The 72,089-nt window shown below is 40.9% G+C and overlaps 1 long non-coding RNA gene and 1 pseudogene across 1 annotated transcript; one reads left to right on the top strand and one right to left on the bottom strand.

Annotated features, from left to right (window-relative positions):
* Positions 1-26,723: 26,723 nt before the first annotated feature.
* Positions 26,724-59,376, bottom strand: LOC149120935 (uncharacterized). The gene is made up of 3 exons (XR_016225209.1): positions 59,258-59,376; positions 30,068-30,203; positions 26,724-27,020 (listed from the first exon to the last, which is right to left on the bottom strand). It is a non-coding gene; the product is annotated as an uncharacterized LOC149120935 (long non-coding RNA).
* On the top strand, positions 27,246-27,313 carry LOC149120936 (U6 spliceosomal RNA; annotated as a pseudogene).
* Positions 59,377-72,089: the final 12,713 nt, after the last annotated feature.

Raw genomic sequence — 72,089 nt, 5'->3', positions numbered from 1 at the left:
AAGCCAGAATTGGAGCAAGCCAACAGCTGTGCCCTGATTGAAAAAGAACCTTCTTCTTGTGCCCTGAACTCCATATTGCAGCCTCAAAACCAAAGCTCACATCAGAAAATTCATTACAAGCCATGATAAATAAGAAAAAAGAGAAAAAAGCCAAAGAAATGCAAGAATCCATAATGATATTGGGCTTCATTGAGTCGCAAGGAAACCGGCTGTTCCCGGATTCATCAACCCTCAGCTGACTGCCTGTGGAATTCTGACTGTATTATCCTGAAAATCGCAGTGAAACTCAGTTTGGAGGCAATTAATATTTGTCACCTCAGCCAAAGTGTTCCATTGTATTTTGCAAAACACAAAACCTCACCTTGCTCTTGTTACCTGTAGATTTCTAAGCTTCACAAGCCTATTTGTTGTGTTTTTTATTTCATAATGGCTGCTCTCCCCAAAATCTTGTTTGTATTGCGTCAGAATACAAAATTTGGGAAGGAAGAAGGCAAAACCAACTGAGATTCAGAAAACATTTAGGAAATTGCCGCTCAAGAAACTGAAGGACACTGAGGCACCCAAAACCTTGAAAGGAAGACAGAATTGGAGTAAGCCAACAGCTGTTACCTGATTGAAAAAGACCATTCCTCCGGTGCCCTGAACTCCATCTTGCAGGTTCAAAACCAAAGCTCACATCAGAAAATTCATTACAAACCATGAAAAATAAGAAAAATCCTAAAAAATCCAAAGAAATTCAGGAGTTCTTAGTGATATTGGGCTTGAATCATTCCCTTGTTAAATGCTGTTTCCAGATTCATCCATACCTCCCAGCTGAGTGTCTGTGGTTTCTGACTGAATTAAAATGAAATTCGCTGTGAAACTCGGTTTGGAGGCAATTACTATCTGTCACCTCAGCAAAAGTGTTCCACTTTATTTTCCATAACACAAAAAGTCACCTTGGTTGTGTTACCTGTAGATTTCTAAGCTTCAAATGCATATTTGTTGTGTTGTTTATTTCATAATGGCTACTCTGTCCAAACTCTTGTTTATATTGCGTCAGAATACAAAATTTGGGAAGGAAGAAGGCAAATCCAACTGAGACTCAGAAAACATTTAGGAGATTGCCGCTCAAGAAACCTAAAGTCAGCTGAGGCACCAAAAAAATGACAGCAATCCAGAACTTGAGCAAGCCAACAGCTGTGCCCTGATTGAAAAAGACCATTAATCCAGTGACTGAACTCCATATTCAAGCCTCAAAACCAAAGCTCACATCAGAAAATTCATTACAAACCATGATAAATAAGAAAAATGAGAAAAAAGCCAAAGAAATGCAAGAATCCATAATGATATTGGGCTTGATTTAGTTGCAAGGAAACCGGCTGTTCCCGGATTCATCCACCCCTCCAGCTGACTGCCTGTGGAATTCTGACTGAATTAACCTGAAAATCACAGTGAAACTCAGTTTGGAGGCCATTAATATCTGTCACCTCAGCCAAAGTTTCCATTTTATTTTCCAAAACACAAAAACTCACCTTGGTCGTGTTACCTGTAGATTTCTAAGCTTCAAACACCTATTTGTTGTGTTTTTTATTTCATAATGGCTACCGTGCCCAAACTCTTGTTTGTATTGTGGCAGAATACAAAATTTGGGAAGGAAGAAGCCAAAACCAACTCAGACCCATAAAACATTTAGGAAATTGCCACTCAAGAAACCAAAATCAGCTGAGGCACCCAAAACAATGACAGCAAGGCAAAATGGGAGCAAGGCGACAACTGTGCCCTGTTTGAAAAAGACCATTCCTCCTGTGCCCTGAACTCCATATTCCAGCTTCAAAACCAAAGCTCACAGCAGAAAATTCATTACAAACCATGATAAATAAGGGAAATGTGAAAAATCCAAAGAAATGCAGGAGTCCTTTGTGATATTTGGCTGGATTCAGATACAAGGAAACTGGCTGTTTCCAGATTCATACCCCCTTCCACAGACAGACTTTGGAATTCTGATTGAATTCACCTCAAAATCGCACTCACACTCAATTTGGAGGGAATTAGGATCTGTCCCCTCAGCAGAAGGGTATCATGTCATTTTCCAAAACACAGAAACTCATCTTGGTCGAGTTGCCTGTAGATTTCTAATCCTGAAAGGGCAATTTGCTGTGTTATTTTTTCTTTCATAATGGCTACTCTGTCAAAATCTTGCTTGTATTGCATCAGAATACAAAATTTGGGAAGGAAGAAGGTAAAACCGACTCAGACCCAGAAAATATTTAGCAAATTACCGCTCAAGAAACCACAAATCGGCTGAGGCACCCAAAACAATGACAGCAAGCCAGAATTGGAGCAAGCCAACAGCTGTGCCCTGATTGAACAAAACCATTAATCCAGTGCCCTGAACTCCATATTCCAGCCTCAAAACCAAAGCTCACAAAAAATAATCATTACAAACAATGATAAATAAGGGAAATCTGAGAAAGCCAAAGTAGTTCAAGAGTCCTTTGTGGTATTTGGCTGGATTTAGACAGAAGGAAACAGGCTGTTTCTGGATTCATCCCCCCCTTCCACAGACTGACTTTGGAATTCTGACTCAATTCACCTCAAAATCGCACTCACACTCAATTTGGAGGGAATTAGTATCTGTCCCCTCAGCAGAAGTGTTCCATGTGAATTTCCAAAACACAGAAACTCATCTTGGTCGTGTTGCCTGTAGATTTCTAATCCTGAAAGGGCAATTTACTGTGTTTTTTTTTTTCTTTCATAATGGCTACTCTGTCCAAAATCTTGCTTGTATTGCGTCAGAATACAAAATTTGGGAATAAGAAGGCAAATCCGATCAGAACCAGAAAACATTTAGGAAACTGCAGAAAAAGAATCCACATATCAGCTGAGGCACCCAAAACAATGACAGCAAGCGGAATTGGAGCACGCCAACAGCTGTGCCCTGATTGAAAAAGAACCTTCCTCTTGTGCCCTAAACTCAATATGCCAGCCACAAAACCAAAGCTCACATCAAAAAATTCTTTTCAAACCATGATAAATAGGAAAAATCAGAAAAAAGCCAAAGAAATGCAAGTTTTCTTAGTGATATTGGGCTTGATTTATTCCTAAGTAAACAGCTGTTTCCAGATTCATCCACAACTCCCAGCTGAGTGAATAGGGATTCTGACTGAATTCACCTCAAAATGGCAGTGAAACTCAGTTTGGAGACAATTAATATCTGTCACCTCAGCCAAAGTGTTCCATTTTATTTTCCAAAACAAAAAAACTCACTTTGCTCATGTTACCTATAGATTTCCAAGACTCAAACGCCTATTTGTTGTGTTTTTTATTTCATAATGGCTACTCTGTCCAAAATCTTCCTTGTATTGCATCACATACAAAATTTGGGAAGGTAGAAGGCAAAGCCAACTCAGACACAGAAAACATTTAGGAAATTGCCACTCAAGAAACCAAAAGTCAGCTGAGGCACCCAAAACCATGACAGCAAGCCAGAATTGGAGGAGGCAATCAGCTGAGTCCTGATTGAAAAAGGCCATTCTTCCGGGACCCTGAACTCCATATTCCAGCCTCAAAACCAAAGCTGACATCAGGAAATTCATTACAAACCACGATACATAAGAAAAATGAGAAAAAAGCCAAGAAATGCAAGAATCCATAATGATATTGAGCTGGATTTAGTCGCAAGGAAACGGGCTGTTCCCGGATTCATCCACCCCTCCAGCTGACTGCCTGTGGAATTCTGACTGAATTAACCTGAAAATCGCAGTGAAACTCAGTTTGGAGGCAATTAATATCTGTCACCTCAGCCAAAGTGTTCCATTTTATTTTCCATAACACAAAAACTCACCTTGGTTGTGTTATCTGTAGATTTCTAAGCTTCAAACACCTATGTGTAGTGTTTTTTATTTCATAATGGCTGCACTGGCCAAACTCTTGTTTGTATTGTGTCAGAATACAAAATTTGGGAAGGAAGAAGGCAAAACCAACTCAGACCCAGAAAACATTTAGGAAATTGCCGCTCAAGAAATCACAAATCAGCTGAAGCACCCAAAAAAATGTCAGGATGCCAGAATTGGAACACGCCAACAGCTGTGCCCTGATTGAAAAAGAACCTTCCTCTTGTGCCCTGAACTCAATATGCCAGCCTCAAAACCAAAGCTCACATCAGAAAATTCATTACAAACCATGATAAATAAGAAAAATTTGAAAAAAGCCAAGGAAATGCAGGAGTTCTTAGTGATATTGGGCTTGATTTATTCTCTTATTGCTGGCTGGTTGCAGATTCATCAACAACTCCCAGCTGAGTGTCTGTGGTTTCTGACTGAATTAACATGAAAATCGCAGTGAAACTCGCTTTGGAGGCAATTAATATCTGTCACCTCAGCCAAAGTGTTCCACTTTATTTTCCAATACACAAAAACTCACCTTGGTCATGCTACCTGCAGATTTCTAAGCTTCAAACACAATTTGTTTTGTTGTTTATTTAATAATGGCTACTGTGCCCAAACTCTTGTTTGTATTGTGTCAGAATGCAAAATTTCAAAAGGGAGAAGGCAAAAGCAACTCAGACCCAGAAAACATTTAGGAAATTTTCACTCAAGAAACCAAAAGTCAGCTGAGGCACCCAAAACAATGACAGCAAGCCAGAATTGGAGCATGCCAACAGCTGTGCCCTGATTGAAAAAGAACCTTCCTCTTGTGCCCTGAACTCAATATGCCAGCCTCAAAACCAAAGCTCACATCAGAAAATTCATTACAAACCATGATACATAAGAAAAATGAGAAAAAAGCCAAAGAAATGCAAGAATCCCTAATTATATTGGGCTTGATTTAGTCGCAAGGAAACCGGCTGTTCCCGGATTCATTCGCCCCTCAAGCTGACGGCCTGTGGAATTCTGACTGAATTAACCTGAAAATCGCAGTGAAACTCAGTTTGGAGGCAATTAATATCTGTCACCTCAGCCAAAGTGTTCCATTTGATTTTCCCAAACAGAAAAACTCACCTCGGTTGTTTTACCTGTAGATGTCTAAGTCTCAACATCCTATTTGTGTGTGTTTTATTTCATAATGGCTACTCTGTCCAAACTCTTGTTTATATTGCATCAGAATACAAAATTTGGGAAGGAAGAAGGCAACACCAAATCAGACCCAGAAAACATTTAGGAAATTGCCGCTCAAGAAGCCAAAAGTCACTGAGGCACCCAAAACAATGACAGCAAGCCAGAAGTGGAGCAAGCCAACAGCTGTGCCCTGATTGAAAAAGAACCTACCTCTTGTGCCCTGAACTCAATATGCCAGCCTCAAAACCAAAGGTCACATCAGAAAATTCATTACAAGCCATGATAAATAAGAAAAAAGAGAAAAAAGCCAAAGAAATGCAAGAATCCATAATGATATAGGGCTTGATTTAGTCGCTAGGAAACCGGCTGTTCCTGGATTCATCTACCCCTCCAACTGACTGCCTGTGGAATTCTGACTGAATTAACCTGAAAATCACAGTGAAACTCAGTTTGGAGGCAATTAATATCTGTCACCTCAGCCAAAGTGTTCCATTTGATTTTCCAAAACAAAAAAACTCACCTTGGTAGTGTTACTTGTAGATTTCTAAGCTTCAAACGCCTATTAGTTGTGTTTTTTCTTTCGTAATGGCTATTCTGTACAAACTCTTCTTTGCATTGCATCAGAATACAAAATTTGGGAAGGAAAAAGGCAAAGCCAACTCAGACCCTGAAAACATTTGGGAAATTGTCACACAAGAAACCACAAATCGGCTGAGGCACTCAAAACAATGACAGCAAGCCAGAAGTGGAGCAAGCCAACAGCTGTGCCCTGATTGAAAAAGAACCATCCTCTTGTGCCCTGAACTCCATATTGCAGCCTCAAAACCAAAGCTCACATCAGAAAATTCATTACAAACCATGATAAATAAGAAAAAATTGAAAAAGCCAAAGAAATGCAAGAATCCATACTGATATTGGGTTTGATTTAGTTGCAAGGAAACCGGCTGTTCCCAGATTCATCCACCACTAAAGCTGACTGCCTGTGGAATTCTGACTGAATTAACCTGACAATCTCAGTGAAACTCAAGAAACCAAATATCAGCTGAGGCACCCAAAACAAAGACAATAGCCAGAATTGGAGCAGGCCAACAGCTGTGCCCTGTTTGAAAAAGACCATTCCTCCGGTGCCCTGAACTCAAAATGCCAGCCTCAAAACCAAAGCTCACATCAGAAAATTCATTACAAACCATGATAAATAAGGGAAATGTGAAAAAGCCAAAGAAATGCAAGAGTCCTTTGTGATATTTGGCAGGATTTAGACACAAAGAAACTGGCTGTTTCCAGATTCATCCCCCCCTTCCACAGACTGACTTTGGAATTCTGATTGAATTCACCTCAAGATCGCTCTCACACTCCATTTGGAGGGAATTAGAATCTGTCACCTCAGCAGAAGCGTTCCATGTCATTTTCCAAAACACAGAATCTCATCTTGGTTGTGTTGCCTATGGATTTCTAATACTGAAAGGTCAATTTGCTGTGTTTTTTTTTTTTCTTTCATAATGGCTACTCTCCAAAATCTTGCTTGTATTGCATCAGAATACAAAATTTGGGAAGGAAGAAGGCAAAACCAACTCAGACCCAGAAAACATTTAGTAAATTGCCACACAAGAAACCACAAATCAGCTGAGGCACCCAAAACAATGACAGCAAGCCAGAAGTGGAGCAAGCCAACAGCTGTGCCCTGATTGAAAAAGAACCTTCCTCTTGTGCCCTGAACTCAATATGCCAGCCTCAAATCTAAGCTCACATCAGAAAATTCATACAAACCATGATAAATAAGGGAAATGTGAAAAAGCTGAAGAAATGCAAGCCTGTGGAATCCTAACTGAATTAACTGAATTAACCTGAAAATCGCAGTGAAGCTGAGTTTGGAGGCAATTAATATCTGTCACCTCAGCCAAAATGTTCCATTTCATTTTCCAAAACACAAAAACAACTTGGTCATGTTACCTGTAGATTTGTATGCTTCAAACACCTATTTGTTGTGTTTTTTATTTCATAATGGCTACTCTGTCCAAAATCTTGCTTGTATTGCATCAGAATACAAAATTTGGGAAGGAAGAAGGCAAAGCCAACTCAGACCCAGAGAACATTTAGGAAATTGCCACACAAGAAACCACAAATCAGCTGAGGCACCCAAAACAATGACAGCAAGCCAGAATTGGAGCAAGCCAACAGCTGTGCCCTGATTGAAAAAGAACCTTCCTCTTGTACCCTGAACTCAATATGCCAGCCTCAAAACCAAAGCTCACATCAGAAAATTCATTACAAACCATGATAAATAAGAAAAAAGAGAAAAAAGCCAAAGAAATGCAAGAATCCATAATGATATAGGGCTTGATTTAGTCGCTAGGAAACCGGCTGTTCCCAGATTCATCCACCACTAAAGCTGACTGCCTATGGAATTCTGACTGAATTAACCTGACAATCTCAGTGAAACTCAAGAAACCAAATATCAGCTGAGGCACCCAAAACAAAGACAATAGCCAGAATTGGAGCAGGCCAACAGCTGTGCCCTGTTTGAAAAAGACCATTCCTCCGGTGCCCTGAACTCAAAATGCCAGCCTCAAAACCAAAGCTCACATCAGAAAATTCATTACAAACCATGATAAATAAGGGAAATGTGAAAAAGCCAAAGAAATGCAAGAGTCCTTTGTGATATTTGGCAGGATTTAGACACAAAGAAACTGGCTGTTTCCAGATTCATCCCCCCCTTCCACAGACTGACTTTGGAATTCTGATTGAATTCACCTCAAAATCGCACTCACACTCAATTTGGAGGGAATTAGAATCTGTCGCCTCAGCAGAAGGGTTCCATGTCACTTTCCAAAACAAAGAAACTCATCTTGATCATGTTGCCTGTAGATTTCTAATCCTGAATGGGCAATTTGCTGTGTTTTTTTTTTCTTTCATAATGGCTACTCTGTCCAAAATCTTACAAACCTTGATAAATAAGAAAAATGAGAAAAAAGCCGAAGAAATACAAGAAGCTTTGTGGTATTTGGCTGAATTTAGTCGCAAGGAAACCGGCTGTTCCCAGATTCATCCACCCCTCCAGGTGATGGCCTGTGGAATTCTGACCTAACTAACCTGAAAATCGCAGTGAAACTCAGTTTGGAGGCAATTAATATCTGTCACCTCAGCCAAAGTGTTCCATTTGATTTTCCAAAACACAAAACCTCACCTTGCTCTTGTTACCTGTAGATTTCTAAGCTTCACAAGCCTATTTGTTGTGTTTTTTATTTCATAATGGCTGCTCTCCCCAAAATCTTGTTTGTATTGCGTCAGAATACAAAATTTGGGAAGGAAGAAGGCAAAACCAACTCAGACCCAGAAAACTTTTAGGAAATTGAGGCTCCAAAAGCAAAAGTCAGCTGAGGCATCCAAAACAATGACAGCAAGCCAGAATTGGAGCAAGCCAACAGCTGTGCCCTGATTGAAAAAGAACCTTCTTCTTGTGCCCTGAACTCCATATTGCAGCCTCAAAACCAAAGCTCACATCAGAAAATTCATTACAAGCCATGATAAATAAGAAAAAAGAGAAAAAAGCCAAAGAAATGCAAGAATCCATAATGATATTGGGCTTCATTGAGTCGCAAGGAAACCGGCTGTTCCCGGATTCATCAACCCTCAGCTGACTGCCTGTGGAATTCTGACTGTATTATCCTGAAAATCGCAGTGAAACTCAGTTTGGAGGCAATTAATATTTGTCACCTCAGCCAAAGTGTTCCATTGTATTTTGCAAAACACAAAACCTCACCTTGCTCTTGTTACCTGTAGATTTCTAAGCTTCACAAGCCTATTTGTTGTGTTTTTTATTTCATAATGGCTGCTCTCCCCAAAATCTTGTTTGTATTGCGTCAGAATACAAAATTTGGGAAGGAAGAAGGCAAAACCAACTGAGATTCAGAAAACATTTAGGAAATTGCCGCTCAAGAAACTGAAGGACACTGAGGCACCCAAAACCTTGAAAGGAAGACAGAATTGGAGTAAGCCAACAGCTGTTACCTGATTGAAAAAGACCATTCCTCCGGTGCCCTGAACTCCATCTTGCAGGTTCAAAACCAAAGCTCACATCAGAAAATTCATTACAAACCATGAAAAATAAGAAAAATCCTAAAAAATCCAAAGAAATTCAGGAGTTCTTAGTGATATTGGGCTTGAATCATTCCCTTGTTAAATGCTGTTTCCAGATTCATCCATACCTCCCAGCTGAGTGTCTGTGGTTTCTGACTGAATTAAAATGAAATTCGCTGTGAAACTCGGTTTGGAGGCAATTACTATCTGTCACCTCAGCAAAAGTGTTCCACTTTATTTTCCATAACACAAAAAGTCACCTTGGTTGTGTTACCTGTAGATTTCTAAGCTTCAAATGCATATTTGTTGTGTTGTTTATTTCATAATGGCTACTCTGTCCAAACTCTTGTTTATATTGCGTCAGAATACAAAATTTGGGAAGGAAGAAGGCAAATCCAACTGAGACTCAGAAAACATTTAGGAGATTGCCGCTCAAGAAACCTAAAGTCAGCTGAGGCACCAAAAAAATGACAGCAATCCAGAACTTGAGCAAGCCAACAGCTGTGCCCTGATTGAAAAAGACCATTAATCCAGTGACTGAACTCCATATTCAAGCCTCAAAACCAAAGCTCACATCAGAAAATTCATTACAAACCATGATAAATAAGAAAAATGAGAAAAAAGCCAAAGAAATGCAAGAATCCATAATGATATTGGGCTTGATTTAGTTGCAAGGAAACCGGCTGTTCCCGGATTCATCCACCCCTCCAGCTGACTGCCTGTGGAATTCTGACTGAATTAACCTGAAAATCACAGTGAAACTCAGTTTGGAGGCCATTAATATCTGTCACCTCAGCCAAAGTTTCCATTTTATTTTCCAAAACACAAAAACTCACCTTGGTCGTGTTACCTGTAGATTTCTAAGCTTCAAACACCTATTTGTTGTGTTTTTTATTTCATAATGGCTACCGTGCCCAAACTCTTGTTTGTATTGTGGCAGAATACAAAATTTGGGAAGGAAGAAGCCAAAACCAACTCAGACCCATAAAACATTTAGGAAATTGCCACTCAAGAAACCAAAATCAGCTGAGGCACCCAAAACAATGACAGCAAGGCAAAATGGGAGCAAGGCGACAACTGTGCCCTGTTTGAAAAAGACCATTCCTCCTGTGCCCTGAACTCCATATTCCAGCTTCAAAACCAAAGCTCACAGCAGAAAATTCATTACAAACCATGATAAATAAGGGAAATGTGAAAAATCCAAAGAAATGCAGGAGTCCTTTGTGATATTTGGCTGGATTCAGATACAAGGAAACTGGCTGTTTCCAGATTCATACCCCCTTCCACAGACAGACTTTGGAATTCTGATTGAATTCACCTCAAAATCGCACTCACACTCAATTTGGAGGGAATTAGGATCTGTCCCCTCAGCAGAAGGGTATCATGTCATTTTCCAAAACACAGAAACTCATCTTGGTCGAGTTGCCTGTAGATTTCTAATCCTGAAAGGGCAATTTGCTGTGTTATTTTTTCTTTCATAATGGCTACTCTGTCAAAATCTTGCTTGTATTGCATCAGAATACAAAATTTGGGAAGGAAGAAGGTAAAACCGACTCAGACCCAGAAAATATTTAGCAAATTACCGCTCAAGAAACCACAAATCGGCTGAGGCACCCAAAACAATGACAGCAAGCCAGAATTGGAGCAAGCCAACAGCTGTGCCCTGATTGAACAAAACCATTAATCCAGTGCCCTGAACTCCATATTCCAGCCTCAAAACCAAAGCTCACAAAAAATAATCATTACAAACAATGATAAATAAGGGAAATCTGAGAAAGCCAAAGTAGTTCAAGAGTCCTTTGTGGTATTTGGCTGGATTTAGACAGAAGGAAACAGGCTGTTTCTGGATTCATCCCCCCCTTCCACAGACTGACTTTGGAATTCTGACTCAATTCACCTCAAAATCGCACTCACACTCAATTTGGAGGGAATTAGTATCTGTCCCCTCAGCAGAAGTGTTCCATGTGAATTTCCAAAACACAGAAACTCATCTTGGTCGTGTTGCCTGTAGATTTCTAATCCTGAAAGGGCAATTTACTGTGTTTTTTTTTTTCTTTCATAATGGCTACTCTGTCCAAAATCTTGCTTGTATTGCGTCAGAATACAAAATTTGGGAATAAGAAGGCAAATCCGATCAGAACCAGAAAACATTTAGGAAACTGCAGAAAAAGAATCCACATATCAGCTGAGGCACCCAAAACAATGACAGCAAGCGGAATTGGAGCACGCCAACAGCTGTGCCCTGATTGAAAAAGAACCTTCCTCTTGTGCCCTAAACTCAATATGCCAGCCACAAAACCAAAGCTCACATCAAAAAATTCTTTTCAAACCATGATAAATAGGAAAAATCAGAAAAAAGCCAAAGAAATGCAAGTTTTCTTAGTGATATTGGGCTTGATTTATTCCTAAGTAAACAGCTGTTTCCAGATTCATCCACAACTCCCAGCTGAGTGAATAGGGATTCTGACTGAATTCACCTCAAAATGGCAGTGAAACTCAGTTTGGAGACAATTAATATCTGTCACCTCAGCCAAAGTGTTCCATTTTATTTTCCAAAACAAAAAAACTCACTTTGCTCATGTTACCTATAGATTTCCAAGACTCAAACGCCTATTTGTTGTGTTTTTTATTTCATAATGGCTACTCTGTCCAAAATCTTCCTTGTATTGCATCACATACAAAATTTGGGAAGGTAGAAGGCAAAGCCAACTCAGACACAGAAAACATTTAGGAAATTGCCACTCAAGAAACCAAAAGTCAGCTGAGGCACCCAAAACCATGACAGCAAGCCAGAATTGGAGGAGGCAATCAGCTGAGTCCTGATTGAAAAAGGCCATTCTTCGGGGACCCTGAACTCCATATTCCAGCCTCAAAACCAAAGCTGACATCAGGAAATTCATTACAAACCACGATACATAAGAAAAATGAGAAAAAAGCCAAGAAATGCAAGAATCCATAATGATATTGAGCTGGATTTAGTCGCAAGGAAACGGGCTGTTCCCGGATTCATCCACCCCTCCAGCTGACTGCCTGTGGAATTCTGACTGAATTAACCTGAAAATCGCAGTGAAACTCAGTTTGGAGGCAATTAATATCTGTCACCTCAGCCAAAGTGTTCCATTTTATTTTCCATAACACAAAAACTCACCTTGGTTGTGTTATCTGTAGATTTCTAAGCTTCAAACACCTATGTGTAGTGTTTTTTATTTCATAATGGCTGCACTGGCCAAACTCTTGTTTGTATTGTGTCAGAATACAAAATTTGGGAAGGAAGAAGGCAAAACCAACTCAGACCCAGAAAACATTTAGGAAATTGCCGCTCAAGAAATCACAAATCAGCTGAAGCACCCAAAAAAATGTCAGGATGCCAGAATTGGAACACGCCAACAGCTGTGCCCTGATTGAAAAAGAACCTTCCTCTTGTGCCCTGAACTCAATATGCCAGCCTCAAAACCAAAGCTCACATCAGAAAATTCATTACAAACCATGATAAATAAGAAAAATTTGAAAAAAGCCAAGGAAATGCAGGAGTTCTTAGTGATATTGGGCTTGATTTATTCTCTTATTGCTGGCTGGTTGCAGATTCATCAACAACTCCCAGCTGAGTGTCTGTGGTTTCTGACTGAATTAACATGAAAATCGCAGTGAAACTCGCTTTGGAGGCAATTAATATCTGTCACCTCAGCCAAAGTGTTCCACTTTATTTTCCAATACACAAAAACTCACCTTGGTCATGCTACCTGCAGATTTCTAAGCTTCAAACACAATTTGTTTTGTTGTTTATTTAATAATGGCTACTGTGCCCAAACTCTTGTTTGTATTGTGTCAGAATGCAAAATTTCAAAAGGGAGAAGGCAAAAGCAACTCAGACCCAGAAAACATTTAGGAAATTTTCACTCAAGAAACCAAAAGTCAGCTGAGGCACCCAAAACAATGACAGCAAGCCAGAATTGGAGCATGCCAACAGCTGTGCCCTGATTGAAAAAGAACCTTCCTCTTGTGCCCTGAACTCAATATGCCAGCCTCAAAACCAAAGCTCACATCAGAAAATTCATTACAAACCATGATACATAAGAAAAATGAGAAAAAAGCCAAAGAAATGCAAGAATCCCTAATTATATTGGGCTTGATTTAGTCGCAAGGAAACCGGCTGTTCCCGGATTCATTCGCCCCTCAAGCTGACGGCCTGTGGAATTCTGACTGAATTAACCTGAAAATCGCAGTGAAACTCAGTTTGGAGGCAATTAATATCTGTCACCTCAGCCAAAGTGTTCCATTTGATTTTCCCAAACAGAAAAACTCACCTCGGTTGTTTTACCTGTAGATGTCTAAGTCTCAACATCCTATTTGTGTGTGTTTTATTTCATAATGGCTACTCTGTCCAAACTCTTGTTTATATTGCATCAGAATACAAAATTTGGGAAGGAAGAAGGCAACACCAAATCAGACCCAGAAAACATTTAGGAAATTGCCGCTCAAGAAGCCAAAAGTCACTGAGGCACCCAAAACAATGACAGCAAGCCAGAAGTGGAGCAAGCCAACAGCTGTGCCCTGATTGAAAAAGAACCTACCTCTTGTGCCCTGAACTCAATATGCCAGCCTCAAAACCAAAGGTCACATCAGAAAATTCATTACAAGCCATGATAAATAAGAAAAAAGAGAAAAAAGCCAAAGAAATGCAAGAATCCATAATGATATAGGGCTTGATTTAGTCGCTAGGAAACCGGCTGTTCCTGGATTCATCTACCCCTCCAACTGACTGCCTGTGGAATTCTGACTGAATTAACCTGAAAATCACAGTGAAACTCAGTTTGGAGGCAATTAATATCTGTCACCTCAGCCAAAGTGTTCCATTTGATTTTCCAAAACAAAAAAACTCACCTTGGTAGTGTTACTTGTAGATTTCTAAGCTTCAAACGCCTATTAGTTGTGTTTTTTCTTTCGTAATGGCTATTCTGTACAAACTCTTCTTTGCATTGCATCAGAATACAAAATTTGGGAAGGAAAAAGGCAAAGCCAACTCAGACCCTGAAAACATTTGGGAAATTGTCACACAAGAAACCACAAATCGGCTGAGGCACTCAAAACAATGACAGCAAGCCAGAAGTGGAGCAAGCCAACAGCTGTGCCCTGATTGAAAAAGAACCATCCTCTTGTGCCCTGAACTCCATATTGCAGCCTCAAAACCAAAGCTCACATCAGAAAATTCATTACAAACCATGATAAATAAGAAAAAATTGAAAAAGCCAAAGAAATGCAAGAATCCATACTGATATTGGGTTTGATTTAGTTGCAAGGAAACCGGCTGTTCCCAGATTCATCCACCACTAAAGCTGACTGCCTGTGGAATTCTGACTGAATTAACCTGACAATCTCAGTGAAACTCAAGAAACCAAATATCAGCTGAGGCACCCAAAACAAAGACAATAGCCAGAATTGGAGCAGGCCAACAGCTGTGCCCTGTTTGAAAAAGACCATTCCTCCGGTGCCCTGAACTCAAAATGCCAGCCTCAAAACCAAAGCTCACATCAGAAAATTCATTACAAACCATGATAAATAAGGGAAATGTGAAAAAGCCAAAGAAATGCAAGAGTCCTTTGTGATATTTGGCAGGATTTAGACACAAAGAAACTGGCTGTTTCCAGATTCATCCCCCCCTTCCACAGACTGACTTTGGAATTCTGATTGAATTCACCTCAAGATCGCTCTCACACTCCATTTGGAGGGAATTAGAATCTGTCACCTCAGCAGAAGCGTTCCATGTCATTTTCCAAAACACAGAATCTCACCTTGGTTGTGTTGCCTATGGATTTCTAATCCTGAAAGGTCAATTTGCTGTGTTTTTTTTTTCTTTCATAATGGCTACTCTGTCCAAAATTTTGCTTGTATTGCATCAGAATAGAAATATGGGAAGGAAGAAGACAAAACCAACTCAGACCCCGAAAACATTTAGGAAATTGCCACACAAGAAACCACAAATCAGCTGAGGCACCCAAAACAATGACAGCAAGCCAGAAGTGGAGCAAGCCAACAGCTGTGCCCTGATTGGAAAAGAACCTTCCTCTTGTGCCCTGAACTCAATATGCCAGCCTCAAAACCAAAGCTCACATCAGAAAATTCATTACAAACCATGATAAATAAGAAAAAAGAGAAAAAAGCCAAAAAAATGCAAGAATCCATAGTGATATAAGGCTTGATTTAGTTGCTAGGAAACCGGCTATTCCCGGATTCATCCACCCCTCCAGCTGACTGCCTGTGGAATTCTGACTGAATTAACCTGAAAATCACTGTGAAACTCAGTTTGGAGGCCATTAATATCTGTCACCTCAGCCAAAGTGTTCCATTTTATTTTCATAAACACAAAAACTCACCTTGGTCATGTTACCTGTAGATTTCTAAGCTTCAAACGCCTATTAGTTGTGTTTTTTCTTTCATAATGGCTATTCTGTACAAACTCTTCTTTACATTGCATCAGAATACAAAATTTGGGAAGGAGGAACGCAAAGCCAACTCAGACCCTGAAAACATTTGGGAAATTGCCACACAAGAAACCACAAATCGGCTGAGGCACTCAAACAATGACAGCAAGCCAGAAGTGGAGCAAGCCAACAGCTGTGCCCTGATTGAAAAAGAACCATCCTCTTGTGCCCTGAACTCAATATGCCAGCCTCAAAACCAAAGCTCACATCAGAAAATTCATTACAAACCATGATAAATAAGAAAAAAGAGAAAAAAGCCAAAGAAATGCAAGAATCCATAATGATATAAGGCTTGATTTAGTTGCTAGGAAACCGGTTGTTCTCGGATTCATCCACCCCTCCAGCTGACTGCCTGTGGAAATCTGACTGAATTAACCTGAAAATCACTGTGAAACTCAGTTTGGAGGCCATTAATATCTGTCACCTCAGCCAAAGTGTTCCATTTTATTTTCATAAACACAAAAACTCACCTTGGTCATGTTACCTGTAGATTTCTAAGCTTCAAACGCCTATTTGTTGTGTTTTTTCTTTCATAATGGCTATTCTGTACAAACTCTTCTTTGCATTGCATCAGAATACAAAATTTGGGAATAAGAAGGCAAAACCGACTCAGACCCAGAAAACATTTTGGAAATTGCCACTCAAGAAACCAGAAATCGGCTGAGGCACCCAAAACAATGACAGCAAGCCAGAATTGGAGCAAGCCAACAGCTGTGCCCTGATTGAAAAAGAACCTTCCTCTTGTGCCCTGAACTCAATACGCCAGCCTCAAAACCAAAGCTCACATCAGAAAATTCATTACAAACCATGATAAATAAGGGAAATGTGAAAAAGCCAAAGAAATGTAAGAGTCCTTTGTGATATTTGGCAGGATTTAGACACAAAGAAACTGGCTGTTTCCAGATTCATCCCCCCCTTCCACAGACTGACTCTGGAATTCTGATTGAATTCACCTCAAGATCGCTCTCACACTCCATTTGGAGGGAATTAGAATCTGTCACCTCAGCAGAAGCGTTCCATGGCATTTTCCAAAACACAGATTCTCACCTTGGTTGTGTTGCCTATGGATTTCTAATCCTGAAAGGTCAATTTGCTGTGTTTTTTTTTTTTCTTTCATAATGGCTACTCTGTCCAAAATCTTGCTTGTATTGCATCAGAATACAAAATCTGGGAAGGAAGAAGAAAAAACCAACTCAGACCCCGAAAACATTTAGGAAATTGCCACACAAGAAACCACAAATCAGCTGAGGCACCCAAAAAAATGACAGCAAGCCAGAAGTGGAGCAAGCCAACAGCTGTGCCCTGATTGAAAAAGAACCTTCCTCTTGTGCCCTGAACTCAATATGCCAGCCTCAAAACCAAAGCTCACATCAGAAAATTCATTACAAACCATGATAAATAAAACAAAGGGAAAAAAGCCAAAAAATGCAAGAATCCATAATGATATAGGGCTTGATTTAGTCGCTAGGAAACCGGCTGTTCCCAGATTCATCCACCCCTCCAGCTGACTGCTTGTGGAATTCTGACTGAATTAACCTGAAAATCACAGTGAAACTCAGTTTGGAGGCAATTAATATCTGTCACCTCAGCCAAAGTGTTCCATTTTATTTTCATAAACACAAAAACTCACCTTGGTCATGTTACCTGTAGATTTCTAAGCTTCAAACGCCTATTTGTTGTGTTTTTTTATTTCATAATGGCTATTCTGTACAAACTCTTCTTTGCATTGCATCAGAATACAAAATTTGGGAAGGAAGAAGGCAAAGCCAACACAGACCCTGAAAACATTTGGGAAATTGCCACACAAGAAACCACAAATCGGCTGAGGCACTCAAAACAATGACAGCAAGCCAGAAGTGGAGCAAGCCAACAGCTGTGCCCTGATTGAAAAAGAACCATCCTCTTGTGCCCTGAACTCAATATGCCAGCTTTAAAACCAAAGCTCACATCAGAAAATTCATTACAAACCATGATAAATAAGAAAAAAGAGAAAAAAGCCAAAGAAATGCAAGAATCCATAATGATATTGGGTTTGATTTAGTTGCAAGGAAACCAGCTGTTCCCAGATTCATCCACCACTAAAGCTGACTGCCTGTGGAATTCTGACTGAATTAACCTGACAATCCCAGTGAAACTCAAGAAACCAAATTTCAGCTGAGGCACCCAAAACAATGACAATAGCCAGAATTGGAGCACACCAACAGCTGTGCCCTGTTTGAAAAAGACCATTCCTCCGGTGCCCTGAACTCTATATTGCAGCCTCAAAACCAAAGCTCACATCAGAAAATTCATTACAAACCATGATAAATAAGAAAAAAGAGAAAAAAGCCAAAGAAATGCAAGAATCCATAATGATATTGGGTTTGATTTAGTTGCAAGGAAACCGGCTGTTCCCAGATTCATCCACCACTAAAGCTGACTGCCTGTGGAATTCTGACTGAATTAACCTGACAATCCCAGTGAAACTCAAGAAACCAAATTTCAGCTGAGGCACCCAAAACAATGACAATAGCCAGAATTGGAGCACACCAACAGCTGTGCCCTGTTTGAAAAAGACCATTCCTCCGGTGCCCTGAACTCTATATTGCAGCCTCAAAACCAAAGCTCACATCAGAAAATTCATTACAAACCATGATAAATAAGGGAAATGTGAAAAAGCCAAAGAAATGCAAGAGTCCTTTGTGATATTTGGCTGGATTTAGACACAAAGAAACTGGCTGTTTCCAGATTCATCCCCCCCTTCCACAGACTGACTTTGGAATTCTGATTGAATTCACCTCAAAATCGCACTCACACTCCATTGGGAGGGAATTACAATCTGTCCCCTCAGCAGAAGCGTTCCATGTCATTTTCCAAAACACAGAATCTCACCTTGGTTGTGTTGCCTGTAGATTTCTAATCCTGAAAGGGCAATGCGCTGTTTTTTTTTTTTTTTTTTCTTTCATAATGGCTACTCTCCAAAATCTTGCTTGTATTGCATCAGAATACAAAATTTGGGAATAAGAAGGCAAAACCGACTCAGACCCAGAAAACATTTAGGAAATTGCCACTCAAGAAACCACAAATCGGCTGAGGCACCCAAAACAATGACAGCAAGCCAAAATTGGAGCAAGCCAACAGCTGTGCCCTGTTTGAAAAAGAACCTTCCTCTTGTGCCCTGAACTCCATACGCCAGCCTCAAAACCAAAGCTCACATCAGAAAATTCATTACAAACCATGATAAATAAGAAAAAAGAGAAAAAAGCCAAAGAAATGCAAGAATCCATAATGATATAGGGCTTGATTTAGTCGCTAGGAAACCGGCTGTTCCCGGATTCATCCACCCCTCCAGCTGACTGCCTGTGGAAATCTGACTGAATTAACCTGAAAATCACAGTGAAACTCAGTTTGCAGGCAGTTAATATCTGTCACCTCAGCCAAAGTGTTCCATTTTTTTTTCCAAAACACAAAAACTCACCTTGGTCATGTTACCTGTAGATTTCTAAGCTTCAAATGCCTATTTGTTGTGTTTTCTATTTCATAATGGCTAATCTATACAAACTCTTCTTTGCATTGCATCAGAATACAAAATTTGGGAAGGAAGAAGGCAAAGCCAAGTCAGACCCTGAAAACATTTGGGAAATTGCCACACAAGAAACCACAAATCGGCTGAGGCACTCAAAACAATGACAGCAAGCCAGAAGTGGAGCAAGCCAACAGCTGTGCCCTGATTGAAAAAGAACCATCCTCTTGTGCCCTGAACTCCATATTGCAGCCTCAAAACCAAAGCTCACATCAGAAAATTCATTACAAACCATGATAAATAAGAAAAAATTGAAAAAGCCAAAGAAATGCAAGAATCCATAATGATATTGGGTTTGATTTAGTTGCAAGGAAACCGGCTGTTCCCAGATTCATCCACCACTAAAGCTGACTGCCTGTGGAATTCTGACTGAATTAACCTGACAATCCCAGTGAAACTCAAGAAACCAAATTTCAGCTGAGGCACCCAAAACAAAGACAATAGCCAGAATTGGAGCAAACCAACAGCTGTGTCCTGTTTGAAAAAGACCATTCCTCCGGTGCCCTGAACTCTATATTGCAGCCTCAAAACCAAAGCTCACATCAGAAAATTCATTACAAACCATGATAAATAAGGGAAATGTGAAAAAGCCAAAGAAATGCAAGAGTCCTTTGTGATATTTGGCTGGATTTAGACACAAAGAAACTGGCTGTTTCCAGATTCATCCCCCCCTTCCACAGACTGACTCTGGAATTCTGATTGAATTCACCTCAAAATCGCACTCACACTCCATTTGGAGGGAATTAGAATCTGTCCCCTCAGCAGAAGCGTTCCATGTCATTTTCCAAAACACAGAATCTCACCTTGGTTGTGTTGCCTATGGATTTCTAATCCTGAAAGGTCAATTTGCTGTGTTTTTTTTTTCTTTCATAATGGCTATTCTGTGCAAACTCTTCTTTGCATTGCATCAGAATACAAAATTTGGGAATAAGAAGGCAAAACCAACTCAGACCCCGAAAACATTTAGTAAATTGCGACACAAGAAACCACAAATCAGCTGAGGCACCCAAAACAATGACAGCAAGCCAGAAGTGGAGCAAGCCAACAGCTGTGCCCTGATTGAAAAAGAACCTTCCTCTTGTGCCCTGAACTCCATACGCCAGCCTCAAAACCAAAGCTCACATCAGAAAATTCATTACAAACCATGATAAATAAGAAAAAAGAGAAAAAAGCCAAAGAAATGCAAGAATCCATAATGATATAGGGCTTGATTTAGTCGCTAGGAAACCGGCTGTTCCCGGATTCATCCACCCCTCCAGCTGACTGCCTGTGGAATTCTGACTGAATTAACCTGAAAATCACAGTGAAACTCAGTTTGCAGGCAGTTAATATCTGTCACCTCAGCCAAAGTGTTCCATTTTTTTTTCCAAAACACAAAAACTCACCTTGGTCATGTTACCTGTAGATTTCTAAGCTTCAAATGCCTATTTGTTGTGTTTTCTATTTCATAATGGCTAATCTATACAAACTCTTCTTTGCATTGCATCAGAATACAAAATTTGGGAAGGAAGAAGGCAAAGCCAAGTCAGACCCTGAAAACATTTGGGAAATTGCCACACAAGAAACCACAAATCGGCTGAGGCACTCAAAACAATGACAGCAAGCCAGAATTGAAGCAGGCCAACAGCTATGCCCTGTTTGAAAAAGACCATTCCTCCTGTGCACTGAACTCTATATTGCAGCCTCAAAACCAAAGCTCACATCAGAAAATTCATTACAATCCATGATAAAAAGAAAAAAGAGAAAGAAGCCAAAGAAATGCAAGAGTCCTTTGTGATATTGGGCTTCATTTAGTTGCAAGGAAACCAGCTGTTCCCGGATTCATCCACCCCTCCTAGCTGACTGGCTGTGGAATTCTGATTGAATTCACCTGAAAATCGCACTCACTCTCGATTTGGAGGAAATTAATATCTGCCCCTCAGTGGAAGGGTTCTATGTCATTTTCCAAAACCCAAAAACTCATCTTGGTCATGTTGCCTATGATTTCTAATCATGAAAACCCAATATGTTCTGTTTTTCAATTTCCTGATGGATCCTCGTTCTAAACCCTTGTTTGTATTGCATCAGAATACACAATTTGAAAAGGAAAAAGGCAAAACCAACTCAGACCAACAAAGCATTTAGGAAAAAGTCGCTCAAAATGAAAAATTGCCTGAGGCACCCAAAGCAATTACAGAAAGCCAGAATTGGAGAGAAACAACAGCTGTGCCCTAATTGAAAAAGACCATTCCTCTGGTTCCCTGAACTCCTTAAGCCAGCCTCAAAACCACAACCCACATCAGAAAATTTATTACAAACCATGATAAATAAGAAAATGTGAAAAATGCAAAAAAGAAAAAGAAATGCAAGAGTCCTTCGTGATATGGCGCTTGTTTTAGTACAAGGAAACCAGCTGTTTCCGGATTCATCCACCCCTCCCAGCTGACTGACTGTGGAATTCTGATTGTATTCACCTGAAAAGAGAGAACATTTATAAGTATATTGGGACTGTGGAACCTGTCATTTACCAATCACATGTTAGACTGAATCATAGACCAAATATAGGGAAGAAATCCTATGCATGTAAACCTTGTGGGAATTCATTCAGTATTAAATACCCTCCATCACAGCACTCATATTGTGGAAAACCCTCATGTGTGTAATGATTGTGTGGAAACCACTCACCAGAAGTCAGATCTCATTAGACATCAGAGAATTCACACAGGGTTGAAATCTTACAAATCTAATGACTGTGGGAAGTTCTTTGGCCAGAAGAAACACCTCATAAATCATCAGAGAATTCACACAGGTGAGAAACCTTTTGAATGTAATGACTGTGGAAAATCCTTTGGCCAGAAGGCAAACCTCAGAAAGCATCAGAGAATTCACACAGGTGAGAAACCTTATGAATGCAATTACTATGGAAAATCCTTTGGCCAGAAGGCAAACCTCATAAATCATCAGAGAATTCACAGAGGGGAGAAACCTTATGAATGCAATCATTGTGGAAAAGCCTTTGCTGAGAAATCAAAGCTCACAAAGCATCAGACAATTTGTACTGGGGGAAACCTTATGATTGCAATGACTGTGGAAAAACCTTTGCTGAGAAGTCAAACCTCAGAAAGTATCAGAGCCTTCACACCATGGAGAAAGCTTATAAATGAAATGACTGTGGAAAAGCCTTTGGTCCTATCCTTGCATACCAAGGATAAATCCCACTTGGTCTGGGTGGATGATCTTTCTGATGCATTGTTGGATTCAATTGGCCAGAATTCTGTTGCAGATCTTTGCATGTATGTTCATCAGGGAAGTTGGTCTATAATTACTTTCTTTGTTGCACTTTTTTCAAGTTTAGGAATGAAGGTGATGTTGGCTTCATAGAAAGAATTTGGGAGAATCGCCTCTCTCTCAATTGTTTTGAATAACTTGAGAAGAATTGCAGTTAGTGCTTTAAATGTCTGTTAGAATTCAGCAGTGAAGCCTTCCAGTTTTGGGGTTTTCTTGGTAGTGATGGTCTTTATTACTGGTATCATTTCCATCTGGTTATGTGTGTGTTTAGGTTTTCTATATCTTTGTTGCTCAATTTAGGTAGGTTTTATGGATGGAAGGATGGTGGAAAGCCTCTTTGCTGTACTTCATAACTCATAAGATATCAGAGTATCCACACAGGGAATTTTCTACTTGACCTTTTTGTGCAAGTTATATCTCATGAAATATTAGAGAATTCACCAAGGGGAGAAATGCATGAATATAATACATGTGAATAGCCTTTGTGGTGCAAATCAGACCTCATCAAACATAAAAGAATTCTCATGGGGAGCAATTTTATGAATGTAATGACTCAGAGCCTTTTACCATAATTCAGCCCTCATTGTACATCATCAAATTCATATAGGGAAAAACTCCTTTGAAAGTAAAATCCCTTTAATTAGAAGCCATACCTCATAAGACAACAGGGAATTCACGTGGGAGAGAAACCTTATGGGTGTAATGAGTGTTGGAAAGCTCTGCCCAAATCTCTCCTTATATCAGAATGCACAACATATATATCTAATGAATGAAATAAATGTGAGAAAGTCATTTCACATAGGTAATGCCTCATAATCCATCATGGAATTTGAACAAGGGAGAGACCTTAACAATATAATGAATGTGGAAGAGCTTTTCTCCAAAATTCATGTAAGTATTGTGACAAAACCTTTTGCTGGAAATCACATCCTATCCAACAGAGACTCATGTAAAGGAGAAAGCTTATAAATATTATTAGAGTCAGAAGTCAATGGTACATCAGAGAATTGACACAGGTGGTTTCTTAGGCGTATACTGATTGTGCAAAAACATTTTCTTTGTTTCAGGCTTGTATAGACACAGAATTCACAAAAGGTGATAGTCTTTGCATGCTGTAAATACAATAAAACCTTTAGCCAGAAATTAGACATCAACAGACTTCAGAGAATTCATAAGGAACAAAAGTCTATGCAATGAATTTGGAAAATGTATTTCTGTTATAAATCAGTCTTCAATTCCCATGAATAGACTCACAAATGAGAAAACATGCATGCATAGAAAAGTTTTGTACCATAAATTATCTCTAGATGGTAAACTAATATATCACACAAAAGAAATATCATGAGTGTAATGGAATTGGGAAACCCTTTGCTATAAGGCAGATTTCCAGAAAGCTTAGCAAGATTACAGAAAAGTCTCTGAAAATGTAACATGTCTGAAAGATTTGTTGGCATCACAAACTGGAGGATAGCTCAAGTGCATGTGTTTTTGTGCCTGGCATCCAAATTGATATCTCTTTTTCTTTGATGAATTCCTTGTTTATTTATTTAGCAGATTTAGAGACAAAGGATTCCTGTCCATTGATTTACTACTATATGCCCACAATTGCCATGGTAAAGTATATGGCAAAAACTGAGTGCTGGGGGCTGTGAATCTGATTCATCACTGATAACATTGAAGACATTGGTTCCTGGTTCTTATGCTGCTATGCATGGAAATGTTTCTCTAATTTCATTTTCAAATAGTTCATTGTTAATATAAAGAAATGCTTCTAATTTTTAAAATTTCATTGAAATAATTTGTGATTAATGTGTCCTAGTCATGCATTATTACAGGGTGTAGTGCAATATTTGCACACATTTATGCAGTAAAAAGTGATCAAGCTAAGCAACTACAGTTTTATTAAGTTTTTAAAGAGTTATTTATTTGAAAGACAGAGTTACAGAGAGAAGTAGCAGCAGAGAGAGAGAGAGGTCTTCCTCTGCCGGTTCACTCCCCAGATGGCCACAATGGCCGGAGCTCTGCCAATCTGATTCCAGGAACCAGGAGCTTCTTCCAGATCTCCCACTTGGGTGCAGGGACCCAAGGACTTGGGCCATCTTCTACTGCTTTCCCAGGCCATAGCAGAGAGTTGGATCAGAAGAGGAGCAGCCAGGACTAGAACTGGTACCCACATGGGATGCTGGTGCTTCAGGCCAGGGTGTTAGCCCACTGTGCCACAATGCTGGCCCCCAAGCAACTACAGTTTCTAATTCTTCTCCATGATTTGAGACTACCAGCTCCTCTCCTTCAGTTCTTTACACAGAACCTAATATGGTTGAATGTAGTCATCTCATTATATTATGGAACACCAGAAGTTCTTTCTGCCTCTTTGATTTTTGATACCTATTATCCAATCCCCCTCTATCCCTAGCTGCTTCCCTTCTCAGCCTCTAGTAATCACAGTTCTGTGTTCAGATCCATTATTTTCTTTCACTTCCACATGCGACAAGGACCAGGTGACATTTGTGTTCCTGCTTCTGGCTTATTTCAATTAATTTAATAATATTTTGTTCTTTTTTTGTATCTAAAAGAGGTTGCCCTGTCCATTGTTTTTCACTGATGGACAGCTAGATTGGTTTCACATCCTGGCTGCAGTGAACTGTGTTATAGTGGCTGTGTTATGGGAAAATTGCTGTATCTTTGATATGCTCTCCTCCTTTCCTTCTAATAAAATTTCCTTATTCTATATAGCCAAGAGCAAGATAACTCTCACATGGTAGGTCAATTTTTATCTTAGTTTAATTTTTGTTATTTATTTGAAAGAGTTACAATAGAGGTAGAGACACAGAGAGGTCCTCCATTAGCTGGTTCGCTCTACAGATGACTACAAAGGCCAGAGTTATGCCATTCTGAAACCTGGAGACAGGAGCTTCCTCTGGGTCTCCCACATGGGTGCATGGGCCCAAGGACTTGGGCCATCTTCTACTGCTATCCCAGGAGATAGCAGAGAGCTGGATTGGAAGAAGAGCAGCTGGAACTAGAACTGGAACCCAAATGGGATGCTGGCCCTTCAGGCCAGGGCTTTAACTCACTGCACAACAGCGCCAGCCCCAATTTTTATCCTTTTTAAGGAATGACCATACTGTTCTGCATAACATCTGTACTAACTTGTGTTTTCACCTACCATATATGGTGGTTTTCTTTTCCCATGTGCTCTCTAGCATTTGTTATTTTTTATCAGTTTGGCATAAAAATGATATAGTATTGTTCATGTTTTTGTGTATTTTGAAATCAGTTAATTTGTTTATTAAATCTTTATTATTTGAAAGGTGGATTTAGAGAGAGAGGGAAAGACATAGATAGCTTTCATCTGCTGGCTCACACCCCAGAGAGTTTCAACAGTTGAGCCTGGGGCATGCTGGAGTCAGGAGCTTCATCCAAGTCTCCCACATGAGTGGCAAGGACCTGAGTCCTTCGTCCATCTTCTGCTGGTTTCCCAGGTGTTTAGCAGTGAGCTAAATTGGAAGTGGAGATTCCTAAACTCAAAGTGGAACTCAGATGTTATGCTGGCCTCACAGATTGCAGCTTTCCCCACTTGGTCACAATGCCAGCCCCTCTATCAATTTAATTCCTCAAAAATAGCTCAGTAATGTTGGCATCTATCTCATTTTGTTTTTTCTCTGTTATTATTCAACTTATTGATGTCTTATTTTTGTTCACATTATTCCTCTCAATTGCTCTACCTGAGGTGAGTAGGGCTGCTGTGTTGCTTAAATGAAGTGTATGCTTTAGATTACTCATTTAATGAGTGCATGTCATTCACATAGCACTTCACTGAAGTTCTACTATGTCCCAAATCCTCTTCTAGGCACAGAATTTAGACCACTTTTCTCTTAGGCCCAGATCTTGCCTTTAACATACTACTTGGAATTTAGTAGCTCATGAAATCTGCAGACTGCATAAATGAATGAATATTTTGAGGGCTGTGCTTTTGTGGAGGAACTTCATAGGAGACCGAAGGAATAAAATAAATCAAAAGTATCCACAGTATATAGAATGTATACTATTTTACAAGTCACAGAGAAGAAGAAGAAGAAGGAAAGTAGTAAGACTAGAAAGTTTGTGGCAAGACTAACAGGCGCTGGTCAAGAACTTAATAAGCACATTAGGAAAGCAGTAAGGTTTCTTTTTTTTTTTTTTTTGAGGAAAAGTTTTTATTTCTAGTGATGAAATTGGCTACAGAACATTATGAAAGTTTAAAAATACAAAGAGAAATTGTCTATAATTAATAGATTCAAAATTTGACAATCAGTGAATATCATTATTAGTCATTACCAACAACAGTTATTGATTTGAAAGGCAGAGTGACAGGAAGAGGGAACCACTGCTTCACTCCCCAGACACTTGCAATAGCCAAAGCTTGACCAAGCCAAAACCAGGAACTGGGAATTCATTCTGGATGTCCCATTTGGGTGCAGGGACCCAAGCACTTCTGCCATCCTCCGTCTCCTCCCAGGGTGCACACTAGCAGAAACTTGCCTCAAAGCAGAGAAGCTACCACTCAAGCCAGGCATTTGTATATGGGATGTGGGTGTGTGGTGGTGATAGCAAGCCCTCATGGATAAAAAAAAAAAGACAAAGTTATTTCTATGCCAAGGAAATTACTCTGTAGTCTTTCTCTTATAAACTACGTATTGCTGAACCTAGATAATTTTTCCTTTATTTAACAATGACATGAAAATGTCAGTTGAGTTGGCTTTCCTGAAGACCTTGTTTCTTGAATATTAGTGGCTAGTTGAGATAAATTCTTTTCATCTCTTTCTCGCTTCGGCAGCACATGTGCTCGCTTCGGCAGCACATATACTAAAATTGGAACGATACAGAGAAGATTAGCATGCCCCTGCGCAGTAAGGTTTCTTTACCTCCCTGTAGACTCTGCTCTCCAGAGGTGAACAGGGTCCTCTAAACCCACTTGCTGCACACACAAACACCTGAGTGTTGTATTCTCCCACAGGTGTTGGAGACTGATATGGTGTTCTGATTTATATTTACATAATGGCTAGTGACATCGGGCATATTCACATGTTTTGACCATGTACATTTCTTCTGAGAAATGTCTATTCAGATCCTTGCCTGTTTCTTCACTGTATTTTTTGGAGTTTTTCCAATTCATGTAAATGTTCTGGAAATCTGTAAACATTCAGAGTTTTAATTTTTCCTGCCATCTGTTCATTGTATCTACACTCTGATGTTTACTTTGTTGTGAAGAAGTATCTTAGTTGGATATACTCAAATGTCTCTGTTTTTATTTTTGTGACTATTGCTATTGGAATCTTACCCAAAAGCTATTGTGTGTTGACAATATTTAGAGTTTCCCTATGTTTACTTGGGTTTGGGTCTTATGATTACATTTTAATTCACTGTGAGTTCACTTTCACATAGTGTAAGAGATGTTGGAGTCTCTTTTCAGGCTTCTACATATGGATAATCAAGTTCCTCTGCACCACTTGTGAAAGAGATTCTTCTTTCTCCAGTTCATTTTAGTTCCTTTGTTAAATATGAGTTGCTGGTAGAAATTTGGGTTTATTTCTATGCTACCAAGTCTTTTCCATTGAACTATGTGTCTGTTATTATATCAGTGCTAACACTTCTTCTTCTTTTTTTTTTTTTTGCAGTATATTTATTTGAAAGGCAGAGTTACAGAGAGGTAGAGGCAGAGAGAGAGAGAGGTCTTCCATCCACTGGTTTACTCCCCAAATGGCCACAATGGCCGGAGCTCTGTTGATCTGAATCCAAGTGTCAGGAGCTTCTTCCAGGTCTCTATGCAGGTGCAGGGGCCCAAAGACTTTGGCCATTTTCTACTTTTTTCTCAGGCTATACCAGAGAGGGGTATACGAAGTGGAGCAGCTGGGAAACATACTGGCACCCATATGAGATGCCAGCACTGCAGACGGTGACTTTACCTGCTTTGTCATAGTGCTGACCCCTGTAATATGTCTTAAAATATGGTGTGATGTCTCCAGCTTTTTTTTGCTTTATAATATTGCTTTAGATGTTAAGCATCTCTCATGTTTCTATGTGAATTTTAGCATCATTTTTTCTAGCTCTGAGAACATTGTTGGTATGTTGATTGGGATTGCATTGAATTTGCAAATTGCTTTTGGTAGTATGGATATTTTGGTATTATTCTTCCCATTCACAAACATAAGTTTTCTGTGAGACTGTCAAAAAGCCTTGACAAAAATTGGACTTTATTACACAAAAATTCATCACTTTTTGGGATCATTTAAATCCATAATTTTGCACTAATATTTGATAAATAATTAAAGACTTTGAGCATTTTAGTAGGAGAAATTAAAATATTTATCAATTTATTCAAATATTGTTTAGATGTGATATTCAAATATTGTTTAGAGCCATTGTCTGTATTCCCTCTAAATTACGATCTTTTTGCTTTTTGCCTGTTAAACTTGTCCCTTGATTCAACAACCGTTTTTAATGTAATGTAAACTGAAAATGTCATTTCATAAGCTAAAAAAAATGACAAAGAAGGAAAAAGAAGGGAGGGAGGTTGAGTATATAATTATGTTCTCCGAATTTTTTCTATAAAACATATTGAATCATTTAAAAGCTAATTAAAATTAAACTCAAAATTGGACCATTATGACCAATATTTAAAACAAGTGATTAAAAACTGTAGATGTCTTCAATTTTGATTATCATTCTTCTTTAGAATATCTGAAAGAAATCCAGTTTCTCACTTTAAAATATACCAGTGTGTTAGAATTTAGTATTAAATGACTTTGTTTAAAAGTGTTATTTAATCTATTGCTTTAAGTAGTAATACTATGGCCATTGTAAAACAAAATCCTTATCATTTTTCATAAAACAGGAAGGGCCTTTAAAACATCATCACTAAAAATATTAAGAGACCTAAAATATAACATTCTTAAAACCCAAGTGATACCATTCAAAATTTTCAAATATGCAGGGATAGTTCATGTCAAGTAACTAAATAATTGTGAAGTGTATATATGGAATAGCTTCTATAAATTCTTTTGGCAAGGGCTGGCACTGTGGCATAGTGGGTGAGGCTGCCACCTGCAGTGCTGGTATTCCATAGGGGCATCAGTTCAAGACCTGGCTGCTCCACTTCCTATCCAGCTCTCTGCTATGGCCTGGGAAACACTATAAAATGGTACAAGTCCTTGGGCCCCTGCAACTGCATAGGAGACCAGGAAGAGGCTCCTGGTTCCTGCCTTCCAGTCAGCACAGCTGCAGCCATGGAGGCCAACTGTGGAGTGAACCAGTGAATGGAAGACCACTCTCTCTGCCTGTCCTTCTCTCTCTGTGTAATTCTGACTTTCAAATAATATAAATAAATCTTTAAAAAATTCTTTTGGCAAATAGATGAAGCTATTTGTTATACATTTCAAATAAATAGCAAACATACTAGAAAAATATATTGAATAAAATTTAAGCAACTCATAGCTATACACAGAAATTTCTCACCATAACAACATAGCAACCACTAAATTTCCAAATTCAATTTTCCACAACTTAGAATCTTTAACTCCAGAAGGAGTACAAAATTGACAGAACAGTGGCCTATGTATCAGGATACCTAATGCTAATACAGAATTATCCCTGCCACAACTTACCTATGTGACCTTGAACAATTCACTTTACTTCTCTGGGCTTGGCATTTAGCATCCTCATGTGATAAAGGAGGCTTGGATAAGATCAGTTGTACTCTATCTTGAGACTTCAATGATCTCTCAGTTTCCAAACAGGCACCTTAAGGGAAAGTAAACCTTTAGATCAAAGCTTACATTTTTAAATCTAAATATATTTTAAACTGTTTCTACAACTAGTACAAAACAACACATTCAAATGTGTACCATGCCACTTTTCAATATTTGGGAATAATTAATGCATCATTTTAGAGCATTGTCTTGAGGCCAGTGCTGTGGTGTAGCTAGTAAAGCCACTGCATGCAGTGGGGGCATCCCATATGGAGGCCGGTTCAAGTCCAGGCTGCTCCATTTTCCATTCAGCTGTCTGCTATAGCCTGGGAGAGCAGTAGGAAGTTGGCCCAAGTCCTTGGGCCCCTGAATCTGCATGGGAGACCCTGAAGAGGTCCTGGCTCCTGGTTTCAGATTGGCATATCTCTGACCTTTTAGGTCATCTGGGGAGTGAACCAGCAGATGGAGGAACTCTCTCTCTTCCTCTTGTTCACTATCTGTGTAACTCGGACTTCCAAATAAATAAATAAATAAATCTTTTAAAAAATCAAAAGAATATTGTCTGGCACACAGTGAACCACTAAGTACAAGATATTATTAGTAATATTAGATTGAAATATTGAAATAAACTAGGCAATAAGCCTTAAGATGCAAATTAATACCAAGAAATATAATCTCAAATTTCTGTGTTCAACAAGGTAGTCTCTTTTCACTACTAACTTTATACTAAATAAGATATTTTGATATTTTGTTAAGAGTAAATTTATCGGGGGCCAGCGCCGTGGCTCACTTGGTTAATTCTCCACCTGTGGTGCTGGTATCCCTTATGGGCAAAGTGTTCTAGTCCTGGTTGCTCCTCTTTCAGTCCAGCTTTCTGCTATGGCCCGGGAAGGCAGTAGAGGATGGCCCAAGTGCTTGGGCCCTGCACCCGGATGGGAGACCAGGAGAAAGCACCTGACTCCTGGCTTTGGATGGGCACAGCTCCAACTGTGGCAGCCATCTGGGGACTGAACCAATGGAAGGAAGGCCTTTCTGATTTCTCACTGTATATAACTCTACCTGTCAAATAAAAAAAAAATTATTAGTTTTTCATAAAAACTGCAGTATTGAAAAAGTTCTAAAATCCCTCTAATTCTAAATGTTTGTGACTGCTAACTCATTAGCACATATTGCATTCTTTACATCTGGGTAATCATGACAATTCACTTTTAAATGATTAACAGATCTGCTGTTATATATAAATACATGCTTTTCCGAAAATCATACAATAAGCAGGCTACATACTTTACTTCAAGTAGAACTGCCATATCCAGTCCTACAATTGTAAATAAGACAGTTTCAATTGTTCAGCATTATCAATTATAAATTCCAATCGTGTAGCAATACTCATAAGAATTTAGGGGGCTGATGCTGTGGAGTAGCAAGTAGAGCTGTGGCTTGCAGTGCTGACATTCCAATTGGGTGCCAGTTCAAGTCCTGGCTACTCAAATTACTATCCATCTTTTTAGGCAAGTAAGACTTACTATCCAGCAGTAGAGGATGGCCCAGGCCCTTGGGCTCCTGCACCTGCATAGGAGACCCAAAAGAAGCTGCTGGCTCCTGGCTTTGGATTGGCAGAGCTCCAGCCATTGTGGCCAAATGGGGAGTGAACCAGCGGTTGGAAGACTGCTCTCTCTCTCTCTCTCTCCTTCTCTGTGTAACTCTGATTTTCAAGTAAAATAAATGAATTTTTTTAAAAAAAGGATGAAATAAAAAGGAAGATGAAGATTACAAAATTGTTTAATTTTTTAAATAAATATAAATTTCCAAAGTACAGCTTTTGGATTACAGTGGCTTCCCCTCCCCCAAAACATCCCTCCCACCCATAATCCTCCTATTTCCTGCTTCCTCTCCCATCCCAGAAGATTACAAAATTGTATGAAGGACATTTGTACAGTAAACAAATATACTGATTTCCAATGCAATATTTGAATACTTGAAGCAGGAAGGCTAAGTACTTCTTTGCCAAAATAACATGTTTTCTCCAGTGTAAAACCCATTTGCCATCCCAATACACAAAGGGATTTGGGGCAAGAAGGAAAAAAGAAGTCCACACATGCGGAAATTTTAAGCAAAACAAAATAGAGAATGTATTTAGTTTCATGTAAATCACATGAGAATTAATAGTATTCTACCAATTTGCAACAAATATTTTTAACTTTAATGAATGAATGAATTTTCAGTTACATAGCAGGAAACTTCTACCCTCTCCCATAAAACTGAAAGAGAAACTTTTTAAAAGTAAAAACTGATGAAAGAATTCTGCAATACATGTTAATGTTAAGTAGCCCAGCAGAGTTTATTTAGAAATACAAACACACACACAGAAAATAAATACATTAAAATCTTACTGAATAGGTCAGTAATAGTTCAGGATCCAATATGTGTGCAAAAGATTCTGGATTTCCCAGTCACTTTGTATAGGAAATGATGTGCTTTGCTATGTAGCATGTAACTTTAGATTCCTGAACACCTCCACTTTGCTTCTTACCCTGAATCCCAGCAAATGCAGGAACACAGCTGTTGAGTCATTCATTTTCTGGATTTGAGAATATCAAAGAATTAATGAGTAGAGAAAGTTGTACAGCAGAGACCAAGAATGTCCAAGGGAGGTCACGTAAATCAATTGAACAAGTCAAACTACTATGAATGTATACTGAATGCTCTGTTTTTAATATGTCTTACTTACCTAAAAAGACATGAGGGCTATTGCTCTCTCTCTTAATACAACTAAGGAGAAGATATCACCAATGCTCAAGAAAAATGAATACACAGCAGAGCTAATACAAAATCCCCAAATTCCAAAATAGAAAAACTGGATATGCACTCCTTACACACACCCTGAAGTGGCAATGAAGTAGAACAAATCTAAAATTAGAAAAAAATCTTTTTTTAAAAGATTTATTTATTTATTTGAAAGTCAGAGTTGCACAGAGAGAGGCAGAGAAGAGAGAGGGGTCTTCCATCCACTGGTTCTCTCCCCAGTTGGCTGCAATGGCCAGAGTTGTGCCAATCCAAAGCCAGGAGCAAGGAGCTTCTTCCAGGTCTCCCACATGGGTGCAGGGGCCCAGGACTTGGGCCATCTTCTACTGCTTTCCCAGGCTATAGCAGAGATCTGGATCCATATGAGCTGCCAGCACTGCAAGTGGTGGCTCTACCCACTATGCCACACCACTGGCCCCGAAAATTCTTGTCAAATTAAGAACATTTAACCTTTGTTTTAGAGTGCATTATTAAAATATCTAAACTGGGGGAATACATAATTTCTTTCTTTAGAAATCAGAAGAGAAAAAGAACACTTCAAGCCTACTGTGACACCACACAGAAGGAATGGAGAATCATGATCTCAATTAGCCTAGGGACAGAATAAAAGGGAGGGAAATAGGAACAACAGAATTAAGATGAATAAGCTTTGACAGCTGAGGGAATCTGAATGTAAAGAAAAGGCATGCAGTTAACTGAAACAATAGAGATAAGTCTGAGAGGAAAAAACATTGTTAAGTCATATTAATGGGGCCAGAGCTGTGACTTAGTAAAGTAAAAAAAAAAAATCTAAAATTTGTTTTTAAATTATATAATTAAAAAAGATAAAAAAGATGTTCAATCTTAAGTCTCTACAGCATAAGATATACATCAATTTTCCCAGGTTCTATTTGCATTTATTAACAAAGTTTCATGGGTGTAATCACTAAAGTGGCTCCAATAAGTCTTTTTATAAAAATTATTTTTTATTTTGACAGGCAGAGTGGACAGTGAGAGAGACAGAGAGAAAGGTCTTCCTTTTTCTGTTGGTTTACCCCCTAGTGACCGCTGCGGCCAGTGTGCTGCAGCTGGCACATGGCGCTGATCCAAAGCCAGGAGCCAAGTGCTTCCTCCTGGTCTCCCATGCAGGTACGGGGCCCAAGCACTTTGGCCATCCTCCATTGCACTCCTGGGCCATAGCAGAGAGCTGGACTGGAAGTGGAGCAACTGGGACAGAATCTGGCTCTCCCAGCAGGACTAGAACTTGGTGTGCCTGCACCGCAGGTGGAGGATTAGCTTATTGAGCCATGGAGCCTGCCTCCACTAAGTCTTAACCTGGGATGCAACTAAATTTAACAAGGATACTCAATAGGAATTTTAGAAGAATTCCAAAATATGTATCAGAATAAAAATAAATACTTTACTTGGTACATCTCATTTTAACTATACTATTGTCTAAATTTCCAAATATCAGATGTACTAAAAAAATCCCCAAAGCAGCAGAGTTGGTCCGACATGATGAGGAATAAAATAAAGAAAATGAGAATTTGCAGATCCCAGATTAAAATAACCAAGAAGGCCCAATAAAAGAAAACTCAATGTCTTCATACACTAACATTTATTACCTCAGATTTATTTAACAAAAAGGTGATTATTCCAGCTACATCCCATTAGGTAGCCCAATTTTACCTGCTAAATCCATTTAAAAAAAGCACCTCATGATATATTACTAAAATCATATTGCTATATGCCATCCACCATGTCCACTGTACCTTATACCTAATGTTAACAGATCTGATGAAAATCAGTAGATAAATGATGTGTCTTAACCACGTGTGGGAAATGTCTTTTGTTCAACGTTTTTCCAAAAACCCCTCAGTCTCAGTTTGCCTTCACATTGAAAAGACACTTCTGAGGTTTACTAATCAGTCCAGCTTCTTCGGGCCTCCCTCCAATGAAAGGGGCTAAAATCCATCAAAATAAACTCTAGGCACTGTCCTTGTGCTCCCAGTGACTTTTTCACTCTAGGGGCTCACAAACCTTCTAAATTCTTTAGATCACCTGTGATGTCCATTAGTTCTCAAAGACTATGATGCAAGTAATTTCCCCTCTTGGAACCTTGTTATTAACTGTGCTGTATGAGAAATGAAGTCTCCTACACACCTTGTGCTTACGATTCTCCAAACCATGTTGCCTGCTAGGACTTTGGCCATGAATATAGGACAGCAATACCTGAACATGATTACTGAGATCTCCTTAATAAAGGATAGACTGGGGCCAGCACTGTGGTGCAGTGGTGTAATCCTTTACCTGCAGTGCTGGCACCCCATATGAGCACCAGTTCTAGTCCCCATTTCTCCTTTTCCCATCCAGCTCTCTGCAATAGCCTGGGAAAGCAGTAGAAGCTGTTCCAAGTGCTTTGGTCCCTGCCAAAATGTGGGAGACCTGGAAGCTCCTAGCTCAGATTGGCCCAGCTGCAGACATTGCAGTCATTAGGGGAGTAAATGAGCATATGGAAGACCTTTCTCTCTGTCTCTTCCTCTCACTGTCTGTAAGTACACCTGTCAAATACGTAAATAAATTCTATATATATATATATTTACATTTATTTATATATATTTATGTATATAAATATATTCATATATAAAATATATTATGCTTTATCATATATTATATAATATATAATAATTATAAACAGATAATATTATATAATTTATTATAACTATTATATATATCATATATATATATTATTGAGATGACTTCAATAGCCAGAATGTGGCCAGGTTGAAGCCAGGAGCTCCTCCTCCAATGTGTGTGGCAGCAACCCAGGCACTTGGACCATCTTTCACTGGTTTTTCAATCCATTGGTATGGAGCTGGATCAGAAATAATTATATATTTATATATAAATAAATTCATATATAATATTTATATATAATTATATATTATATATTTATGATAATTATATGTAATTCTATATTATGTATAGAAATATATAATATATATTATAATATATAAATATATATATGATGGATCAAAATGCGGCATTCTCCATTTGGCAGAAGAGACAGGCTCCAATATCTACTGTCTATGTCAGTATGTCAGTATAATGCAGGAGGTAACCCCTCTACCAAATAAGAAAAGCTATTTCAGTTCAGCTGGACATCATTCTGCTGACTGTTGACCTTATTACTGTTAGTCTGGATGCTTTCATTGGTTGCAATCCAGAGACCCAATTTTCCCATAGATATAAACATCAGCAAACATGAAAATTTGGTAAGAAAAGCTTAAACTGAGAGTTATGATTAATAACTATTTTAACAAAATTTCTCAGAACCCATCTAATCCAAACCTTGGACAATTGGGAGCTGTTGTACTTGGCCCACCCATAATTGAAATGGATTCTAAATCCTTCAACTGCAAGGAGAGTATCATAGACATTAATGCTCCAAACGGATCCAGTTCCCTGCTAATGTGTCTGGAAAAGCAGCACAGGGTGACTCAAATATTGGGGCTCCTGCACCCATGTGAGAGACCTGGAAGAAGCCCCTGGCTCCTGATATCAGTCTGGCCTAGCCACAGTCACTGCAGCCATTTGAGGAGCGAACAAACCAGGAGGAAGATCCATCTCTCCCACTCTCTCTTTCTAGTGCTGCCTTTCAAATTCATAAATAGACCTTTAAGAAAGTCGATCACTTCAATAAATTTGTCATTGCTCAGTCATGATTACTTTTACTACCTTAAATTCTTTTTCAAAAGATTTATTTATTGGAAAGGCAGAAAGAGGAGCTGGTGGTTGTGGTGCAGTGGACAAAGTTGCTATCTGTTACATTGGCATCCTCTACGTGCACCAGTTCAAGTACCAGCTATTCCATTTCTGATCCAGCTCCTTACCAATGGACTGAAAAAGCAGGGAAAGTTGGCCCAAGTGGCTGGGATGCTGCCACGCACATCGGAGGAAAAGCTCCTGGCTTCAACCTGGCCACACTCTGGCTATTAAAGTCATCTCAAAAATGAATTAGGTGGTGGAAGATTTCTGTCTCTCCCTCTCTCTGTAACTCTTTCAAATAAGTAATTAAATATTTTAATATGATAAAAAATGGCAGAGAGACACAGAGACAAAGAGAGAAGGAAAGAGAAGCAGAGAGATCTCCCATCTGCTGGTTCACTTTCTATATGGCTACCACTGTGCAAGACCAGGTTTCAAGTCCCCATTGAGGTTACAGTTCTCCAAATTAGATGACAAGAAGGAAAGAATTTGAGCTATTATCCATTGCTTCCCAGGGATATTAACATGAAACTGATTTGGAAGTGGAGTACCCAAAACTCAGATTAGCACTGCAATATATGATGCGGGCATCTGTTGTGATGGTTAACAAATTGGAAAACCTAGAGGAAAAATCAACAGATTCCTGGACATACACAATATACCAAAATTGAGTCATGAAGACACATAGAAAAGCTAAACAAATCAAAAACCAAGACAGAGATTGGATGAGTAATAAAGACCCTCCCAACAAGGAAAAGTCCAGGATCAGACAGCCTCACTATTGAATTCTACAGGACTTTTAAAGAACTAATGCTTCTCAAACTATTCAACACAATTGAAAGAGAGACAATCCTCTCAAACTCCTTCTATTAATCTGACAATGACTCATTCTATCATTTATTTATACATAATGTTGAGAAAATCAGAAGTATTTGTTAGGACTTCTGCTAAAATGCACTAGATTTATAATTTTTAAATACATCTTTCCTAGATGTAATGCAGTCCTTTGCTACTTTAGAGTATCAGAAATTTAAAATGTTGGACTGGTGCTGTGGTGGAGCAGGTTAACACCCTCGCCTGAAGCTCCAGCATCCCATATGGGGGCCGGTTCAATACTCAGCTGCTCCACTTCTGATCCTGCTCTCTGCTATGGACTGGGAAAGTAGTAGAAGATGGCCCAAGTCCTTGGGCCCCTGTACCCATCTGGGAGACCTGGAACTAGCTCCTGGCTCCTGGCATCGGATCAGCACAGCTATGGCAGTTGCAATCAATTAGGGAGTGAACATCAGATGGAAGACCTCCCTCTTTCTCTCTGGTTCTCCTCTCTGTCTGTAACTCGACTTGTAAATAAATAAATAAATAAATCTTTAAAACAATTAAGAAATTTAAAAAGGGAAAAGTTTTTAAAAAATGTATTTATTTATTGTGAGGCAGAGTGACAGATATAGAGAGGAAGAGAAAGAGAGGTCTGCTATCCACTGGTTCACCCCTAAATGGCCAGAATGGCTGGAGCTGGGCCGATCTGAAGCCAGGTGCCAGAAGCCAGGAGTCAGCAGCTTCCTCCAGGTCTCTCACATGGGTGCAGGGGCCCAAGCACTCAGGGCATATTCCACTGCATTCCTAGGCCATTAGCAAAGAGCTGGATTGGAAGTGCAGGAGCAGGGACTCAAACTGGTGCCCATGTGGGATGTTGGTGCTGCAGGTGGATGCTTAATCTACTATGCCACAGAGTGGGCCCAGGGAAAGGTTTTAGGAAGACATCTTTCATGTAGACTAGGCTGCAATATTGCAAGGTAAGGTTTAGCTTTTATTCCCACACATCAGTATTCATCTTTTAGCAACTATAAATACTGAATATCATACATATAGACATAAATATAGGTAACTGCAGATTTTGTTGTCATTCTTTCTAATTCTCTTTTAATGTCTGCTAATAGGACATCTTATGGATTATTATATTGATGTTATCTGTACACAACCATCAGGCATTTCCACTGTTGAATGTGTTTATGTGTACAGGTAGTTTTGTTTGTGTGTACATGAATGCACATTAGATGGAGATAGCACTGACAGTAATAATGTGAGAAATCCTAATGCTGATTTCAAACTTTCTATCCTCCACAGAGATGGCTGTCATTGAAGTAGACCACAGGGCCCCTTTGCTGTTGTGGACTGAAATGTGCCTCCCTAAAACTCAAACACTGAAGTGCTCACCACCAACACAACTCTACCTGAAGAAAGTGCTTTTAAGCAGATCAAATGATAGATGTGTCTGTCACATCAGAGAAGGGCTTCTGGAAAAATCGAGCCTATTAGCACCTTGATCTGATATTTTCTACCTCTACAACTCTGAGAAGTAAAATTCCATGATTTAAATCATATTCTCTGTGGTATTTTCTTAGCAAATTAATATATCCTCATTTCTGCTAGCATTTTCTGCTGTCATCTAGAAGGTCCTCGTGATTAACAGAGAAATATAGAAAGTAAAAACTATGATTTTAGATTACCAAGTACCTACTAACATAAAAAAGATATCCCAGAATCAACCTACTACCATCCTCCAGGACCCAGAAAAAAAAAAAAAACAGGAATGAGTCAAGTTGTGGGGCAGTAGAAAAGTGAATAATGAAAGATCACAGCAGAAGTAAATAAGGAAGGGTTTGATGCTGTGGTGTAGTAGGTTAATGCCTTGTCCTGCTGTGCATGTATCCCATATGTTGTTGCTCGAAGACCAGGTTCTCCACTTCCAATCCAGCTCCCTACTAATGCACCTGGGAAATTGGTGGAAGATGGACCATGTTCTTGGGTGCTGGCACCCACATGAGAGACTTGGAAGAAGCATCTGGCCTTTCAAATAAAGAAATCTTAAAAAAAAATAGAAGCAGTGTTAGCACTGTTGGAAAAACAGACACATAGTTCAATGGAAAAAATAGGCAGCTGAAATAAACTGACTTTTCTACAGCCAACCCCTATTTAATAAAGGAAAGAAAACAAACAGGAGAAAGAAGAATCCCCTTAGCAAATGGTTTAAAGGAAAGTGATTATCCATATGTAGAATCCTGAAAAGATACCCCAACACCTCATACACTATGTAAAAGCAACTCAAGGTTAATTAAAAGTCTAAATATAAAACCAAAACCTTGAGAGCTTGTTTTGAGGTTCTAGCAGGGGAGCGCAGCTACTCGTATACCCTTGACTGAAGACCGGTCCTCCTCTAGCGGGGAAGGTCGTCCTCTTCGACCCAGCACGCAGCTTCAGGAGGGACGCACATGGAGTGGTGAGGGAGGAAGGGGACACCCGCCTAGCCAGCCAGATCAGCCGAATCAACCCTGGCGATCAATGGGGTGACAGATGTCGCAGCCAGATCGCCCTCACATCCTGAGTTCATGCCGGAGCTGAGGGAAGGAAGCAATGCCGTCGGATCTGGCCGCTCTGCGGGAGTCTGAGGAACAACTCACACCAGGTGGCCGCCGTTCCGTCGTCATGGGTAAAGGAGACCCCAACAAGCCAAGGGGCAAAATGTCCTCCTATGCCTTCTTTGTGCAGACGTGCCGGGAAGAGCACAAGAAGAAACACCCTGACTCTTCGGTCAATTTCGCAGAATTCTCTAAGAAATGCTCGGAGAGATGGAAGACCATGTCTGCAAAGGAAAAGTCCAAGTTTGAAGATATGGCAAAAAGTGAAAAAGCTCGTTATGACAGGGAGATGAAAAATTACGTTCCTCCCAAGGGTGATAAGAAGGGAAAGAAAAAGGATCCCAATGCTCCTAAAAGACCACCATCTGCCTTCTTTCTCTTTTGCTCTGAACATCGCCCAAAGATCAAAAGTGAACACCCTGGCCTGTCCATTGGGGACACTGCAAAAAAATTGGGTGAGATGCGGTCTGAACACTCAGCCAAAGATAAACAACCATATGAACAGAAAGCAGCTAAGCTAAAGGAGAAATATGAAAAGGATATTGCTGCATACCGTGCCAAGGGCAAAAGTGAAGCGGGAAAGAAGGGCCCTGGTAGGCCCACAGGCTCAAACAAGAAGAATGAACCTGAAGATGTGGAGGAAGAAGAGGAAGAAGAAGAAGATGAAGATGATGAGGAAGAGGATGAAGATGAAGAATAAATGGCTATCCTGTAATGATGAGTGTGGAGTGTGCGTGTGTGCTCAGGCAGTTGTTTTGCTAAGAATGTGAACTCAAGTGCAGCTCAATATTAGCTTCAGTATAAAAAAACTGTACAGATTTTTGTATAGCTGATAAGATTCTTTGTAGAGAAAATACTTTTTTTAAAAAATGCAGGTTGTAGCTTTTTGAGGGGCTACTACATACAGTTAGATTTTAAAGCTTCTGATGTTGAATGTTCCTAAATATTTAATGGTTTCTTTAATTTCTTGACTTGTGTATGGTAGCGCAGCAAAGTTGTAGGAATTAGTATCATTTGTAAATTTGGATTTTTTGTTAGGATGTTGCATTCTGTGTTGTTTTTTTAAAAAAAAATTTTGTAATAAAATTATGTATGTTAAAAAAAAACCCAAAACCTAAGTAAACATATGAGAAACTGTAAAACATTAGCAGAGACAACAGTTTGCATAAGATTCCAAAAGCACAAGTAACAAAAATAAAATATACAAATTTGAGCATATCAAATTAAGATACATCTTCACAACAAAGTAATCAACAGAGTGAAGATACAATGGACGGAATGGCAGGAAACATTGAAAACTCTGACTATGACAAAAGATTGATAGCCAGAACATACATATATAGAACTGGAAAAACTCCAAACAAGAAGCAAAATGTACACGTAAGAAATGGGCAATGATCAGAATAGATGTTTCTCAGAAGAAGAAATCTCAATTGTCAAGACATAGATGAACATGCCCAATATCACTAGCCATTAGGGAAATGTAAATCAAAACCAATAGCAGACTCCATCTGTGGGAGAAGACAATGCTTGGGTTTTCATTTGTGCAACAAGTGGGTTTAGAGGACCCTGTTCACCATTAGAGGGCAGAGTCTACATGGAAGTAAAGAATCCTTAATACTTTCCTAATGGGAGAAGAGGAAGCCTGAGACCTCGCAAGCGGGAAGTGGTCCAGAAACTGCTCAGGTGTGGGTGTAGGTGGCTGAGCAACAGGCAGTCCTGCCTTGATTCCCCACAAAGATACAGGGGAAACCCTTCTGGATGGAGCAGGCGTGAATCGGAGGACCTACTGGGAGAACAAGGTCGCCCACCGCGCGGAAGCCAAGTCGCGGGACCCAGACGCAGAAGCCCCAGGGTCTGCGCGACAGTGCTCCAAGGGGAGTGCATGCCACACAGACAACAGCGGGGAGACTTGGGACGCTCAGGGCTCCGAGTCCACACATCGGCGCTGGAAGGGGAGGTGAGCTCAATAACCCGAGACATTGGTGGGGAAACGGGGGTCAGAATCTAGAGGGGGGCCGGAAAGTGCAGCAAACTCACTACCGGAAAGAAGGAAAAAAAAAAGCTTTGGGGTTTCTCTTCCCCCTAACCTTGCAAAGGTTACAAGGCTGCAAGGCTTGAAGAATTCCCAAGAGACAAAGAGCAGGCCTCCTCTTTGGATTTACATATCAATGGGGGAGAGTTAAGGAACTGAGTCACTACAATTCAGTAGCCTAGCCAACCCAGTGGGAGTCCAGAGGAGCCAAAGACTGGAAGCTAAATACCATCAATTCTGCACAGCCCTGCCCTGCGGTGTTACTTACCCCCTGAATAAATAAAATAAATAAATAAATAAAAAGAGAGAGATTTACCACGCATAACCTGAGGGTGTCACCTTTGCACACCCTTAACCAGGAAGAACCAGGCAGAGCTCTCAGGCCGCACCCATCTCAAGCCTCCAAGGCTCCTCCAACAGCAGGCAGTCCACTTAACACGGACACAGTATAAAAAAAAAAAAAAAAGAAAAAAAACGCACAGTGACACAAGAAGAATTAACTATGCCGAGTAACAAACACAGAAATAGAGGGAGCAAGATCAACGATGACACTATGATGCCTCCAAATAAGCAAAACACCCCAAGCCAAGAGTATGAAGATGATGAGATAGAAGAAATGCAAGATACGGATTTCAAAAAATTTATGATAAGAACATTTAGAAGTTTTCAAAAGCAAATCCTTGAACTACAGAAATCCTTAATGGACAAGATTGAAAATCTCTCTCGTGAAAATGAAATTTTAAGGAAGAGTCAAAATGAAACTCAGAAACTAGTAGAACAGGAAAGTGTAATAGTCAAGAGAAATCAAAATGAAATGAAGAGCTCAATAGATCAAATGACAAACACATTAGAAAGCCTTAAAAACAGAATGGGTGAAGCAGAAGAGAGAATATCGGACTTAGAAGATAGAGCACAGGAAAACATACAGTCAAACCAAAGAAAAGAAGAGGAAATTAGAAACCTAAAAAATATTGTTGGGAATCTACAGGATACTATTAAAAAAAACAACATTCGAGTTCTAGGAGTTCCTGAAGGCATGGAGAGAGAGAAAGGATTGGAAGGCCTTTTTAGTGAGATACTAGCAGAGAACTTTCCAGGTTTGGAGAAGGACAGAGATATCCTAGTATAGGAAGCTCATAGAACCCCCAATAAACATGACCAAAAGAGATCCTCACCACGACACGTGGTAATTAAACTTACCACAGTGAAACATAAAGAAAAGATCCTAAAATGTGCAAGAGAGAAACGTCAGATTACTCTCAGAGGATCTCCAATCAGACTCACAGCTGACTTCTCATCAGAAACCCTACAAGCTAGGAGGGAATGGCGAGACATAGCATAGGTGCTAAGAGAGAAAAATTGCCAGCCCAGAATATTATATCCTGCCAAGCTCTCATTTGTGAATGAAGGTGAAATAAAGACCTTTCATAGCAAACAGAAATTGAAAGACTTTGTGGCCACTCGTCCGGCCCTGCAAAAGATACTTAAAGATGTGCTACACTCAGAAACACAGAAACACGGCCATCAATATGAAAGAAGGGAAAGGAAGAACACCTACCAGTAAAAGAGCATGGGAAGCTCAAAGCATATACTAGAAAATATTTCCGGGAAAATGGCAGGGCAAAGTCACTACGTATCAATTGTCACATTGAACATTAACGGTCTGAATTCTTCAGTTAAAAGACACCGTTTGGCTGACTGGCTCACAGAACACAACCCAACTATTTGTTGCCTACAAGAAACACATCTCTCTAACAAAGAGGCATGCAGACTGAAAGTGAAAGGTTGGAAAAAGATATTCCATGCCAACAGAAACCAAAAAAAAAGCAGGTGTAGCCATATTAATATCAGACAAAATAAACTTTAATACAAAAACTGTTAAGAGAGACAAAGAGGGACACTATATAATGATTAAGGGTTCAATTCAACAGGAAGATGTAACTATTATAAATGTATATGCACCTAATTACAGGGCACCGGTCTATTTAAAAGATATGTTAAGGGACTTAAAGGGAGATTTAGATTCCAATACAATAGTACTGGGGGACTTCAATACTCCACTCTCAGAAATAGACAGATCATCTGGACAGAAGATCAACAAGGAAACAGCAGATTTAATTGACACTATTGTCCAAATGGATCTAACAGATATCTACAGAACTTTCAACCCTACATCTACAGACTTCACATTCTTCTCAGCAGCGCATGGAACCTTCTCTAAGATTGATCACATACTAGGCCATAAAGCAAGTCTCAGCAAATTTAAAAGAATTAGAATCATACCATGCAGCTTCTCAGACCACAGTGGGATGAAGCTGGAAATTAGCAACTCAGGAAACCCCAGAAAGTATGCAAACACATGGAGACTGAACAACATGCTCCTGAATGAACACTGGGTCATTCAAGAAATCAAAAGAGAAATCAAAAACTTTCTGGAAGTAAATGAAGACAACAACACAACATATCAAAACTTATGGGATACAGCAAAAGCAGTATTGAGAGGCAAATTTATAGCAATAGGTGCCTACATCAAGAAATTGGAAAGGTACCAAATAAATGAGCTTTCAGCGCACCTCAAGGACCTAGAAAAACTGCAGCAAACCAAACCCAAATCTAGAAGGAGAAGAGAAATAATTAAAACCAGAGAAGAAATTAACAGGATTGAATCCAAAAAAACATTACAAAAAATCAGCCAAGCGAGAAGCTGGTTTTTTGAAAAAATAAACAAAATTGACACCCCATTGGCCCAACTAACTAAAAAAAAGAAGAGAAAAGACCCAAATCAATAAAATCAGAGATGAAAAAGGAAACGTAACAACAGACACCACAGAAATAAAAAAGAATCATCAGAAATTACTACAAGGACCTGTATGCCAGCAAACAGGAAAACCTATCAGAAATGGATAGATTCCTGGACACATGCAATCTACCAAAATTGAACCATGAAGACATCGAAAACCTAAATAGACCCATAACTGAAACAGAAATTGAAACAGTAATAAAGGCCCTCCCAACAAAGAAAAGCCCAGGACCAGATGGATTCACTGCTGAATTCTACCAGACATTTAAAGAAGAACTAATCCCATTTCTTCTCAAACTATTCAGAACAATCGAAGAAGAGGGAATCCTCCCAAATTCTTTCTATGAAGCCAGCATCACCTTAATCCCTAAGGCAGAGAAAGATGCAGCACTGAAAGAGAATTACAGACCAATATCCCTGATGAACATAGATGCAAAAATCCTCAATAAAATTCTGGCCAATAGAATACAACAACACATCAGGAAAATCATCCACCCAGACCAAGTGGGATTCATCCCTGGTATGCAGGGATGGTTCAACATTCGCAAATCAATCAATGTGATTCACCACATTAACAGACTGCAGAAGAAAAACCATATGGTTATCTCAATTGATGCAGAGAAAGCATTTGATAAAATTCAACACCCTTTCATGATGAAAACTCTAAGCAAATTGGGTATAGAAGGAACATTCCTCAATATAATCAAAGCAATTTATAAAAAACCCACAGCCAGCATCCTATTGAATGGGGAAAAGTTGGAAGCATTTCCACTGAAATCTGGCACCAGGCAGGGATGCCCACTCTCACCACTGCTATTTAACATAGTTCTGGAAGTTTTAGCCAGAGCCATCAGACAAGAAAAAGAAATCAAAGGAATACAAATCAAGAAGGAAGAAGTCAAACTATCCCTCTTTGCAGACGACATGATTCTGTACTTAAAGGATCCAAAGAACTCTACTAAGAGACTATTGGAACTCATAGAGGAGTTTGGCAAAGTGGCAGGATATAAAATCAATGCACAAAAATCAACAGCCTTTGTATACACAAGTAATGCCATGACTGAGAAAGGACTGCTAAGATCAATCCCATTCACAATAGCTACAAAAACAATCAAATACCTTGGAATAAACTTAACCAAGGACGTTAAAGATCTCTACGATGAAAATTACAAAACCTTAAAGAAAGAAATAGAAGAGGATACCAAAAAATGGAAAAATCTTCCATGCTCATGGATTGGAAGAATCAACATCATCAAAATGTCCATTCTCCCAAAAGCAATTTATACATTCAATGCAATCCCAATCAAGATACCAAAGACATTCTTCGCAGATCTAGAAAAAATGATGCTGAAATTCATATGGAGGCACAAGAGACCTCGAATAGCTAAAGCAATCTTGTACAACAAAAACAAAGCCGGAGGCATCACAATACCAGACTTCAGGACATACTACAGGGCAGTTGTAATCAAAACAGCATGGTACTGGTACAGAAACAGATGGATAGACCAATGGAACAGAATTGAAACACCAGAAATCAATCCAAACACCTACAGCCAACTTATATTTGATCAAGGATCTAAAACTAATTCCTGGAGCAAGGACAGTCTATTCAATAAATGGTGCTGGGAAAACTGGATTTCCACGTGCAGAAGCATGAAGCAAGACCCCTACCTTACACCTTACACAAAAATCCACTCAACGTGGATTAAAGACCTAAATCTACGTCCTGACACCATTAAGTTATTAGAGAACATTGGAGAAACCCTTCAAGATATTGGCACAGGCAAAGAATTTCTGGAAAAGACCCGGGAGGCACAGACAGTCAAAGCCAAAATCAACTATTGGGATTGCATCAAATTGAGAAGTTTCTGTACTGCAAAAGAAACAGTCAGGAGAGTGAAGAGACAACCGACAGAATGGGAAAAAATATTTGCAAACTATGCAACAGATAAAGGGTTAATAACCAGAATCTACAAAGAGATCAAGAAACTCCACAAAAACAAAACCAACAACCCACTTAAGAGATGGGCCAAGAACCTCAATAGACATTTTTCAAAAGAGGAAATCCAAATGGCCAACAGGCACATGAAAAAATGTTCAAGGTCACTAGCAATCAGGGAAATGCAAATCAAAAGCACAATGAGGTTTCACCTCACCCCGGTTAGAATGGCTCACATACAGAAATCTACCAACAACAGATGCTGGCGAGGATGTGGGGAAAAAGGGACACTAACCCACTGTTGGTGGGAATGCAAACTGGTCAAGCCACTATGGAAATCAGTCTGGAGATTCCTCAGAAACCGTTCGACCCAGCCATCCCACTCCTTGGAATTTACCCAAAGGAGTTTAAATTGATAAACAAAAAAGCGGTCTGCACCCTAATGTTTATTGCAGCACAATTCACAATAGCCAAGACCTGGAACCAACCTAAATGCCCATCAATGGTAGACTGGATAAAGAAATTATGGGATATGTATTCTTTAGAATACTATACCGCAGTAAGAAACAACGAAATCCAGTCATTTGCAACAAAATGGAGGAATCTGGAACACATCATGCTGAGTGAAGTAAGCCAGTCCCAAAGGGACAAATACCATATGTTCTCCCTGATCAGTGACAACTGACTGAACACCAAAAAGGAAACCTCCTGAAGTGAAATGGACACTATGAGAAATGGTGACTTGATCAGCATAGCCCTGACTGCTAATGGACAACTTAATACATTATCCCTCATAGTATTTTTTTTTGTCTGTTCTACTTAATATGACTGGTTTAATTCTGTAATTATCACACAGTTATTCTTAAGTGTTGAAAATTAACTGAAATGTGATCCCTGTTAAACATAAAAGTGGGAATAAGAGAGGGAAGAGATGTATAATTTGGGGCATGCTCGGGCTGACTTGCCCCAATTGGTAGAGTTGGAAACATACCAGGGGATTCCAATTCAATCCCATCAAGGTGGCATGTGCCAATGCCATCTCACTATTCCAAGTGATCAATTTCAGTTCACAATTGATCATAATGAAAGGACTAAGAGTCAAAGGGAGCACATAAACAAGTCTAGTATCTGCTAACACTAACCGATAGAATAAATAAAGGGGAGAGTGATCTAACATGGGAAGTGAGATACTCAGCAGACTCATAGAATGGCGATGTCCTAAATAGCACTCTGGCCTCAGAATCAGCCCTAAAGGCACTCCCATCTGGCTGAAAAGCCCATGAGAGTATTTCAGGCATGGAAAGCCAAGACACTCTGGCAAAAAGATCTCTGTGAGTGAGATCCCAGTGGAAAGAACAGGTCTTCAAAGAGGGAGGTGCCTTTCTCTGAAGGGAGGAGAGAACCTCCACTTTGACTATGACCTTGTCTAAACAAGATAAGAGTCGGAGAACTCAAGGGGCGTCCATAACCTTGGAAACTCATGACTGGTGCATAGGGAGATTACTGATGCCATAAACAGGAGTGTCAATTTGTAAAGTCAACAACAGGAGTCACTGTGCACTTACTCCTCATGTAGGATCTCTGTCCTTAATGTGCTGTACACTGAGGCTTAATGCTATAACGACTACTCAAACAGTATATTTCACTTTGTGTTTCTATGGGGGTGCAAACGATTGAAATCTTTACTTAATGTACACTAAACTGATCTTCTGTAAAAAAAAAAAAAAAGAAATTATCAATTCCCAACTTGACTCTCACTGGGATTAAACATGACAATAGGTCTGATCTGATTTCATCATCATTTAAAAAAAAAATCATCTATTATTTTTCACTTTATGTTTCTGTGTGGGAACAAACTGTTGAAATCCTTACTTAAGGTATACTAAGCTGATCTTCTGTATATTAAGATAATCAAAAATGAATCTTGATGTGAATGGAAGGGGAGAGGGAGTGGGAAAGGGGAGGGTTGTGGGTGGGAGGGACGGTATGGGGGGGAAAGCCATTGTAACCCATGAGTCGTACTTTGGAAATTTATATTCATTAAATAAAAGATAAAAAAAAGAAAATAAAAAAAATAAAAAAAATACTTTCCTAATGGGCTTGTTGAATTCTTGACTAGTGCCTATTACCTTTGCCACAACCTTTCCAGTCTCACTACTTTCCTTCTTCTTCCTCTTCTCTATAGCTTGCAAAAACAGTATATCTTCTATATACGGAGGATACTTTTGTTTTGTTTTATTCCTTCTGTCTCATGATGTTCCTCTAAGAAATCACAACCCTCCAAATATTCATTCATTTATGCAGTCTGCAGTTTTCATGGGCTACTACATGGCAAAGTACTAGGTTAAAGGAAAGGTATAGGTCAGGAACTGAGCAAAGTTCACAATGATGTAGTATTATCTGGGGAAATGAACCTGATGGAAGACATATCTCTCTCTCTCTCTCTCTCTCTCTCTCTGTCTCTCCTTCTCTCTCTGTGTAGCTCTGATTTTCAAATAAATAAATAAATCTTTAAAAACTAACTAAATAAATATACTAATAACCTGGTGGCAACACCTTTCTATAAGAACATGTGAAGCACTCAAACACAGTTTGTCCCAGAAAGTCAGCCATAGTTTTCAAGGGCACATCTTCTACTCCATTTGTGGACATCTCTGAGTGGAGTAAGGGGCACTTATTTCTTCCCCTCTTCTTTCTTACCACTCTCACAGTTATAACTTCTATTGATGCTTCCACAGAGCAGTCTTTATGAAATTGTAGAACTAATATCCTCCCATTTTAAAAATGTCATGGGTTTAACCACAGAACCCAAAATAAGATAAGTAACTGACCTTCTTATTTACACAGTGTGGAATGTAAGATTCTCAGTGGATCACTGGGTAACTGTAAAGTACTGGGCAGAGAAAAAGATGTTACTTATCTGTATTTATGATGTTGTAATTCTCCACTTTATGCAAACTCAGATTAAAAGGGCTCCAGTTAGTGGGCAACACTGTTGCATAGTGGGTAAAGCTACTGCCTGCAGTGTCAGCATCCTATATGGGTGCCGGTTGGGATCCTGGCTGCTGCACTTCCCATCCAGCTCTCTGCTGTGGCCTGGGAAAACAGTAGAAGATGGCCCAAATCCCTCATCTCCTGCACCCACCTATGAGACCTGGACAAAGCTCCTGGCTTCTGGTTGTGGATCCAAACAGCTCCAACCATTGATTTCTGTTTCTACCACTCTGTAACTCTGCCTTTCAAATAAATAAATAATTATTTTAAAAAACAGCTTCATCCCAGAAGAAGCTCCTGGCTTCAGACTGGCACAGCTCCAGCTGTTGCTACCAATTGGGGAGGGAACCATTGGACAGAAGACGTCTCTCTCTCTTTCTCTCTCTCTCCTCTCTCTGTGTAACTCTTTCAAATGAATAAATAAATCTTTAAAAAAGTAGCTCCAGTTATTGACAACACAGTAGACTTGCATTAATTTTAGTTCCCTTCTCACTTTGCAAAGGGATCAGCGTCAGGTCAAAACAGTTGACAGCCTTGCTAACAGGAGAAGAAATAGCTGAAGACAGAAAATGAAAAGCAGCCAAATAAATCATCAAAGAAAGAGAAGTGGACCACATCCAACACAAACCTTTAAAAGTGGATGCTCACAATTAACGAGTGAAACAGCTGCCCACTGAAATCTTATCTAGGGAGGGAAGATGTCCTAAGTTCTGCTTCTGTAAACTCCAGTCATAAATCTATCCTAATAAATCTGTCCCCGGCATCTCTTTTACAAACATACTGGACCCACTGACCATTGGAAATGTGGACCTAAGTCATGAAGGCTGCCATTTAAACCCACCAATGCTGTAACAGCTAAGAAACTTGAATTTGATGCACAATTCTCAGGAAATCATTCCAGCTGAGCCTAGGGCCATTAATAGAAACTCCTTGGATCCTCCACTGTCTCTGTGCCTGTTTGAAAGAAGGGAGTTTTCCCACCCCAGGTTTCTGGAACAGCTTCAAATTCCACATTGGAAAAGTCTGATAATTAATACTTGAGAGGGATCAATGCACACTTCACACTGCTCCCCACCAGGAAGATGAGGTGCAGGATGAGAGCAGTGGGGCAGAACCTAGTCAGATCCTCCTGCCCACCCCTCTGCTGCCCCAGGCTCCCTGCTGAAGGCCACCCAGACCCACCCTGCAGGAACCAGTCCAGTAAACATCAAGAGGCCTGGCCAGACTGCATTCTGAGACCACCCACAGTGGGAACCCAGCTTATTTAACTGTGGAGAGCTGGAGTCTTTCTGCCTTCCTTCCCTGCGTGTGCATGTTCCCAGAATGCTGCCCCCTCTCTCCTGTAACCACTAAATAAAGTGCATTAGGGACAGTTTGGGTGAGGTCCTGCAGGAGAGATTCCAGGCACTGGGAGCCTGGGAAGTGGAGGTGGGAGACAGAACAGCCCGGGTCCCAGTCCTGACCTCGGGGGAAGCTGCCATGATCTATGGCTCCCTGGCACCCACCCTTCTCCCACACATGTCCTGCCCCTTCCTGCATGCCAAACCTGCAGCAGAAAGTCCCTGGACGAGGTACCCTTTCTTCTGGACACACGGGGAGCGATTCGGGGAGTGGCGGGAAGAGACTCCCTGGTAAGTGGGACCCACAGGTGAATGATGAAGAGGGAAGATGCAGCAGGAGGCAGGCTCGGGGTGAGCACTTGGAAACTCCCTGGGATCGCACGTGCAGAGCAGGAGATGCAGTAAATGCCAGAGAAGGAGAAGCACAGCCCCCAGGGCTGACCCTGATCAGGGAATGAACTCCCTCTGTTCCAACTCAGGCCCCAGGGAATGGCAGCAGCATGCACATGTGCACAGGCATTCAGAAGGCATAATACATCTGAGCTCCTGGGAACTCTGGGAAATGGAGTACAGGCCACATCATCCATAGAGACACCAGCTGGCCCTCCCAAAGGCTGTAGTCAGGGGTGGGTGCCCACAACCAGAGGGCCTTTGCTTTTATTCAGTCCCTCCTTCCTTTCCTTCCCCCCACCAAAATCTCAGGGATCAGTTGCTTTCTTCCTTTCCTGAATCAAATCTGAAAGAGTGACACTCACTGCTGCTAACTGACCCCAAATCCTGGCTCCCTCATAACCTCTGTCTCTTCCAGAAAAATCTTATTTACTACTTTGGCCCTAGAAATCATAAATGACTATGATAGAATGTAGCTTTTAACAGAGGTGTAGAAGGCATGGTTTAATATCCAGTTTTGAGAATACAATTTTCATTTGTGTTTTATTGATGTTTATAGTTCTTTTAAGATTTATTGATTTATTTGGAAGTCAGAGTTACAGAGAAGGAGAGGCAGAGACAGAGAGAGAGAGAGAGGTTTACCATCTGCTGGTTCACTCCCCAATTGGCAGCAGCAGCACAGCACCGACCCCTTATAGTTCTTTTCAAATCATTTTAAACTGTCTTTTTATTCATCTAGTACAGAGACAGAAGAATGGACACAGAGCTAACATAGCTGCGTATTCAAAGAGACAGGTTAAGGGTTTAAATGCCTTATATCATAGCATTTATACCTTAGATTAATTCTGGGGACAGTATTATCTGGAGTTTACAAAATAGAAACTGAATGGAAAGAGCTTAGAAAAGCATGGTGTTTTTTAATATCATAAAAAAGTCTAAGTTAAAGGCCAATCAAGGGGCCAGCACTGTGGCATAGCATGTAAAGCATTGACATTCCATATGGGTGGAGGTTGAACCCGGCTACTCTGCTTTCGATCCAACTCTCTGCTATGGCCAGGGAAAGCGGTGGAAGATGGCCGAAGTCCTTGGGCAGCTGCATCTGTGTGGGAGACCCAGAAGAAGCTCCTGACTGCTGGCATTGGAGCTGTACAGCTCCAGCCATTGTGACCAATTGGTGAGTGAACCAAAAGATGGAAGATGCTTCTCTCTCTCTCTCTCTCTCCCCTTCCTCTCTGTGTAACTGTGACTTTCAAATAAATAAATAACTGTTTTTTAGAATGTCAATCAATATATAATACTAGCTTAAAGATATTTCTTTTGTCTTGTGTCTCAGTTTTTAAAATCTGATTTATCAAATGGAAAAATGTGAGAGAGATGAAGAGTACCTACAAAAATAATTTACTGTAATTATTTACTGTAATAATTTACTGTAATGATGTACTGTAATTTATGGTAATAATGTACTGTAAAGAACCACATAGGATTATAACTTGTCTAGAAAACAAAGGAGATTCAAAGTTGCTATTTTTCATGGTTATTTGTTCTTATTTTTAATATCAAGATAGTATATAAATATTATGCACTCCTAGGTATTTGTGTGTTGTTTGATATGTTTTATTTTTTAATCAGAAATTCAAAGAGATAACTGGGTAACATGGAGTTCGGTGTTTCTGATTACTTCTCTCAATTAGAGATCATGGGATTAGAGCTAGTGCTAGATTAAGAATGCTTCCATCTTTATCCACTGACTTCACCCCAGCATTTACTATGTTAAACAATATTCTTTGGGTAGATGGCTCTTTCTTGCCAGACTGTAAACTTCATGGGGTCTAGAAACATATTTGCTTTGACACTAAAACTCAGCATCTTGACAGTCAGTCTTTTAGTTGAATAAATACATGATATACAAAATAAATATTTCTGCCCCTCAAGAACTGCCTAAGAGAGAAGAAAATAGAAATCAATTTGATGACTCTCAGTATTAGGTGAATATATAATTTGTCGTTCTGACATAAGCTTGGTCATAAAAAGGGAATATGAATAATTACACACAGTTGAAGTGTATGAACACCTAGGGCCAAGTGGATTAAAAGTTCAGCCTAGCTATGTAAGGCATTCCATGTCAATAGGAGAGGAAGGAGGAAGAGGGGAGGGAGTGTAGGTGGGAAGGTGGTTACGGTGGGAAGAATCACCATGCTCATTACTTAGCAGCAAAGAGAGAATCTGTGATCATTTGTTGCTTAAGAAAGGGTGATAGGCATTATTTAATTATAATGCAGGCATCAGTGTTCTTCTGTCTCTGAAATAGGAAGTCTATAACTCAGAATTCCTTGCTATTTCATCAAAAACAATTCAAAACAAAAACCTAATTAAGCATAAGTGGAAGTTACGCATTAGAAGTCTATTCCAATCTCTAGGAGGTTCAGGGGTTGGAAAATTCATCTAAAATCTTGCTGAAAAATGTCCCACACATTTTCCATGAACACTACCCTTAAGCATAAGCTTTTTTTAAAAAAAAAGATTTATTTATTTGAAAGTCAGAATTACAGAGAGAGGAGAGGCAGAGAGAGAGAGAGAGAGAGAGAGAGAGAGAGAGAGAGAATCGTCCATCTGCTGGTTTACTCCCCAATTGGATGCAATGGCCAGAGCAGAGCTGATCCAAAGCCAGGAGCTAGGAGCTTCTTCCAGGTCTCCCATGTGGGTTCAGGGGTCCAAGGACATGGGCCATTTTCTACTGCTTTCTCAGGCCACAGCACACCTGGATTGGAAGTGGAGCAGGCTGGACTCCAACCGGTGACCATATGGGATGCTGGCACTGCAGGAGGCAGCCTCACCTGCTATACCACAGCACCAGCCCCCATAAGCCCTATCTTCTGCAGAACCAGCACCCCAGACACCAGCCACCACATGGCATCCCATGGCACATTCAACCCTGGCAATGTTCTGCAGCTCTTGCTCCTCTCCACTTTCACTGGAAGAATCTGCAACTCCTTGTTTTCATGCAAGTAATTCTGATTCAGATGATGCCCCTGACACAATTGGCTGGCAAGTGCCATGGCATGTGTCCACGGCCTAGCTAAATGCAAAGCTGGAACATTTCACTGCCATGGTGAGACACGGACTCCATCTAATGAAGTAGGGGATTTTTCAGGGAGTCTAGAGAATCAAATATGACAAAATGACAAATCTTAACCAAAGAGTGCCGTGGTACAGATGAAGAGAACCCAAAACGTATTTTTCTATCTTTTCTTTTCTGAGTTAAGTGCCTAAAAACAAAGCCAATGAGGGTTAAACAGACCCATTCTGAAAATTCCTTAACATCTTCATTTTCATCCAAATTAATATATTACTTGAAGAAAATAAATTTTACATAAATGAAAATGCAGCACCACAGACAATTGTACAGAACATAGCCCTTCAGTTAGCTTCAAACCATCTGGGTGCATTAATGTGTTCTTCCAGAACCCAAGCTGCAGTACAATAGAACCACAGCCTCTGACATTCCTCCTCCACCCTGATGGATCTTGGGTTTTCCTCCCACCTCCCCCTCCTGTGAATACATCAGTAGCAGGACAAATGGAATCCAAAGTTACGATGATGTTATTTAACATGGAATAAACATAGTGTTTTAGTCAGTACAATCCTCAATACTACACTAATAATTCCGAGTTCACTGATTATGAAAGTAAGTATATAAAATCTATTCCTAAGTAATCACACCATCGAGAGCTGAATGTAGACTTTCAGAGGGAAAGAAACAGAGAATTGTGTAGAGATGTGTATCTCTATAATACAGATCTACCGCTGTACTTTATAGACAGTACACCATGTTTGTATTTTCTTGTTTTTTGTGGTTTTTTTTTTTTTTGCAGTCTGGAATAGTTTATTACATCCAGCTTGTCACTTTGGAAATTTTATGATTAGACACTAATATACAACAAATTTTGAATCCTTACAGACAATATAGAGCACCCTAGGCCCTCCCAAGGGCAGAAAACAGACCAAGAGCTCATAGACTAGCTGCAACTGCAAGAAGCAGATGAAGATATCGTCAGAAAGATACATATTCCTGCAGTGTGGCTGCTGAGCAGTTCTGCCCTTATGGATCTCATCTCTGTTTCAGATCATTAAAGAAAGTTACATGCTTTCTGACATTTCTAAAGATTTCAATAATGAGAATCTAATATATGTTCACTATGCTAAGAGCTTCAGAACAGCCCAAAGATGTGGGCCATCTATTGCTTTCCCAGGCCATAGCAGAGAGCTGGATCAGAAGAGGAGCAGCTGGGACTAGAACCGGAGCCCATATGGGATGCTGGCACTTGAGACCAGTGCTTTAACCTGCTGTGCCACAGCACTGGCCACAACGTAGTATTTCTAATAGAAGAGATGGTTAAGTCATTAACTCCTCTAAAATACAAGTTAAGTATTAGTTTTGAAACTCTGATTCATTCATGAGAAAAACAAAAGGTTAATTTTCACTCTTTGCTTCTGGGTATGTAAATTTTCTTCTAAGAAATTAATCATGACTTTTACATTTCAGACCCTATTATGAGTAAGTAGAGAATATTGTGGGGTCATACGCTCATTCTATCAAAGGAACATTTCTCCAATTAAAGAAAACATTATGGGCATCCCATATGGGCACTGGTTTGAGTCCTTGCTGCTCCACTTCTGATCTAGCTCCTGGCTATGTCCTGAGAAAGCAGTAGAAAATGTCCCAAGTGCTTGGGCCCATGCACATGCATGGGAGAACTTGAAGCTTTTAGCTCCTGGCTTCAGATCAGCGCAGCTCCAGCCATTGCAACCAGCTGGGGAGTAAACCATCAGATGGAAGACCTCTCTCTCTCTCTCTCTCTCTGTGTGTGTGTGTGTGTGTGGGTGGGTGTTTGTAACTCTTTCAAATAAATAAACAAATCTTTAAAAAAAAAAAGCCAGGGGTCAGGGAAATTTCATCGAGGTCTCTCGCTTGGGTGCAAGACTCAAGGATTTCTACCATATTCTACTGTTTTCCCAGTATGTTTTCAGAGACCTGCATCAGAAGTAGAACATGCAATGGTGCCCATAGAGGATGCTAGTGCTGCAGGTGTTGCTATAACCCATTTTGCCACAGTGCTGGCCCTGTAACAATTTTTAATTCCTAGGAATTAACAGGGAAGAAAGAAGTATGGCAGGATACCTTTTTTAAAAAAAATATTTTATTCATTTGAAAAAGTTATATGGAGAGGTAGAGAGTGAGCTGATCAGAAGCCAGGAGCCAGGAGCTTTTTCTGGGTCTCCACATGAGCAAAAGGGCCCAAGGACTTGGGCCATCCTATAATGTTTTCCCAGGTGCATTAGCAGGAGGCTGGACTGGAAGTGGAGCAGCTGGGACTCTACCAGCACTCATATGGGATGCCTGTATTTCAGGCCAGGGCTTTAACCTGATGTGCCATAGTGCTAGCTCCAACAGGTGACCTTTTACGCTCAATAATCTCTTCTTGGTATTGGCAGCAGTTTGTAATTTTTTGTTTATTTGCCTTCTTCTTAATCTATATTTTTAAAAAAATTACAAAAAGTTCCAGCACCCTGAGAACCTCCATCACAAGGGCATACAATCAGATGTTTGTCCAGAAAAGGGTGGTGTAGATGCAACGTGGAAAATGCAAGGTGAGTTGATTCATCTTTCTCAGGCTGTGGTTTCCATGGGCAACTTTTACAACCAACTGCCTTATTTGTTCCTCTTCCACAGAGTGGAAAACACGTTAAGTCATCCTATTTAGCCAAAAGCCAGTGGCAGCACTTCAATATGTCATCAATCCAGGGCCAGCGTTGTGGCACAAAGGAGTAAGTTGCCAACTGCAACAGCAGCATGCCTTATGGCACTGCTTTGAGACTCACCTCCTTCACTTCTCGTCCAGCTCTTTGCTTGGGAAAGCAGCAAAGATTGCCCAAGTGTTTGGGTTCCTGCACCCCCATGGGGGACTGGGGCAGACTTCCAGGGTCCTGGCTTCGGCCTGGCTCAGCCCCAGCTTTTGTGGCCATCTGGAAGTGAGCCAGCAGATGAAAGATAGATCTCTCTCTCTCTCTCTCTCTCTCTTCCTTTTACCTAAACATACATTACATACATAAATGAAGATGCATCAATGTAGCAACTTTTTGAGGAAAAGTCTTCTGATTATTGCAGGTACTGTCTCAATGCATAAAAATATTCAGACACAAAAATTATAAACTGATTTATATTTATATTTCTCAACCACATACTTTTCAGAAAAAATTGTCTGCCACTCAGCATCAGGTATCAGTCTGAAAGCATTCATTAAAAAATCAAGTAATTTAACTAAACACAAAAACCTCTATATAGGCTGCATATAAACCAGTGGCTTCCATGGGTATACACAGATTGATTTTTGTTAATTTACAGGGATCACTGCACTTCCCTGGCATGGAGCTGTCTGAAGAGTTTAAACACTGATGGGTGTGGCATTATTTCTGATATTTGCTTATTATCCAGAGTGCATTTATTAAATATCTATCATGAACTCCACACTCTATATATAAATCTATTTCAAATATGTTGATATTTAATGGTACTTACACACTTAAAAACTGAGCTAATCCTCCTAACTTCTCTCTGGAATAGCTATGCCTTTGACATTGCCTTTTTTCACACATATGGAAATGCATATATGCTTCTGTATGGCACTTCAGAATTTATAAAAGGCTTTTCAGGTAAAATTTACATAACATCATGTGAAAGTGGCCAAAGGACACAGTCTTCTCATTACAGAGGGGAGAGGTATGAAGTCACTCTCTGAACAGTTACTCAGATTCTGTCAATCAGGTTCAGAACCTTATTAGGTATCAGATACACATCTAGATTTTTTCCCTACTGTCTCTTTGTCAGAATTCCCAGCTTATGAGTGAACTTCAGTCTGAATGAATGCTAATATTCAAGGTTCTAAGTGAAAAAATTACTGAGGTTTGTATTGGTGAGGAAAGCATGTATCTAAATGTTACTTGTATTTAATAATAAGTATTGAATCATGAAACTGAATATAAGATTATGCAAATTTTTAAGATGAAGAGCATATATTTAAAACCACATTCTTACAATTTGCAAACGTGTTGAAACAGCTTACTGGAGCATGTGTTTGGCATAGTGGTAAAGCCTTCCACATCCCAGTCAGAATTCTCAGGGCTCAAGCCCTAGCCCTGCTTCTGCTTCTGGCTTCCTGCTAACAGAACCCTGGGAGGCAGCAGCTGATGGCTCAAGTACTTGAGTCCCTGCCACCTGTGTGGGAGACCCACACTGAGTTCCTGGCTTCAGCCTGACCCAGCTCTGGTTGGTGCAGACATTTGAGGAATGAGCAATAAATGGAAGGGCTCTCTCTGCCTTGCAAATAAACAAAAATAACTATACAGACATTTCCTTAAGGTGTCTTGCTCACTTTTAAATGATTTCCCTTTTCACAGTAAAATGCCTTACTGTCCTCTTTAGTTACAATGCATGTTTTGCTCTCCATGTCCACTCCTGAGCTCCAAGTACTGGCAGCTCACCCTAGCATGCTGACTGGTTCCAATGTTCAAGTACTCATCTCCCATTCTCTTTTGGTGGGTCTACTGGAAAGAAAGGAGAGTATCTACAGTAGTTAATATCTTACTGTTGCTCTTGCTGTCCACCTGCAGGCCTGAAGGATGATCAGCTGAATACACACTGTGATGTTCTGGACGTAGTTTCCAAACTTCAGTCACTTTGCAGTGGAGGGACTCTGTCCTCGTCAATCACTTGAAAGCCTGCAGGAGTAGGGAGAAGCTGTGTTTGAAGAATTCACAAATACAGTGCATTGAAGCCAACCACTACCACCCCCACCACACCCCTACTTCAGGTTCTGGAAAATCCCAAACCAGGAGTTTGGGACCAGCAGTGGTTCAGGAGGTGACCTCAACTCCTTACTCTGAACAGCTCCAAAGTGCCTGGTGCACCCAGCGGGAGCTCAGCGCCTCGACCTCCCACCCTCCTGCCCTTGCCACCAGGACGCCCAGCTCCCAGAGCCTCCAGGAGGCCTGCAGCAGACCAGCAGGTCCAGGCGCGCTGGGTTGTGCATCCAGAGCAAACCCAAAATACAGGCCCAGCTCAAGTGTCACCTCCCCACAAAGTCTCTGTATCCTACTCCCTCCCGGAAGGCTGCGGGCCAGCACTCAGAACTGGGAGTCGCGGCATTTGGGGTTCACCCATGCTCCCATGAAGGAAGATGCCCCCATGGGAACCCCGCTCCACCTGTGGGCAGGGCTGGGGAAGGAGGGCTGAGTAAGCCTCCACCCTAGGACTGCAGCCTGGGAAAGTCCAGGGCCCCAGCGCCCTTGCCGGGCATGGGGTCTCACTAAGTGTGCTCTGAGCCAGGGCCTCAGCCATCAGCAGCTCTCTTGCTTCCAGAATCTGCTGCAGGACAGCTCAGGCTCCACCCAGTGGGGAACCTCGGGCCAATCCTTCCTGCCCTGGGGCAGGACCAGTGCTGCCAGACCCGCCCCATGTAGGCTGGCTATAAAGGCGGTGGTCATTGTTGGGCAGCTGGTAGTTGCCACCTCTCCCGCTGGCCCTGCTGGCTGAGGCTTGCAGCACGTGCTGCGCTTGGGGAAGTAATGAAGGCCAAGTCTCATCAGGAAAACCAAGTGCGCGGTGCTGATTTACTCACTGACACAGCATCTGTGTGGTCTGTATGGGCAGACAGGGGGAAGGGTTTCGTAGGAGGGCGCTGTTGGCACACTGGGCCTCATGCAGCTGCCTGCTATAGGCATCCAGGGCAGCAGAGTCCTGCAGGGTCCCTAGAGTCCTGGCCATGCTGTGCCTTCCATCATCCACCCTCCTGCACTGATGCTGGGGGAAGTGCTTCTGCGGTTGATATCTCATTTGAATCCATGGTCATTTTCTCATGATGGGCTGATCTCACACAGTGACAATCATGGGACAAATCACTGTTCTGCAGCATCTTCCTACCAGGAGCATTGCAGGTAGACAGGGGGCCACGGGTGACCAATGGCACCTCCTGTGCATGGTCTCTGGCCCATCCAGGACTAAAGGTGGAAAGGGAAGGAGAGGAGTAGGCTCAAGGCAGTACTGCTGCAGGTTCCATCAGGTGCAAAATGTCTCCCAATTGTGATTAACCTTGCAGGGAAACTGTCTCCTTTTGTGGGCCAGAGACAGCATCTGCCTTATTAGCTGTGCAGTGTATTGATAATTAAAATTTGGGCAGTCCTATCTTTAGTGCTCACAGCATAGTTACATTCTGAGGAACTGATGAAACTGCTTAGTACTTCGGGGCTGAGTGTAATATTAGGTGGGTAAGCCTGTTGTTGGCTTTTGGTTTATAGCTATTGGGCGACTTTATTTGGTAAAAATGCTTTCAGGCTCAGTAGTGTATTCAAGGATGACCACTTACTGAATTGTCTTTTTTTTTTTTTTTTTGTAAGAATAAGAGTACTGAAGACCGGGTTGAGCTACCTATGGCAAAACTCCACCATTCCTGGGAAGGCCACAATTGGCAAGAAAAGCAGGTAGCAAGCTTTCATCAAGTAAGTTGAGATTCCTGTGTTTGCAATCTGAAGAGCTCACTGCTGAGCTGGGAGGGGAACTGCTCTGAGCACAACTCATTAGAGAACTGCTCTTGCAGACCTTCCCCGAAGGAAGCACTGTTGTGGTCAGAAGCATTCCAGGAGCTGCTGGCCAGCAATTGTGAATTAGGCTTGAATTGAATCCATTGCAAGTATCACAAGAGTGCAGAAAGGCTGTGTCCTCAAATCAGCAGCTCAACAGGGAGAATTTGACTTAACCTAGAAGGTCTGTTTATCTCCGCTTATTTTGCAGCATATTCACACCAGGTGGGGAAGATAAATCACCCTTCAGCTCTGCAATGGCAGTGCTCTTGGTTGAGGCTGAGGATGCTTTTCATTGCATGCAGTATTTGCAAGAGACTTAGTTCCCTGAGGATTTATGCCTCTCCTGTAAATACATTTTTGGCACTAAAACAAACTGAAGTATTTCTGTTTTAGTAGTATGGAACCAATGAAGTATTTTGCCTACAGGCATCTTTGTCTTTAAAGAGCTAAATCCGCAGGATTACAGGATTGAGTAAAAACGAGAATAGCTAATCCTAGTACTAGAAAAGTACAAGGGATTATTTGATCATTAGCTTCCTCATATTCCTCATGTTTCTTTTTATTTTTCTGCCTGCTCTTCCCTACATACAGATGGTCTGGCTGTATTGGAGGCTTTTCTAAAAACTGAATTCTGTGAAGAAAATATAGGCTACTGGCTGGCTTGTGAAAACTTCCAAGAAAGATCCACCCACCCCAGAAGCCATCCTTATATGCAAGAAAAATATATACACTCTTCTTAGAAAAAGGCCCAAAAGAGGTAAGACACAATTCCTCATTTCAGCATAAAGAGCACACTCTTGACATCAAGATGCAACAAAAGAAGTAAAGACATAAGACTAAAGCAAGGGCCAGGGAATCTGAAAAGCTTCCTCTCCTGGTATCCTGTCTTTCAAATAAGTCTCCCCAGACCTGGCAGGTGGAGCTCATCACACATTACCGCTTCTAATTTTCACTTTCAAAGAGCAGAGCCCCCTTCTCTAACAAAGGATAATGAGTGATCTTTGTCTCAGATGAACATGCTTTCAAACCAGAACTCTTATTATCCAAAATATAAAAGAAGCTATGACTCCCAGCTTTACAACTGCCTGGAAAAGGGTGTATTACTTGATGGAGAATAACTTTCTGAAGTTGTATTTATTTGCAAGGCATAGTTACAGAGAGAAAAAGAGAGGAAACACAGAGGTCCATCTGCTGACTCACTCCCTAAATGGCCACAATGGCCAGGGCTGGGCCAGGCTGAAGCCAGCAGCTTCCTCCAGGTCTCCCATGTGGGGGCAGAGGACCAAGTGCTTGGGACATTCTCTGCTGCTTTACCCAGCAAGGAGCTAGGGAAGAAGTAGAGCAGCTGGGAGTCAAACTGGCATCCATGTGGGATGTTAGTGCTGCAGGCAGCAGTGTAACTTGCTATGCCACAACACCAGCCCCCAGAAAGAACTCTCATCCCTGGTCTTTCTTTTGAGTCAGAATGCTCCCAGGACTTGTGTTGAAAACCACAGATCACCACAGAACCCCATGAGAAGAAAAAGGAGCCCCAGAGTAGAGGACATGTTCTGTTTCCTAAGGCAGAAGTTTTTGACTGCCAGAGACGAACATTCAGTTCAGCCTGGGTGTTTGGGAAACATCCCTCACAACTGTTGATTCCAGTTCAGGTAGTAAATCAGGAAGCTGGTGACTATCCAGGAGATGCCTGTATCAGAACAGCTTCCACCACCGTGAAGACACAGGCAGGAAATACATGGTCTGAGTGGGGTGGGTCTCACTGGAAAAGCAGGACTCTGAGATGGAAGATAATGCAATGGAATGCTGTTGTTCCAGACTCACTTAAAATCAATAGGTCTGGGATTCTGTGGCCTTAGCTACCTAGCTCTACATCTTTCCTTAAATCCATCCATATTACCACATGGTTTTAGTTCTAGATTTTAAGTCCAAACTAATGTAACATGTTTATTATGTAGAATCATCCATTCTATTGTTGTGTATTTCTGAAGCTGAAGTGATGTTTGAATTGTTAAATGGTATATAAAATAGTGAGTGCTCATGTGTAGAAAACCACAGTGGCTGTTCCAGTGCCAAAAACTCTTGAAGGCAGTTAAGCTTTGAAGTGGTCTTTGAATATTTGAATACATTTATTTTGATAACTAATGTCATTGAATACTCAGAGTCCAGGTGTGAGTTGATTTGATTTTGGTAACTGGAAATATGACCAACATAAGATCTTTGTAGTAGAGAAGAAGCATGCATTACTGAATCTGTTCAGGGATCACAAAGTGACCTGAATTGACCAGTTTGGGGTGGAAATACCTGAGGCACCACTGGAGCCTGGGCCGGGCTGCTGTGGGTGGGGCAGAAGGAGAGGGAAGATGCCTGGGACCTGCGGGCCAAGGCTGCAGGTGTTCCTATTGGCCCCTGGTCACCCGTGGGGCCTCAGACCCTCTCACAATGGAACTGCACATGCACCTCAGATCGTTTTTACCCCTAATTCCACTTTAAAGAAAAGTTTATCAAGGCTGGCACCATGGTTTGGGGGTGCAACCAGAACTGCAAGGCCTGCATCACAGTTGCTGATTCAAATCCCTGCCGCCCAAATTCCTGTCCCACTCCAGCCAACAGGTGCAGTGGTGATGGACAGGTGCTTGGACCCCACACCACATGGGAGAACTGGAAGGGGGCTCATCGGCCTTCAGCCTCACCCAAACATTGGGGGATCAAACCAGCAGATGGAAGACCCCTGTCTCTATGCCTTTCAAATAAATCTCTTAAAATAAATAAAAAAGAAATGCAAAAATAAAAAAGAACCAGCTAAATAGAAGTGAACTGTATGGAGACAAACACCAATATTACATTACTCAACTCTCCACTGCTCCAATGAACAAAGAAGACAAATAAGAGGGATATAGGCCTCCCCTTTTTTGTTATGCTTCCCTTGGTTCTAACTAGCATGGGCTTCCAGAAAATGCACAAGGAATCCATTCTCTTCTGTGGTCAATACATGATCTCAGAATTTCCCTTATTCATTTGCCTAACAGATTTTGATTATGTTACTCTAAGGAAAGGGAAGGCAACAAAACTGCCCTTTTCCCCCATTTTAAAAATCTATTATTTATTTGAAAGGCAGAGTTACAAAGAAGTGGTAGAGATAGATCTTCCATCTGCTGGTTCACTTCCCAAATTGACCTCAGCTGAGCCAATCTAAAGCCAGGTGCTTCTTGCAGGCCTCCCACATGAATGCAGTAGTTCAAGCACTTGGGCCACCTTCTGATGCTTTCCCAGGCACATTAGCAGGGAGCTAGATTGTAGGTGGAGCAGCTGGGACTTGAATCAGCACCCATATGGGATGCTGGCACAGCAGGCCATGGCTTTACCCACTGTGTTGGTACTGTGTGTGTTTGTGTGTGTGTATGTATTTTTATTTCAAAGACTCATTTATTTATTTGAAAGGCAAGGTTAGAGAGGGAGAGACATAAGAAAAGAGATCTTTCAACCTCTGGTTCACTCCCCAAATGTCCACAACAGCAGAGGCTGGGCCAAGCCAAAGCCTGGAGGCTGAAAAGCAGATAATCTTTAGTTATTAATTTAAAATGAATAGGCTGTAGCTGGTGCTGTGGCATATAAGGTGAAGCCACCACCTGCAGTGCTGGCATCCCCTATGGGCACTGGTTCATATCCCAGCTGCTCTGCTTCTAATCTAGCTCCCTGCTAATGTGCCTGGGAAAGCAGCAGGAGATGGCCCAAATACTTGGGCCCCTGAATCCATGTGGGAGAACTGGAAGAAGCACCTGGCTTTGGATTAGCCCAGCTCCAGCTGCTTGCAGCCACGTGGGGAGTAAAACAGCAGACAGAACATCTCTGTCTATTTCTGTGTCTCTCTATAATTCTGTCTTTCAAATTAATAAATAAATCTTTAAAAAGGGTTTATTAACATATACTATAATCCAATCCAGGAACAGTAAGAGAAGCATTAAATATTGCTACCTATATTTTTATTTATTTTTTTATTTTTAAATTTTTTAAACTTTTATTTAGTAAATATAATTTTCCAAAGTACAGTTTATGGATTACAAAGGCTTCCCCCCCATAACTTCCCTCCCAACAGCACCCCTCCCATCTCCCACTCCCTCTCCCATTCCATTCATATCAAGATTAATTTTCAATTATCTTTATACACAGAAGATCGATTTAGTTTATATTCAGTTAAGATTTCATCAGTTTGCAGAACACAGAACATAAAGTGTAAAATACTGTTTGAGTACTAGTTATAGCATTACTTCACATTGGACAACACATTAAGGACAGAGATCCCACATAAGGAGTAAGCACACAGTTATTCCTGTTGTTGACTTAACAATCTGACACTCTTGTTTATGGCATCAGAAATCTCCCTGGGCTCTAGTCATGAGTTGCCAAGGCTATGGAAGCCTCTTGAGTTCACTGAGTTCGATCTTACTTAGACAAGGTCATAGTCAAAGTGGAAGTTCTCTCCTCCCTTCAGAGAAAGGTACCTCCTTCTTTGATGGCCTGTTCTTTCTACTGGGATCTCACTCACAGAGATCTTTTATTTAGGTCCTTTTTTTTTTCTTTTTTGCCAGAGTGGCTTTCTGCTGCTCCTCCGCACGCGGAGGAGCCACACCGGACCGGACGCTTGTTGTTCCCTTTTTTTACAAGTCCTTTCTATAGTAAAGTAAGAATAAGTAAACAGCAAACTCCCAAAGCAAGAATGAGTAGAGAGAAGTGAGAAAGAATGAAGTAACGAACTTCCCCGCGAACTCTCCAACGCACTCTCCAACCAACCCACACCACCATGCCATCTCTCTCCTCCTATATAGTCCTCTCCACCAATCCGTGCTCTGCTACCCACACGCCGAGCGCGCCGCTCTCCTCCAATCAGGAGCGGCTCTTGCAGCTTATCAAGTTGGTAAGGGGCAGCTGGGTAGAAGCTGTATGCTCCTCTCCCAGCACCACATTGTGGGAGAGCAGATGCATAGAATAAGTCTTAATTCCAGTAACAGTATAGTCCGAGTTGCTCCCCACAGATCCCCCTTTCTTTTTAATTTTTTGGCGTTGATACGCGCCTGTGTAAAGTTCAGCGTGATCTTCATGCTATTGACTGTCTTGTTTGTCATGCTACTTCAGAGTTCCTTGAAAAATGTCCCATATTCAAGATCCCAGGGATTGGTTATTCATTGTTTTTCTTCCTCAAATAGAGTTTTTTTCTTCTAGCTCTTCTGCTGGTAGGTTTACCAACCGAATTCTTCTCTCAGGGGTCCATATTGGTTGTGCCGCACCCTGTGGAAAAAAACAAACGGCGCCTCGTATTCTTCTGAGTAAGGGGAACGGGCCTTTCCATTGGTTGTCCTGTAAATCCTTCCACATTATCCACTGTATTGATTCCTTATCAGCTGATTGAGCATGCATTTCTGCAGGTGTTTTACCGTTCTTTTTCTTGTTCAAAAAATTAATTGTATAAAGAGCTAGGGCCAAGGCATCCTTGTTGGATGTGGCCATTTCCCCTATTCCCCCTTTTTGTTTAATTATTAAATTTTTTAAATATAAGTGAGTGCGTTCTACCACAGCTTGCCCTTGTGGATTGTATGGAATACTGGTAATATGGGAGATTCCGAATTCTTTCAAAAATGCAGCAAAACGAGTTGATGTATACGCTGGGCCGTTATCCATTTTGATCACATGAGGAACTCCCCAGGCTGCAAAAGCCTGCAAGCAGTGTTGGATTACTTGTTGTACTCCTTCTTTATTCATGGCTGTGGCCATAACTACACCTGAATATGTATCTACAGTGACGTGAACACAGCTTTGTCGCCCAAAAGAGGGGATATGTGTAACGTCCATCTGCCAGATATGTCCTGGTTTAAGGCCACGGGGATTGGCTCCCGCAGGAATCTTTGGAACTATGGTAACAACGCACTTTTCACAGGATCTAATAATATCTTCTGCTTGCTTGCAGGGAATATTAAATTTAAAACTTAAAGTGTGGGTGTTAACATGCCATTTAGAGTGATATTCTTTAGCTTGTTCCAAAGCGGTGCATGCAAGCAAGAATCTTGAATAATGATCTGCCATCATGTTTCCTCGAGTAAGTGGGCCAGGTAAATTAGAATGAGCTCTTATGTGGCCTATGTAAATAGCATGCTCTCTTTGATTTAATAACCCCTGAATTTCACTTAAATAAGAATAGACTGAGGAGGATTTAAGAATAAGGCACTGTGTAGCGAGCATCTGAACTGCATTCACCACATATGCACTATCAGACAAAATATTCATGGGTGCGCTCTCCCTGCGTAATACTGTTGCGATAATAGCTAATTCTGCATGTTGTGGAGAAGGGGATGCTGTTAAGACAAAATATCGTTGATTGTTAAATATAGCTGTTCCTGTTCCGCCTTTAGTTCCATCCGTAAATATGGTAACTGCCCCTTGAATTGGATCCCTTCGCACCTTCTGCACCCGTTTTATTGAAACCTGTGTGCAGAAGTTAACAAATGGATGGCGAGGGTAGTGATTGTCAATCTCTATTTGTAGAATGAGAACTATGTATGCCCATTGCCAGCATTCCCTTGTAAAGGCTTCTACTGCCTCTTGAGCAAAGGGAACTACACATCGCTTTGGAGTCTTCCCCGCCATTTCTGTCACCTTTTTTATTGCTGTTAATATCAAATCAGCCACTGCCTTGGGTGTATAGTACACGCGGTGCATGTGAATGTGGGTATACAAACAACAAGGGTTCTCCTTGCCAAATGACTGCGAAGGGATACAGCTGTTCCATAAAAATTAATATTTCTAGGGCTTGTTGTGGATCACATCTTTCCATCTGCATTGCTTTAATTTGTTTTTCGATTTTCTGTAACGCCAAGCGGGCTTCTTTTGTCAATCTACGAGGGGAATCAAGCTGGGCATCTCCTTCTAAAATATTGAATAATGGCATCATATCTTCGGTGGTTAATTTACAATAGGGCCTCAACCAATTTAAATTGCCACATAATTTTTGGAAGTCATTAAGGGTCTGCAACCCATCTATTGCAATTTCAAATTCTAATGGGGTCACCTTTTCAGAAGTTACTTTAAGCCCTAAGTACTGTACTACTTCCCCTTTTTGTATCTTCTCTGGCGCTACTTGTAACCCAACTTTTTCCAAATATAATAGCAGCAGCTTATATGCTTCCATAAGGTGACTTTCACTTTCAGCCGTTATTAACAAGTCATCCATGTAGTGTAAAATTTGTACTTTTGGGCACTGTTGTCGAACCGGCTCTACTGCCTGGTCAACATATAGCTGGCATATGGCAGGACTGTTAGTCATTCCTTGGGGAAGCACCTTCCATTCATATCTTTTGTCGGGACCTTGATGATTAATGGAAGGTACGGTGAAAGCAAACCTCTGAATGTCTTGTTCATGTAGAGGTATGCTAAAAAAGCAGTCCTTCAGATCGAGTACTATTAATGGCCAATGCTTTGGGATCATAGTAGGAACCGGGAGTCCAGGTTGTAATGTCCCCATGGGTTGCATCTGCTGATTAACAGCCCGTAAATCATGCAACAACTGGTATTTCCCCGATTTTTTCTTTATCACGAATACTGGCGTATTCCATGGGGAGGTTGATGGTTGCAAATGGCCTGCCTCTAATTGTTGTAACACTATATCATTTACCGCAGCCAACTTTTCCTGGGTAAGGGGCCACTGTGGTATCCACTTTGGCTTGTTGTCCAGCCATGACAATGGTAGCGGCTGCATCTCAGTGGCCCCCACGAAAAACCCGTGTCCTGTCTTTTAAAATCGCCTTTGGGCTGGGCTAGGTCCCTTCTGCCTTCTCTGGAGCCTAATCCTCTCTCCTGATATCCCTTTTTATACATAATACGCCGTCCTGTAGAACTCTCCAATTGGTCCTCATTTGTTAATGTCAGTCCCAATTGTTCTAAAATGTCTCTTCCCCATAATGTGATGGGGAGTGCACTAACATAAGGTTGCACATTTCCCTTGTTCCCTTCTTGATCCTGCCAATGAAGCACCTGAGCACTTCTTGATGGTGTCATGGCCGCACCTAGGCCTACTAAAGTATTATCTCCTGGCTGAAGGGGCCATGACTTCGGCCAATCATTTTCTGAAATTATACTTACATCTGCACCTGTATCTAGCAGGCCCTGAATCGACTTTCCTCTAATGGTTAAGGTCCACAGAGGTCGATCTGCTAAAGATAGGGACAAGGCTGTAAATTTCTCCCCTTGGGGTCCATGAACATCCTGCGCTCCAATCATGATCAGCATTTGAGCCACAGGTTCTTCTGGCTTGATTTGAATAATACCCTTTGTAGATTGTATTAGCACTTTTAACTTATCAAAAGGTAATTGAATGACTCCGGTAATGACCATTAGGCCTCTTAAAGCATTTGTTTCTTTTCCTATGATTATTCCAAGTCCCTTATGCTCCGCTGAAATTGTTTCTGCCCTCACCTCTATGGCTTGTGGCCCCATTTGAGGTGTTAGTACCGAATATTCGGTGGCTCGTAACTCTGCGCAGTAAATATTTGGTTTTTGTATTGTTGGGACCGTGGCACCCACCAATTGTTTTGGCCCCAGGGTGCAGGGGCCCACATTCCGTTTTTTTGCTGTTGTCCATATACACCTGATCTTCTTATGGGGCCCGGCTCATTTGGCATCCTCAGGGGATTGCCTGCGCTATTCATTTTAAAGTAACATTCACTGACCCAATGATTCCCTCTTCTACAGCGTGGGCAAAGGCCTGGTCTTCTCGAGTTCTCTATGCCCTGCCGATCTCGGGCTGGAAATTTCACCCTACATTCCCTCATTAGATGCCCTTCTCAACCACATCTAAAGCATATTCGTCCCCTCATGTTCTGTCTAAATTGTCGGGTTACAGCTACTGCAGCATGTGATCCAGAAGCTACATCATCCATGACATCCCTACAGATTTTCAAAAAGGTAGGGATGTCTTTATGCTGCCATGGTCTAAGAGCTTCACGACATGTTTTATTGGCCTGTTCATACGCCAATCTTCTGACTAAGGGCATTGCTTCTTCCACAGTTTCAAAAATGTTTCCTGCTGCTTCCATTAATCTGTTCACGAAGTCAGCGTAAGGTTCAGTAGGGCCCTGTACTATCTTAGTTAGGCTGTGTCTTATTTCTCCTTTTCTGGGTATCACCTTCCAGGCTCTTCTTGCTATCTCTCTCACTTGTAAGAGGACAGCTGTTGGTAATCGGGCCTGCTCATCAGGATTGGCAAATCGCCCTTCTCCATTTAACATTTCCTCATCCCATGCTTGATTCCCTGCTTGATAGTTCTGCTTTGAATATTCTCGCGCGAATTCTTTATAAGCAGCTAACCATAAGAGGAAGTCACCCCCACCCAACACCGCCTTTACTAAGTTTCTCCAATCCTCGGGTATTAGGCCTTGCTGCCCAATGTTATCAAGGATTGCCTGAGTGTAACTTGCATGGGGCCCATACAATTGTACTGATTGTTGCAACTCTTTAAGTAATTTATGGTCAAGAGGTGTCCAACCCCTGTTTTCCTGTTGATCCTGAATTACAGGAAACACCTGGCCTGGTTCCTGGTACTGCTCCCAAGCAGGTTTTCTATAAACAGCTCCCCTTTGCTTGCTTTCGGTTCTCGGCCTTTCTATCTCCTCCTGCATACCTACTCCCTCCATCACTCCTTTTTCCTCCTCCCACTCTTCTTCAATCTCATGTGGAAAAAAGGGGCTTTTCTTTACAGGAGGAAACTTTGGTAGTACTAATGGGTGATACCGGGGTGGTGATTCATCCTTTATGGTTGAATTTGCCAGCCTTGTAGGGCCAGGATATATTCTTGGCATCTCTCTCGGGGGCGAGGTTCCCTCTTCAGCTTCCTTCTCCCCCACGTAAGCTTCCTGGCTCTCTAAATCCTTCTTTGATTTTCTTCTCACCTGTTCATTACAATAGCTGCTCTCCTGGCTGCCCTGCCATAATTCTTCCTGCAATTCACTCCCCTCATTAAGCAACAACTCGATCCCTTCCGTGGGGTCCTGAAGCACCTGATCAATGAGTTGCCACAGCTTCAGCACTTCTATCAATTCCCCAGCCTCGCGTAATTTCCATCCCACCTGCCTCCACTGCTGTAGAAACCAGGGGGACATCTCCACGACTGCTCTTACGAAAGCATGAATTTTCCTCCCCCCTCGTTTCCCTCGCTTAGAAGAAAAGCTGCGAGGAGGTGGGGAGTAGGAAGAGAGAGAAACCACATTCAGCCCACAATGGATGATCTTTAGGGAGAAATAGAGAATGGTGCCTAGCAGGAGGAAGAGGTAGCCAGTGGGCAAAGAGTAGCCAAAGAACTCCATTGTCTGTACCGTCTGTGACATGTTGGAGCGGTGGGCGTAATGGAAGACTGAGTCTCCCAGACGTTCCCAGTTAATACCTCTTTCCTAGCTTCTAATTTTCTTCCCCCACGGCTTTTTTCCTGGGTTCTAACTAGCTTTTCACCGGCACTCTTTCCGTCTGGCCTTCCCCTAGGCTCTTTGCTAGTCTCTCTCTCCGGTAATTTCCCACTTCTTCCCGTTTTTTCCCTCCTAGGTTTCCTATCTGAGTCACGGCACCATTTGCTGCTCCTCCGCATGCGGAGGAGCCACACCGGACCGGACGCTTGTTGTTCCCTTTTTTAACAAGTCCTTTCTATAGTAAAGTAAGAATAAGTAAACAGCAAACTCCCAAAGCAAGAATGAGTAGAGAGAAGTGAGAAAGAATGAAGTAACGAACTTCCCCGCGAACTCTCCAACGCACTCTCCAACCAACCCACACCACCATGCCATCTCTCTCCTCCTATATAGTCCTCTC

This window comes from Oryctolagus cuniculus, chromosome 18 (assembly GCF_051225735.1).
Source record: "Oryctolagus cuniculus isolate XC-2025 breed Fujian yellow rabbit chromosome 18, ASM5122573v1, whole genome shotgun sequence".
NCBI lineage: Eukaryota > Metazoa > Chordata > Mammalia > Lagomorpha > Leporidae > Oryctolagus > Oryctolagus cuniculus.
The sequence above is the reverse complement of the archived record's forward strand: the minus strand, read 5'-3'. Positions and strand labels throughout refer to the sequence as shown.